This window comes from Epinephelus moara, chromosome 6, assembly GCF_006386435.1.
Source record: "Epinephelus moara isolate mb chromosome 6, YSFRI_EMoa_1.0, whole genome shotgun sequence".
Classification (NCBI taxonomy): Eukaryota; Metazoa; Chordata; class Actinopteri; order Perciformes; family Serranidae; genus Epinephelus; species Epinephelus moara.
Genome location: NC_065511.1, coordinates 34,424,828 through 34,496,916, shown reverse-complemented (window position 1 = coordinate 34,496,916; position 72,089 = coordinate 34,424,828). Strand labels below are relative to the sequence as shown.

General features: G+C 42.0%; 1 protein-coding gene across 1 annotated transcript; it reads right to left on the bottom strand.

Moving 5' to 3' along the window:
• Positions 1 to 59,819: 59,819 nt before the first annotated feature.
• LOC126391952 (transcriptional repressor scratch 1-like) lies at positions 59,820 to 68,436 on the bottom strand. Its single transcript, XM_050047000.1, has 2 exons — positions 67,611 to 68,436; positions 59,820 to 61,198 (listed from the first exon to the last, which is right to left on the bottom strand). The coding sequence occupies exons 1-2, from the start codon at positions 67,723 to 67,725 to the stop codon at positions 60,471 to 60,473; spliced, it is 843 nt and encodes a 280-aa protein (XP_049902957.1). The 5' UTR covers positions 67,726 to 68,436; the 3' UTR covers positions 59,820 to 60,470.
• Between the last annotated feature and the right edge of the window lie 3,653 nt (positions 68,437 to 72,089).

Genomic DNA, 72,089 nt, shown 5'->3' with positions numbered 1-72,089 from the left:
TCCCAGCTGACATTGGGCGAGAGATGGGACAGCCAAGACACGTCACCAGACTATCACAGGGCTGACACATAGAGACAGACAACCATTCACGCTCACATTCACAACTACGGACAATTTAGAGTCACCAATTAACCTGCATGTCTTTGGACTGTGGGAGGAAGCTGGAGCACCTGGAGAAAACCCACGCTGACACAGGGAGAACAATACAGACTCCGCATGGAAGGATTCCCCCACCCCAGGGTTTGAAGCAGGAACCCTTTTGCTAACCACTGCACCACCATGGTACCTATGTCTTGGTTATTGATTTGTAAATAATGATAATGATAATAATAATAACAGTAAGTAATTAGCCCATTACCTAGTGGCTTGTCAAACTGTGCTTCACAAACCATAAACAATATTATTTGTTCCAACATAACGCCACCATGCTTCACTCCTCTCTGATACACATTTGCAGTGGTTATGTCTCCTGATGTGAGAACAGACATAAAGAAGAGAACATCATACTGGCTCATACGGACAACTACAGACTTCGATTTATCTATTTATTTAGTTCATTTTAACAAACACATAGCAGTCAGACTGGATTGACTGCAGGAAAATAACTCCCTTAAATCTTTACATCACAGGAATCATTGGTTAAATATTTTCCTCTTGATGAACAGAACTTAGAAATGTCATTTTGATGGTTCTTGCCTCTGCAGTTCAGGATTATACTGCTTAATTGGATCGTAGCTGTAAATATCCAAAAGACAGGCGGCTGGTTTTCACGTCTTATCTTATGAGTGTTTATCATTAAAGGCCCCACACACCCCTTTTATTGCGTCTATATTCAATCCATAATTTTTAATTACTCAACCACTGTACTGGGTTGAAAAATGTAGTGACGTTTTCGTGCCAGAACATAAACTGGGACCAAAATAGAGAGAAACAGGGAGTCAGAAATAGTGCAGATCTCACCCAACGAGAATGCAGCCGTTTAAACTTATTTCTTTACAATGTTCTGATCAACAGCTTATGACACAGCTTATTAAGCACAGGAACCTCAATATCACACACGCACACACACACACACACACACACAGTTTTTGAACTGCAGCCTTGTAAAGGATTGTTCTGCTCGGCACCTTCACATCTGATTAATTGACTTGTCAGCACAGTATTTTTATCCTGCTCCCCTTTGTACGTGTGTGTGTGTGTGTGTGTGTGTGTGTGTGTGTGTGCGCGTGCGTGTGCGTGTGCGTGTGCGTGTGTGTGTGCGTGTGAGGGAGCCTGTATGTATGTGTGTGTGCATGGGGATGTGGATCCACGTGTGTTTGCAGTCCTTCCCAGTGTCCTCTCTGTACTGGTGTTACTCCCTAGGCGCTATGGCAACCCAACCTATAGGAGAGTGTGTGTGTGCGCGTGTGTGTCTTCATACACACATGAGCTAGTCTGTGTGCATGGTGGGCAGGCCTAGGGGGATTTTCCAACTGTGTGCTGGACTCTGATTGGCTGGCGCCTGTGGGCACTTCCTGGTCTCTTCCTGTCCTGAAGGTGTGTGTGTGTGTGAGAGAGAGAGAGAGAGAGAGAGAGAGAGAGAGAGAGAGAGGGGGACAGAGAGAGATATTTGACTGGTAAAAAGTGGAAGAACATGATCAAGATGTGATTTGTGGAGCGCTGTGATAAACTGGTGGATACAGTGAATCTCTCTTCATGAATGAGAGCTGAGAGCTTGTTAACCGGAAAATTCCGGGGAGACAGATTGGGACAAAAATGAACAGAGAAACAGAAAACAGAGGGAAAGATGCTGAGACTGGACTTAGAGAGTGAGAGTGAAAATGAAGCCTATACTGTATAGTCTTTCCATCACCTTGACGAAATGCAGTTATCTTAATCCACCCTAAGCTATAAGTCACATTGCACCCTCCTGCTAACATTATGTTTTAGAAGAATACAAATGTACGGGTAATTTGTTCTTGGGGACATAAAGGGCATTCAATTTTGCTTGTCAGTTTTCTGTCATGAGGAGTTTCACTTAAAGGTCCAGTGTGTAGGATTTAGGGGATATATTGGCATAAATGGAATATGACATAATAAGCATGTTTTCTTTAGTGTATAATCACCTAAAAGGAATAGTCGTGTTTTTGTTACTTTAGAATTCATACATTCATTTTCTGTAACTGCTTATCCTGTTGGGAGTCGCAGAGGGGCTGGAGCCTATCCCAGCTGACATTGGGTGAGAGGCAAGGTACACCCTGGACAGGTCACCAGACTATCCAACACATTCTCACTCGGACCTCGTCACAAATTGACTTTTGGTCATGGACTTCTCACGCCCACATGTGATGTGCAAGGTACCCTGGATACATTGGTTGTTGACGTTCTGGGACACCGTGTCAAGTTCTGCCTGTTACATGCATTGTCTTCTTTAAAATACACTTCCGTTTTCACAGGAAATTTAACATTTACATACAGCCATTTTCAAAATATACACACTACGCTACTATGCAACACTGCGATTTGACGTTTTTATTCCTTCAACAACAAACACATGGTTAGGTTTAGGAAAAAAGAACAGGGTTTGGCCTTAAAATCTTAAGGGACACGAACGTCGCTCTCTCGGGTGAAAGTTGGTGTTTGTTGGATCCATCCACCACCCCTCCCAGTCTGACTTTTGCTGCCTTAACTTTCTTCCTTGTCCCGTTGTATTTACCCCTGACGCTACCGGGCGCCATTAAACTATAACGGCAACCGGCCGCATATCATGCTGACGTTAAAGGACACCTTTTTTTGTCGGTTTCTGACGCCGCAAGTCACTGCCCAAGTGCCGAATTAACGATGACTTAAGAGTGAGACCGGGCTCAACTATCGAGGGGCTGACACACAGAGACAGACAACCATTCACGCTCACATTCACACCTATGGCCAATTGAGAGTCAGCAATTAACCTGCATGTCTTTGGACTGTGGGAGGAAGCTGGAGTACCTGGAGAAAACCCACGCTGACACAGAGCTCTGCACAGGAGGGCTCTCCCAGCGAACCCTCCACCCCAGGTTCAAACCAGGAGCCTTCTTGCTATGAGGGAACAATGCTTACCACTGCACCACTGTGCCGCCCTCACTTTAAAATGCGCCATTTATATTATTATTACCGGTTTAAATTACCTGGTTTGTTCATTTTGGAGGAAGAGACCTCTGTGTATAATTCGGCTCCCAGTTAATATCTCCTGAACGTCTGGATCTTAAGTTATCAGAGAGAAAAGGTGAGCACACATTAACATGTGCTGGGCTAGCAGCCTGTCTGTAATGAGCAGAACAGCATTGAAGAAAGACAGACTTCTGAGCATTAAACTGCTTTATTCTGTGTTTTTACTGGTTTTAATCACCAGGTCTGTTTTGTTTGGAGAAGAAGAGACCTCTGTGGGTAATTCAGCCCCTGGTAAAAACCTCCTGAACAATGAACACTGAGGGGATCCAAACCATGTCTCTAAATCCCCATAAATCTCACACACTGGACCTTTAACATGTGAAAAGAGTGACATCACATTATGTTCTCAACTTTTGTGTGGAGACCTAATTCTAACAGATAGCATGTTTACAAACGTGGATGGAGTTTGTAGGTGTTCACCAGAAAGGGAGGGTTTAATGAAAGAGGTTATTGAGTTCAAATTGTAGTACCCAGTGTTTTTAAAGCTTGACCCATAGTAGAGATTTCTGTCAGGACATGTCAGCTGCATTCATTTTAAATGTTGCTTTTGTTCCCAATTAGTCCCCAGACTTTGTGGAAGTGCATGCTGAAATGTTGAAGTTAGGGATGTTAGAGAACCAATTCTCAAGTACCAGGTTGATGCCAAAATTCTGAAAATGTGACAGTACTCATTTTCTCCAGTGCCATCCAGACCTGACGATGCAGCAGATAGGCCTACAAATGTTCTAGTTGGCGTATTGTTTTAATTCTTTACAATGGAAGCACCGCGTATTTACACTATGCTACAAATGGCAGCAGACTGACAAAGTGCTGAGCATCTATTTTGCACTGAGCTGCTCCACGTTTGGCAATGTTTCTGGTTGCTGAGATTTGAAAAAAGGGGTGGGGTTAGGGTTAGTGTAGTCATCACTGTCAATTTCTACCAAGCCATCCAATCACAGTGAAGGAGGGGTGGGACAAATAGCCTACCACAAAGACAAACTGTCACATCTTACATGTTTAAGTGCCAAACAGCAACAGCGGAGCAGAAACATGTTAATATCCGGTAGGCTATGTTTCCTCGCCCACAAAATGTCATGGACCCACCTGGACTAGTACTCTGTGTTTGAGCTGGAAGGTGAAGCTTTAGATTTACTGGTCCATCTACGTCCCAACCCTCACCTATGGGTCATGAGCTTTGGGTAGTGACCGAAAGAATGAGATCACAGATACACGCAACTGAAATGAGTTTCCTCAGTAGGGTGGCTGGGCTCAGCCTTAGAGATGGGGTGAGGAGCTCAGCCGTCCACAGGGAGCTCAGAGTAGAGCCGCTGCTCTTTCGTGTTGAGAGGGGTCAGTTGAGGTGGTTCGGGCATCTGATCAGGATGCCTCCTGGGTGCCTCCCATTAGAGGTGTTTCAGGCACGTCCCACTGGTAGAAGGCCCCGAGGTAGACCCAGAACACGCTGGAGGAACTACATATCTCATCTGGCCTGGGAACACCTTGGGGTCCCCCAGGAGGAGCTGGGAAGCGTCGCTGGGGAGAGGGATGCCTGGGGTGCTTTGCTTAGCCTGCTGCACCGGCGACCCAGCCCTGGATAAGCGGTTGAAAATGGATGGACGGATTATCAACTGTTAAATTTCTGGTATTGTGACATGCCTAGTTGAAGTACAGTCTTGTCTTAGCAGTGTCAATCAACTATACCTGCAGACCCATTTCTGTCTGCTTCTGTCTTTCTGTCAGTCGTTACTGGATTCAAGCAGTGAACATTTGCCCAGCTGAGCACGACACTGAGTCTACACCAGCTTTAATACAGCTGACCTGCACTGTGAAGTGCCTGCAGACAGTGACTAGAGAGGAGAGATCCTCCCTACAGAGATCAATATAGTATCACATTGTGTCTTACTTACTGTTCTTATGATGCAACTTCTTTGACACATTTTGCCGCCTCAGATATTTTATACCTATGTAGATGAAATGTGATATTAAGACATGACAGTCTCTGACCAGTGACCATCTCTTGTACAGTGTTAGCACAGCTGGCTAAGGTTTGGTCCTTTCAGTGAGTCATTTATCTCTCTTCCTTTTTTTTGTTAGCAAAGAGTAATATACAAAACATGTCACAAGCTTCTCAGTTTTAGCCGGTACTGTTCTCAGATTGATGCATTTCTGCATGTATGAGGTTGGCTGTGACATGGTTTCATCACTCTGTTGGTCCATGACAAAGGAAGAACAAAAGAAGCAGAGAAACTAACATGATACATAATTATACATAAGAATGCTGAGATGGTTAGTTTATTAATCAACTGAGGGAATTGGAGGACCCAGTGTTTTAGAGTTTGACCCATATTAGAGATTCCCGCCAGGATATCTCAGCTGCATTGATTTTATGTATTGCTTTTTTTTTTTCTCTCGTAAGTCCCCAGACTTTATGGAAGTTGCAACTGAAATGTTGAAGTCTTGTCTCAGTAGTGTGGCCATGACTAAACTCCCTGCAGACCGACTTCTGTCTGTTCCTCACTCTTTGTCGTCATTACTGGATGCTATTCAGCTGCAGTGACAAACCTTTAATGTTGCCATGGTGACTTTAGTAAACGAAATCACTGACACAATTAAAAGTAGAATTGTTCGTCGGCTTTAATATTTCATTTCATTTCCTTGTGCCTGATGGAAATGATTTTGCTTCACTTGCAGCTGCAGTTTAAATAATTTCCACCTCAAGGGAGGAACTGTATTGTCAGTCCTTCAAACCCGCTGCTTGTTTGCGTTACTGGTCTTTTGTTTCTCGTCCCTTTCAGTGAATATTGGTGTTGTGATTTCCTGTGCTAGGGCTGCTGTCCTCATCGCGACAGACACACCACTCACCTAAATGCTGATGTAGACGCCCAAAAGGTTCAATACATCATTGAAAAACAAACAGGGTTTCAGACACCAATAAGCCAGCTTACTTATACCTTTATTTTTTTAAAGTACATATTTCAATATCATCTAACCAGTTCTTTAAAATAACCACTGAAGAATTATATCACTGCTGGAAAGATGGTCATTTCATAAAACTAGGATGTCTGTTAAGTGAGATGCAAATTGTTACGCTGCTATGCCAAACCTGGCTTGTGAAACCTCATCAACTCAGGCTTGCAACTTAGTGGTAGGCCATAACTCAGTGCCTCCTTCTACTGTATGTGTTGCATTTGACATGAGGAACGACCTGGACTTCCCTGGGTCAGTGTGACCTCTCATTTCTTCAATGAGGTTGTGCGTGTGTGGTTGACTCACTGTCAGGCCACCGCTCTTGCTCCTCACGACCAGATCGCTCAGACCAGGCAACTCCACTGGACACCCCTCAGGTGTCGTTCCATTGGACCAGTCGGCCAGCTGGCTCTTCTTCGTGGCTGTTCAAAGTGAATGTGTATTTAAATAGATAATTTGTGGTGGCATGTCAAATGCTTTCTCAGTCTCTTTTGTCTTCAGGATGTCTTCCCTTCTGCATCTTCCTCGCGGCGTGCTCGTTCAGCTCAAAGGCCTCTGTAGCTCTCCCTCCATGTGTGGCTAATGAGCCAATACCACCAACCCCCAAGTGATGTCAGTGCTGACCCTGCCTCCTACCACCTGCCTAAACCACACCCTCATCCACAAGAAATTCATTAATCTACCAATAAAGCTATCATAACACAAATACTTTTGAAACTGGTGCTGCATGACCAGAGAAAAAAGAGGAAAAGGGCTGCGGCATTCGCTTTTGATTAAGATGTAGAAAACCTACAAAAATGAGGAAGAACAATCTGTAGTTTGAGCAACAGCTCTAGAAGCAGCGATTTACATCTTGTCATTTGAGCTGGGAGATAAACAGGGAGATCTGAGTGCTGGTAAGATGGAGGGAAGTTTACCACAGTTCATTTACACATACTACCCACATTGTTAGTACAGGCTTATAGTTGTTGCTGATCAATGTCAGCCATCATTGTGAGAGTTAAGACTCAATGTACAGCAACATCCCCTTCATCGTGCTGCATGTTTGCCAGTTTATACAAGAATGAAATACATAGAGGAGGCTTTGCTTTTAATCCTATCTCAAGCTCCGTGGCTTCACCTCACAAGGTTCAGTATGTACAGGTGGGAACATGGACTGAATCATTTAATAATTCTGGGTAAATAATGTCAACAGTGCTACGATGTACAGATGATGATGTGGTTGATTTTTCTTGAAAAGGAAAAAGGTGCATGCTGGTGTTGTTGTCGTGTCCCACAGCGGAAAATAAATGTTATTCAAAGAGGGGATAGGGCCCTTTAAAAAAGTTTGTTTAATTCCACATTTAATGTGATTCTCACTGAGATGGAAAAGAAGACATCCATCAGTATGTCTTCATCTCCACAGTCGAGGGCAAAAGTTTGTACTAAATGCTTCTATTCTCTGGCTGTGACTGCAAACACAGTAGGCAACACTTTCCACCATGCAGCACTGGCAGAGATCACCGTCGTTAGACTATTAAAAACAATAAACATCTGCTTTTCTGTCTACCACATATTGCCACAATGTGTTGCAGCATTAGCTAATTAAAATCTTCTCTATGTACACACACAAGCTTTCATACAAACACTCTTGATTACACAAACTTACTCAGCCGACTTAGAGGAATTAGCACGGGCACACACACACACACACACACACACACACACACACACACACACACACACACACACACCGAACACACATTAAATATAGACAAACATTAAAGAGTTTTGAGGAAATTAAGAGAAACCCATAAAGAACTTCAAAACTCCAATTCCCAACCTCCCACTGGGGCAATCCTCGCTCTTTTCTTGCCTTCAGAACCAATCAGGAAAGAGCTAAATGAGCCTCAGTCTTCAGAGGACTGACTGATTGGTTTGTGGCTTTGAGGAGGAGAAGGGCACTCTGAGAGAAACACATTCATGTTAAAACCTCAAGCAACACTTTTCAGTTTGACACCACATGTTGAAAAAGTTTGTTTATGCAGGCTGATACTCAGCTGAGTCACATGAGTACATTTAACAGAGACAGCAAGACAGCTTTATAAACTCAAGCAGGCTCTGACTGTAACTGCTAATTTGTCTGCATTCACAACACTGACATTAGCTCTGCAGTTTCTGCCCCTTTGGGATGCCACATCTTCATCATAGGAAAGTGGGATGTTTTCACTGTGTCACATGCATCCACCCAAAACAAATGGAACTGAGTAAACTCTCCCAGCAGGGAGGTTTTCTTTGCAAATAAAGTAAAACAAAATTAATTGCCAATGAAATCCTACATCTACTTCTGAATCTACCAGTCCTGCTAGTATCAATCTCATTCAGCAAAGCAGGGCATATAATGTATGCAGTTTAAACTGCAGGCCAAAAGATGTGCACTGAAAAAATAGCTGCAGTGATTTTGCAGCTCACAGGCCTGTGCTTTTTTACAATCAAAATCCTTGCTGTAAAATACAAGATGGATTTCACGAGCTTTGTGGGGGGGTTGTTGCAGCCTAAAATGCCTGACTCCATGGTAGGTTTTTGTGAAAACTTGCAATGTTTTTAGGCTTTTTTTTTTTTTTTTTCAATTAAAGTGCAGAAGCAAGTGAAGATTGTAAAGGTAGTTGCATTTTTTTTCTTTATAATGTTCCCACTAACCATTCATATTTAATCTATTTGTATTTATTATATATATATATTATTTATCTATCTATCTATTTAATCTTTCAGACCTAGAGTTGTCTTGCTTTGGTCTGAATCAGGGACTTATTTTGTTACAAAGTTGTATGATTGCCTAGAGTTGGTTCGTGTTCTCACGGTCAGAATTTCAATGTGGGAAAAATCCAGGAAGTAAACAAAATGTTGAAGAAGAGTACACTTGCAAGATAAATGTGACACTTTCTAATGTCACAATGGAGGGACAACTACGCAGGTTGATTTCAGCGCTGCTCATCGTGGACTATATTGCTGTCATTGTTCATTTTAGTCAAATCATACAGTTTGAAAACGAGGCGCGGCTCCAACTACTCTGGAGCCTCCTTTAACACTGTTCCAAGGTTCTCTGGATATTCATCTGTACAGAGGTGAAAGAGAGACATCAGGAGAGAAGCACAGACACACAAGGCTAGAGTATGCTTTGAGTGAATTATAAATGACCTGTGTTGTCTGCCTGCTCTTAACTACTGTAGCTTTAGAGCTTTACTTGTTTGTGTGTGTGTGTGTGTGTGTGTGTGTGTGTGTGTGTGTGTGTGTGTGTGTGTGTGTAAACTATCATTCACCTGAAGGCTCCAGGTTCAAGCAGTGAACACTGCTGAGAAAGACACTGAATCTGCACCAGCTTTTATACAACTGACCTGCACTGTGAAGTGCCTGCAGACAGTGACTAGAGAGGAGAGATCATCCCTATAGAGATCAATATAGTATCACATTGTGTCTTATTTACTGCCCTTATGCTGCAGCATCTTTGCCAAATATTGCTGCCTTAAGCGGGATTTATACTGGTGCAGCAGACCCTACACCGTAGCCTACGCATGTGGCCTACGCCGTTGTGAGCATTTATACTTGTGCGGTGGAGTGTCTGTGTCACTCTGCAGCTACACCTCCAAAACACTAATCGGTGGCAGGGTTCCTGTGAAGTGCTGTAAAGTTTAGTTGATTCAAAACACACATTAAACATGGCTTAATAGAGACAATTTCAAACACAAGTACACAAATCAGCTTCACTATAACTCGCAGCATTCACAGACAAACACTTGTCTTTATGTGGACACATATATATTTCTGGGGAGGTGAAAGTCAGGCTACAGCATAAGTTACGACGTAGGTTCTACGTTTTACACCATAGCGGCGTCGATTCAACGCAGAAGTATAAATTCTGCCTTTGATGTTGAATACCTGTGTAGATAAAATGTGATGGTAAGATTTCCTTTTGATAGTCTGACAACTATCAACTGGTAACTAACTGGTTTATTTTTGAGAAGAAAATGCAAAATGACATAAAATACAAGAGGCCTGTCCTTACGGTCCAGTGCTTCACTGACTCAGTGAGCTTTAGTACTGCATTTCAAAGCGCTATCCATTTAGAGGTGATGAGATTTCAATGTTTTGTTATGTAAATGTCTTGCCTCATTTTCTGTTGGCTTTGCTGACACACTGTGGCGTGGGTGGCTATACAAACATGTGGAAATATAATGCCCACTGCCCACCCTCTGGTCTCCACTGGTTAGCTAACATCAGCCTTGGCTGCTCTGTATTGTGCACAACCCAGGTTAGGTGGGAGCTAAGTAGCTAGCGAAACCTTTCACCTGCCATTAGTAATGCCGTCCTGACCCAACAGTGTTCCTGTGGAAACACTGCGCCCATCCTCCGGTCTTCCTCTCAGGTTGTGCGGTGATTAAGTGGCGTAGTTTCAAGTCGCAAACCCCTTCATCATTAGTAACTATGTTATCACTTTTAGCTCGATTAGCACTCTTAGCAGTGTCAGCTTGGGTAGTGGTGCTAACATAGTTAACAATGCTAAAGGGGTTTTGCAGCTCAGAATTAAGAACAAAGGTGCTTACTGACTGGGGCAACCAGTGAGGAGACCAGAGGGTGGACTGTCTCCGCAGCAACATCGTCACCACCACCGGGCCAGCATTACCCACCCAGAGCTGCCAAGGCTACCTAACCAGTGGAGAGCAGAGGGTGGGCAGTGGGTAGATGTTTCCTCATGTTAATGTGGCTAATCTGCTGTCTGTGTCCCACTGAATATGGGTGGTACGCAGTGCCGTAAACTGTAGAGTAGAAGAATGGTCACACTCTGGAGTCTTGAAAAATTAAAAATGGCGTGGGACATGGTCAACCATGTTGACTGGTAACTAGTCTACCATTTCACATCTGTAACGTCTCAGTATAACCAGGTTTGGACCCAAAAGCACGACTCAGAGACCAGGCAGGTAAAGTTAAATGCTCAGTTTACTTGTGGTCTAAAACAGGCAGGGAAACACAGAGAGCAGAGAGGAAATGTTAAACTAGAATCAGATTGATGTTGTGACAGCATCAGTGTTATTCCTATGTTAATTCAATGGTTGTTGCAGTTTGATTATACGTGTAACTTACTGAGTGGGTTCAGTACTTGGGATCCAGATGAATTAGTGTTGCGTTTGGTCTGTGTATGTTGAGCAGAGGTTAGCGGGGCTGTTACTTTGAGGTGTTAGCGAGCAGAATCAGTATGTGGACTCCTGTCATATTAGCACGATTGGCGAAGTTAGAATGGATGTTTTCCCTCCCTGGGTGCTCCTGGGAGGATAAACAGGCCATCCATAATTAACAGCCACTCCGCCTGCATTCTGATCCACTCTGCTTTAAAAAGAACAACTGTCACCATCGGTTAGAGAGGGGGAGAGGGGGAGAAACAGAGGAAGTGCAGGAGAGACAGAGACACGGAGATGGGGAGATCACGCTCAGGAAAAGATTCCTTTCACTGGATATGACAGACACCTACACACGTTCACTCGTACTGTACATAACACACACACACACACACACACACACACAGACACATGTACTGCTCAAAACATGCAAGCATCAGGTTGCACGTATGGAGAAAGACAAACGCGCTGCCATTGCCTACATATACTGTACAACACACACATAAAATAAATCTTCATGCGTCCTCGCACTCACACCCAGAGCAGCGCACACATTTTGCTTCTGGCTCTGGAATAAACAGTGAATAGCTTTATAGTGTATTTAGTGAGAATACTTCCAACGGTGAAAACAGGAAGCTCCCACTTTATGTTTCTCCTGATACAAGACTACATTTATCTGGAGGTTTTAGGACTTAACATCAATATATCCTCCTGCTGTACATCCCACTCTGGGTAAACCAAATGTAAACTGTAGCCTGTTAGTTTTAGTGCAGTTTGTGTCACAAACTCTATAAAAGCTTATTGAAGGATTTTAAGTACTTTCACATAAAAACTTCTGATTTACTCTGAGGTCCAGATGGGGTTGGAAACCCTGAAAGGAGTATAATGTACAGTGTGGCTTATGGATGGCATGTTACTGAAATCACAAGTCATCCCTTTATTTCAGTATTAAAAAATTATTGTCAGTAATATATTCATTGTCCAACCCAATCCCAAGTACGTTTCTGCAAACCATGGATACCGGTATGTTACATTCAGAAGGAAATTGTTGGCTACTTTCTTGTGTGGTGCAAGCAGCAACCTCCGGAGCTGAGAAACGTTCCAATGGTTGATGCCACAGTAGCAGGATCTATTATTTTATACAGTCTGTGGTGTAACTACATCTGTTACTTTAGTGTGTCAGATACATATTCAGTCAATATTTAAAGCAACTCTTACCTTTCTCGCATTTCACACAGCACTTAGAAAAAATTTGAACATCCACAACTCCTGCCTCCCTCCAAAGTCCCATCCCCCTCCTCCTGCAACTCCACCTCCCTCCAAAGGCCTACTCCCCCCTCCTCCATTACGTCCTCATTACGTCTATGATAGATGTAGGCGTTGGCATGGTAACATTAGATACACGGAAGCGGAGAGCGAGTGTAACGTTACAAATGCAACCCCGGAGTTTTAAAACTCAACCGGAGTCAGTGATGACTGATGAGTTTTAGAATAAGGTTACAGTGCTTACGTTAGATAGTAGCGTTAACGTTACTAGTAAGTGGAAACACACAAGGAGGATAACGTTAATGTTTCAGAGGCTACGTTAGCCTTTAGCAACTGGATGCTGTGTTGTCATGTAACGTTATATGTTAGATTAGAAGCAAACTCCACATAACGTTACCTGTCTTGCACAGTCAAACGCAACCCCGGAGTTTTGAAACTTATCCGGGGTCAGTGATGACTGATGAGTTTTATAATGTAACGTAAACACTAATGTTAGATAGTACTGGTGACTGGCAACAAACAAGGAAGATAATACAGAGGCTTAGGCAACGTTGGGCTACAGTAGGCTAACCGTTAGCAACTGGATGCTGTGTTGTCATATATAACGTTATAGCCTATGTTACATTAGAGGCAAACTAAAAATACCTGTCCAGCAGAATCTCTGCGACCATCTCGGCCCTTTTTAGGAGCGATGTTACGTGAGCGGTTACTTCAGTCGGAGGCCTCCACGTGGGGAAGACAGACAGGACGCTCGGCCAATTGATTGGTCGGAGTTTTCTTGAAACCATATGAGAATGGTATGTTTATGAGTTTTTATCTCTGGTGGAATTCACTTACATTTTAGTGTGCCGTCAGCTTATTAATAGCATTTTAACCTAAACAAAGAAAAGCGTAAAAATTTTCAGAAAGGTAAGTGTCGCTTTAAGTCAATAAAAGTGTCAGAGTGAACTTGGTGTTGGAACTTGGATCAAGATTAGGGCCACAAATATCCCTACAAAACATAAGAATCAGGTTATAAAATATGATGCATTGTCATAATTGATTATAATTTCCAACAGATTATAAATTAGTTGAAATTATTTCCTGTCAAACAGTCCAGCAGCCAGTGTGGCTCACTGATTGGATGTGAAGTTGCAGTGCACTGTATGTGGCACTTCTGAGTACATTTGCATACTTTAACGCAGTTTCACATGCTATGTCTGATTTCCAGCCTATTTATAATGGATGTGTGTTGTTGTGTGAGATGCATGCATCAGAATCCAGGACAGTTGTCGTGGGGACCAGACTGATGGTGGAACAACAACAGTTGATTGTACTGAATGTTTCTGGCAAGGAAAAGTAGTACTCTTCCTTTGTGTCTTCTCTCTTCCCTCCTCTCTCCTTTCTGCCATCTCTCCTCCTATATCTCCCCCTCTCTCCTCTCCTGTCCTCTCCTCTCCTCTGCCCCGCTGTGTTTCCTCTCCCCTCTCCTCCTTCTTTTCGCCACATTTCTTCCTTCTTTACTTCCCTGTTCCTTCTCCCCCCTCCTCTGCAAATCTATATGCAATCATCCCACTGCAGCAGTCTAATTTAAATGTGGAACAAATGTTGTGACAGACTAAAGCTGGATAGAAGTCCTTATCCGCAGAGTGAGAACTGAATTATCCTGCTTGACTGAGCTGCTGACACACACACATTGAGAGGAAGAGAGAGAGAGAAAGACAGACGGAGAGAGAGGGCACAAGTCTCATCTGAATTAAACCAACCTTTCTGTCTGTCTATTAGTCACCCTGGAAGCCAGTAATTCCTTAATTCCACTATGGAGAGACATTCACACATATTCTTTGACTTGAGTTTGTCTGTCGAGATTCTTCGTTGCTCAGTGGTTCCCCTGAGCCGCCAGGACACCTGTGGAAGAAGTGAAAGGGATACTTCAGCAGTTTAGCATTGCACTTTTATAAAGTTGGGAAACTTGTAAGAGACAGATGAAGGCCCTGATCACGCAGAAAGCGTTTTGCAGGTTGCAAAATGTGGGCGGGGTTGTTGTCACTCACTGCTCCGTCCGGTACTCACTGTATTTCCTCATCACTGGTGACACAGAGGGAAGTCTGCGCCTCGTTTATCGTACACAGTGCGACGCTGCCGGCATTTTCAGAACAAAACAGGCTGCAGTGAGAGTCTCTCTCCATGGGATATTTAAAAATAGCGAGTTTGTGCATTTAGTCCTTCTCAGGCAAGCTCAGGGATTTAGTGTTGCCGTAGCCCACAGGAACGACACTCGATGCTTTTTTATTTTCCTCCGAGAATATCTGCAGTTCACATAACCCTGGCTGAAATTAAATGCTTGAAGATCCACTCATTACTAAAAGTATATGTCATATAAGAAATAAAGTAATGGTCAAAGTTGTCATATAGAATTTTTAGGGTGTGTTGACTGATTCACGTCCTCACCTCATGCATTGATTAACATTACAAGATAACATTAAAAGTCTTCGTCAGTGGCCCGGGGGTTATTTTTTTACTCAGACTCCAGCTGCTGCAAGAGGCAGCAAAACATTCTTTCATTTTGTAGTTACAGTTACTAATAAAACTCTCCACAGTATGAACAGTGGTTACATGAGCCTCAAAACCAGCCACAACTCAGCCCTGAGCAGAGTGACCGTCCTCTATTGACCAATCAACAGACTGCAGTGTTCACAGCTCCACCTTTTAGTACCAGATCTGTGTGCTAGGTACCCCAACAGAGGGGGGACCAAACATGGGGGTGGAAACAGAAAAAAACTGTACCGAACTGAACTGTACCGTACCGTACTGCCAGTATTGGCCAGTACCACTGTTCGGCCAATAAATTGGTGCATCCTTAATTGCACATTTTGGAAGCAGATGTGGTGAGAAAAAAAAACAGCCATCAACTGCTGCCTTTCTTAAAAAAATCTTCAACTTTCTTCCACGTTCACCTGTGGGTTGCGGTTCATAACATGATGATCACCAGAGTGCCAGAATGCAATCTGGGAAATGTGAAGTTGAAAAAGACATCATCATGAAACTAATCCTGTCAAATGTGGAACATCACTGACTGAAGATCAAACACTGATAAAAGGTAGTTCGGCTATGTTCTTTTAATTTTCAGATTGTCCTGCTGACCAAGATGAATCAAATACAGTAAAGGAAAGGCACTTTTATGAGCATTTCGGAGTACTTAACTACTGCTAATAGAAACCAGTTTCCAAAAGAGGTTCTAAAAAACAACAATAACTTCCCCCAAAAAGATTATCTTGCACCAAAATGGGTCCCAGCAAAGCTTGCTCTAATTGTTCACTGCAGACAAAACAGTTGTTTATCAGAGAATCCGTGTTGTCGCAAGCCAAAGTGTTTTTATTTTGGGTCATTCAGCCTGGATGATCCAGATTGCTGCTGTTACAATAACAACACATCAATGTTTAATAGTCTGCAATGCAGAGATAACGCTTCCGATAGTCACACTCAATTCTGTGTCTGTGCATGTGTGTATATGTGAGTGTGTGTGTTTGAATGTCAGTGTCAAATAGAGATTGAGAAAGAACGATGGGGAGTGAGAGGGAAACCATGGGGGTATTTGTCATAAATACATTAAAATATATCCATATAACTCCGTTTCCATTAATAATTTTTTACTTCTACAAACACCCTCAGACTCAAACAGTTATTTCTGGTCATCCCTGAGCTGCACGCCAATCCTGTTTCATAACAATTTGATTTATTCTTCCAACCGGGACAATGATAAGAAAGCTGATAGTGCTGCCAAATCCTCAAAGAGCAGACTACAGAAGACACAACATGAAACATTCAGCAGAAATTGGCAACTGCTTTTTTAGAGTAAATAAATCAATTAGATGTACAGTGCCTGGAATAAAACACATTTTCCAAGGCTATGGGCCCATTTTCTGGTTCAGAGCTGCTGGTGCTGTTACGAAATGGAGCTCATTTGGGTGTAAAAACCGAACAAGGACATTGTATTTCCATAAATTGAAACTGGGAGTAGTGATTATCACCATGTTTTCAGGAAGTATGGGTCAAATTGAGTATCGTCACTGTGAATACTGCAGTGGATTCCAAGTCTAAATATCCCCTTGTTAACAAAAGATGCACCAACAGCGAATTCACAACAGTGCATAGTGCTTTGTCAAGCCAACGAAAAATGAGTCTGTTGACACGTCAGCATTTCCAAGATACTGTGTATAATATTTAGTGCCCTGAGATCATAGACTGTACTCTGTCACCCAACAGTTCATAAGCATTGTTTATTGATCTTTTGGACCACTTGGGTGATGTGGAACAAGATGTAATGACACCTCTGTCATGTTATCTCCTTAAAAAGTCGATATAGCGGACAGTTTCCTATTTACATATCCAACAGACATGGAAAAAAAAACATGAACATTCATTTGTCCAATGTTTACTCTCCTTTTAGCTCTGTTTTGGTCTCCACCAACTCCTGATGGAAATTTCTGGCTCTTTATCTTTACCATACACCTGAAGATTTTGCAAAGCCAGGGGATCTTGCAGCGTCACATTTCGCAAGACTAAAACTTGATACCTTTTGAGATTATTTGCCATCCTGCTCCTGGTGGAAAATATGATGCCAAACTACCTTTAAAGAAATATAAATTATTACCAGGTCTTTACGTGTCCGTAAGAACACGTAACTCTACGAACACAAGATAAAGAGTGTCATATTTTGATATTTTTTTTGTGAATTGGGCATCAGTATAATCCACAAAGGTAAACTGTTCTTCCATATTCATACAAACCTTAGATTTTGTTGCCTCAACTCAATGCCAGCCTCCACTGGGTAGCTGCACAATGTCAGTGGGAGGAGACTGTGGGAATGAGAGGGAATGAAAATTAAGATTTCTTACTAAAATAAGTGTTGTTCAGTAGGTCATATTCACGCCAAATTAAACATCAACCCCTTCCTCACTCCACAACTACACCAGTTCCTCCTTTTCCACAGTCCTGGAGTGCCCTCCATGTTTAAAGTCCACCCAGCTGGCTGCTTGTTGTTTGGTGCTGGAGAGAGCACAGCTATTAGTTGTTGACAGTGTACACTGAACTTTAGTATTTGCATGAGCAAAGACTAAAAACTTGACCGGTGCTCAGAGGCATACAACTGGAGTGCGGTAATTCTAGTTTCCATATGCAACTTTGAATTTGTGTTACATGTTATGAAACATAAAATTAAAGCTAATCACAAGTTACAGGTGCCAGGAACATCTGTTCCCTGTAGGTAGGGATGCACCAAGTCATCAGCCCAGCATCCATATCAGCCAATATTCTCCTTGTTGACTGTCATCGGCTGATCTGCAATAAGATGACATTCACCAATAGCAGAGGTAGATGTTTTTCTGTTGTGTCACGTAAGGTTGTCATGAGAACCGATACTTCGGTACCAAGTCGATGCCAACACGCAAACAATACGTCGGTACCTGTTCTTTTTCAGTACCGTAAGTACCGGATACAACTTTGCCCTCAGCGGGTCGTGTCGATTCCTGTCGGAACTGACAGGGGCAGTATATGCGCATCAGTCTGTGCCGAGGACGAGTGCCAAAGGAGAACGCCTGTTCTCCATCATCTTTGCTAGAAACAATGGCTTCTACAAGTGCTAGAGCTTAGATTGGGCCCAAAAAATCCAGCCCAACCCCACCCAAGCCTGTGCATGTTCTGTCCGAGCCCGGTCCGTCTCTTTAACTGTAATTATGAGCCCGAGCCCAGTTAAAACCCGACTTTTTTTTAAGGATACGAACATGGACATTGAAGGCTGACTCTCGTCTTTCTTTCTATGGCAAGCTTTTGTCATGTGCCTCTTAAAGGACAACTTCGGTATTTTTCAACCTTGGCTCTATTTCCCCATGTGTATGTGTGCGTATGATTCATGGGTACCACTCGTTCTAAAATTGGTTCAGTATTGAGGCGCGAAACAAGCTAAAACAGTATTGGGGGCAAATGCGTCCCGTATAAAAGTGCTTTTTTTCGCCACTGACCGGTTCAGATCGCCAGTGCTATCTCTGTAAATAGCATATTGTAGCAGCCCTGGGGCAGTGGTGACTGTGAATGAGTGAAGTCAGCTGTCAGTCAGTGTTGGAGCAGAGAGGGGGATGGCGTCCCTGCTCGGTACTGTAAGTGAGTATGTGTGTATGAAGTGTGTGTTTTTTCGCCACTGACCGGTTCAGATCGCAAGTGTTCTCTCTGTAAATAGCATACTAACTTAGCCTTTCCCTTACCTCTGGGCTGTGTGATGTCACGAGCTTTGCTCCACTGTGTCTGTAGTTCTCTCTACTCGTGGGACAGCCGTTTTCTTAAGGAAGAGGTGTTTCGGGATTGGAAATCACTGGTATTGGTGAAATTCTGGTATCGTGACAAGCCTAGTGTCACGTCAGTTTTGCCCAGACTAAAAAGCAGGGCTTGAGGACTAATGTCTTCCCATCATCCCAGCGATAATCGAAGATGTATTTTGGAACAAACGATGTGGTAAACTATCCATTGATGCGTCAGGGGATGCACCTTATTTCTTCCTCTGATGATGCTACATTGTGAACAACAAATCCATGTTGAAATTGGCAGGAGAGCTATTTAATGTCAGTGGCCTGAACTAACAGCTAATGACGGTTGCATTGAGTTACATGATGCATTAAAGCACTGTTCAGTAAAAATGAATATTGGGGGAAAGTAAATTTCTCTGTTATCATGATGTGTTCAAGTGTAATCTTGTCAAATGTAGTTTTTGGCCAGATATTTGAATAAACACAGTTGTTGAAAGGAGAAATTTGTTGATATTTGGCCAAAATTTATTCTAAACATCGGTATCGGCCCAGAATTTTTCCATCGGTGCATCCCTACCTGTAGGAATACCGTACATTAGCCATGTGTGTTTGTATTAAAGGTCACCAACTGCTGAGTGTATGTGTGTTAGTGTGTGTCAGTGTCAGATGCAGGCACGCTACTTTGAGATCTGAGTTGTATTTGTAAAATGATTTCAAAGTCTGGCTGATTTTGTTTCCGTGCTGTTACCTTTGTATGCCCTAAGGCGCACACACAAACACACAGGTGACTGTTGCTTTGTGCCATGTTGTTCTCCCCAGGGCAATCACAGAGCCGTCACACACACAGACACACACACCTCCACCTCTGCTTTTAACTCTTTCCAGACTGACAAGCGATCATACTGACAGTCTATTATCTGCCTGTCCGTGTATCATCCATGTGTCCCAGTGGTGTTCGGTATTTTGGTGGCACATTTAAGAAAAACAACAAGATTCGCAGGCAAACTGAATTGACCCAAATTGGTTTAGCTCGGAGGGGTAAAAAAAAAGATAAGCTCATTAAATTTAATTTTAGTCATTTGCTGTTGATGTGGACTAGATTTCAAGGAAAACTACCTCTTGCATTTATGTGGCATCTTTTACTGTTTTAGAACATTGTTGAGGACAGTTAAAGAGGTTAGGATGCAAACCAAACCACATTTAAAATCTTCCACATTATTCTCTATTTGCTTCTCTTCCTTTCCATCTGGTCGGCCATTCTTTATATCTTTGTCATCTCTGTTTTGCCAGTAAATTCATTTTTATTTGAACTTCTCTTTCTTGTTTTTGTGTGTGACCATGACTAACAGGTCACTGCTGTTCGGCACTGCAGCCAATCCCTTTAGGTCCTCGTCTCTGCTGCTTGTTTAGCGACCTTGACAGCCTTTCTCTGTCCCTCTGAGTCGCACTATTCCCCCTCTCGGCTCCTACCCTCCCCTCCATCTTTCTCACCCGCCTCTTTAATGCCTTTTTTTGTTCTTTCCCCTTTTTCTTTTCCTCTGATCTCCTCTCCTCTCTGTTCTTGCTCTTGTCCTGGTCTTTCCTCTTTGCTCCATGTTTAGCAACCTTGACAGCCTTTTTCCATCCCTCTAGGTCAAATCATCCCTCCTCGCTCTCTGTCGCCTCATCTCTCTCCCCTCGTTGCTTTCTTTCATGGCATCACTTCACGATTTTTCTTTTCTCTCCCTTCGACTGCCCTCCCTTGTTTCTCCCCATTCACAACCTGTGATCTGTGTCAGTGTGTTATGTTGTTACAAAGTCGGATACTCAATGCCGTGTCCAGTGAAATGTGTCAGTACTGAGCAAATGTTAGCTGTTTGCTGTGACCTTAAAGTTGATACTGCAGATTAATACTTAAACATACATTAAAGGACGTCTATATCCAGTCTCAAATTTGGTACCTGATTCATGGTTTAGTTAGTCTTTTATTCTGACAGGAGTTTTTGTGACATTTCAGTCATTTGATATTCAATGATATTTGATCTGGTTTAAGCCCATTACAGCGTTAAAAATTCATCTTAATTTTAGTCCAGCATTTAATTTATTAATTTATTTATTTTTAAGTTTGAGTATTTTGCTAACCTTTAATGAATCGCTCAGATCTTACGTTTTCATCCAACAAAAATTTTAGTGATGCATCAATTGTAAAATTCTGGGCTGATACTGATATTTTTGTTGTTTAATATTTTTGGTTTCGTTGTTCGTCCTTTTTGTGCCAGGGAAACAAAGAAATGTTAATTGAAAAATAACAACACTTATTACACTACCTTTGAATGAGCACAAATTTAATCATACAACATTATGAAACAATCTTTAATTCAACCTCTCATATGAAAAATATATATATATATTTTAAATAACTGCTTCAAAAGACATTATAATTCCCTCTCTACAATCTATCTTGTATTACTGTGATAACATCAACAAATTTCTCCTTGAAAGAAGTGAATTTATTAAAGTTTCTCATCAGTAGGGATGCATGATAATATTGGCATTACATCGGCATTGGCCAATATCGGCTTTAAAACCAGCTATCAGAATCAGCCAACATTGGTTTTTGTTATTTTACACGATAAATGAATATTACATACATTATAACGCATTGTATTTCATGTCTTCACCTGCTGGTGGGCCGTCACGAAGAGGTGAGAATGCATAATATGATTTTAATTCCACTGCAGAAGAGACCTGATGATCTTAAAATTAGGTGGGGAAAAAAGTAGCTATATGGATATCGATATCATTTATCGTCCGAATGAGTTGTTATATATTGGCATATTTGATATTGGCAAAAAATATAAATACGTGTGAAATTTTGTTTGCTTTTTTTGATATATTTTATTATAGCTTTTCAAAATATATAAAGCACACAGTCACAAATTGACAGTACACAAACATCAGCTTTACATTACGAATGCTTCAGAAATAAATTAACAGACAATAAAATGAAATAAATTGACACATGACAATGCAAATAAAAATGTGACTAATAAAATTAAATACTACACTACAAAAATGGAGGGTATGGGTAGTCTTATCCCGTTGCCATATTTTATAGAAAGAGTGTATCTTATTCTTTAGTGAGTAGGTTATTTTCTCTAGAGGTATGCAGCTGTTCACTTCTGGGAGCCACAATCCAACAGGTTATGGGAGATCTAATCTCTCAAGACAGATTCTGCAATTTACATTGTAGAATGCTATGCGATGCTGCGCTTTAGCCAATCACAATGGAGGGGGCAGGGTCGAGACGTGCAGGTGTCCCCAGGAAATGTGTACCTACAGAAACAGCAAGCTCCGTGTCCATGGCGACCGCTCCACCCAAAACGCCGTCTCGTCAACGTGAAAAAAATATTTTTTCCAGCGGATGTCTGAGTTACAACATGATTGAGCTAAGTGGAGTAATTTCATGTCGTATCCGACAACAGGAGGCTTTTAACAGATGACGTCCTGATGTTAGCTTTGCTGCTGCTGTTAGGCTGTTAGCTGTCCCTGTCAGCTGCAGCCACTGATTCTTTCTAGACATCGTGATTTCCCAAAACTGAATAAATACCACACATAGCAACACAAAACTGCTTTGCTAGCTCAATCATGTTGTAACTAAGATATCCGCTTATTGAGTTACTGAGTTACTACAGACACCGCTAACGGGCCTAACAGCTAACAGTTAGCCCAGCTAATCTATGATAACCATGTTATTAATTACAACACGTGCACACAGAGATAGTAATGTTTGTTCAGTCATTGTGTTTATAGACTTTACAAACATCAGATTAGTCTAAACGGTGATATAGTGACGTGAAAAATGTGACTATATCATGTGTCTACCCGGAAGTATTTGTAAACAACAAGGCAATTCCCTGGGGGCACCGCCGGAAGTGAAGGGGTTGAGCGATCCCCGAGGCCCCTGTACTTCCGTTAGTCGAAAAACTACGGGCAGTGCCTCCAGAGGTAAAGGAAGAGGAAAAAAAAAAAAAATCCTTTTTATTTTTTATTTTTATTTTTTTATTATTTTTTTTACCGATGGATTTCCAGATTGTGGGAGATCTGACTTCCACCTCATTGTAATACATTTTTTGACCAATAGGATTTCTGCAAGCTTAATGGAATGGCTATGTGATGTTAGAATTAAAGAGGTTGCCCAAAAGACATACTTCCCGATCGATTGGGAAAGAGACTACATGGATTGTGCATAGGGCATCACAGATCTCCTGCCAAAAGTTTTGTTTTTAATAGTACGCACCATCTGAGAATGACTTGTGTGCAATTTTGTTATGCTTCTATAATGACAATAAAGTAGTTACAGCCACCAGCTGCTAACTGCTAACAGCTAATGTTAACAAGCTCGCCTCTCTACACAGATTTGTTGTTTACAATGTAGTATAATCAGGGAAAAAATAGGGTGCGTCTCCTCTCGCACAGATAGTGAGTTTACTGCGTTGTTTCCTCTTGAAGACGTCACAAAGAAGATCTCTTGTTCATCTCAAGCATGTTTTCTATGTCCCCAAGATGAAAGGACACCATTAGTCTTGAGCACTGCTTTTTAGTCTGTGCAGAATTGATGTGACACAATAGAAGAACATCGGACACTGCCATTTGTAAATGTCATCTTATTTGCTGATAGGTCGATGACAGTCAACACGGTTGATATTAGCCGATAAGTCTGTTCATCACTAAAGATTTTCAGCAGTGGTATAAACGTGACTTTTATAGATTCTGACACTGTTAGTTTGTTGTATCACATGGCGACGGAACTTCTGACTTCTTTGGTTGTTTCTCCGGCTACTGCAGTGTACGTCCCCTGTTTGTTCTGTCAAGGTTACATGAGCTGTTTTTGTACACGACATGAACACGGATCGTTTCATCTATTACACCTGCAGCCACACATTTCCTACAGTGTCATGCGTTTGATTTTGTGAGAAGAGTCGTTATGAGAAAAAGACTGTGTTAAGACTGCTGTGACTGAGTCTAACTCCTAGCGAGTGTTGTGACTCCTACTTGGAAATAAACTCTGAAATCACTTCCAACATCGTCTGGTGTAAGATCAGCATGAGCCAGCAAACTCTTTGACTCACCTCCTCCCATTTGTCTCTCTCCTCCCCCATGCCCTCTCCATCCCTCCCCTTCTCCCCTCTCCAACTTCCCCCACATCCCCTTTCTCACATCTTATCCTCTCTTTCTATTTGTACCTCTTTTCTTCTCCCACTTCCTCCCTCTCTCTATCTACCTCCTTTCTTCTCACTTACCCGCTCTTCCTCTGCCTCTCCCCTCCTCTTTCTCTCGCTCGTCTCCTAATCCCTCCTCTCCACCCTAATTTAAACTCTTTGAAGCCTTCAATAAGGCTCCATAATAAGCTTCTCCCTCTCCAGGCAAGGCAAGGGAGCAGCCTCCCAGTTGCATTTTGCCGCTGTGTGAGTGCTGGCGTGTTTGTGTGTGTGTTCTCTGTTTATTAGCGTCTCTGCTTGTGAGCTTTCATGCCTGTGTTTGTGCATGTAGCGTGAATGTGTGTGTGTGTGTGTGAGTAGTGTGAACCTAAACGCTGAGCAGAGAGCCGTGAGGGGAACAGAGGAGCATATTGTGGAACATATCAGGATACGACTCCACTGCAGATTAGACTGTATAAGTAGGTTATTGATGCAAACCGTTCCGCAACAGTTAGAATTCAGTTACATGTTACTGAATTGAATTTGAGTCACTCATTAGGGGCAGTGTCAAAGCCTAAATTGATGCTTTGACCAATTCTCCAACAGGAAAGGAAGATGTACAGAAGATTGCACAGATTGGTCCACTTTAAATGAGCCCATCTCTTGTTGTGTTGCCTCTGACTCCTTTCCCTCCATACTGGAGCTCCACAGGTTTGTCTGCTCACTTCCAAACAACCCATGTTTATGTTTCCCAGACATGTTACCACTTGATGCTGAGCAAATAGTGACCCTTGTCTATAGACTGTGTAAAAAGAATGGACGTAGCCTCCATGATGTCACCAATTGGTTCATGGACTCTCGTTTTGAACCCTCGATTTTGGCATTATGGCTTTTACCATTGTGAATTTTCCCGACCAGAAGTAACCATGATTGGATGAGACATTGGAGCTGTGGAGGAGCGAGGGGTGGATCTGACTCATCGACTGTAGCGGCACCTTGCAGACAGCATGTTCCTCAAAGCGGCCACCTTCTTAATTATGCATTACTTTAAGCCTTAAAAAAATTGAAACGGGTGAGTTCTTTAAAAATTCACCCCCCGTACAGTTGTCATGAAAGTTGCAGTTAATTTGGGGAAAATACGCTCGGTATAATTCCATCTTGTTTTGTTTTTTAAGATATTTTTTTGGGCATTTTAGCCTTTAATTGATAGGACAGACAAGCGTGAAAGGGGGAGAGAGAGAGGAGTGACATGCAGCAAAGGGCCACAGGCTGGAGTTGAACCCGGGCCGCTGTGGCAACAGCCTTGTTCATGGGGCGCCTGCTCTACCACTAAGCCACCGACGCCCCTAATTCCATGTTTTTTATTAGGGATGTTCGTGGCGACTCATTTCCCTGTCAACTAAACAAAGAAAAAATAAGACTAGTCGACTAGTCTAAAAAAGGAAAACACTCAGAAAACAGTCAAAATTGAGCACAATTTATTGTTAAGTATTTGAAACATTGTCCCAAAAATACTCTGTGCATTAAGAGCTCTTTGAAGCCTTTAATCACAATCTTCAACAACCATGTCGGATTTTAAATGTCGCCGAAGTACAAGACACTTTGTGCCGTGCGGTATGAATGTGAACCCTGCACTTTATCTAACAACAACTCGCTTAAAGTTAACAAATAATATAACATCTCAAAAAAGATAAATTGCTGCTGAATTCATTTTCTTTTTGAGAGAGGACATCTCTCCAATTATAAAACTCCACTCTACTTGAGCATTAGGGGGACTGCTGTCTTATGGCTCTGTAGCATCCACTAGTGGCGGGTGACTGCATGACAGTGAAACGGCGTCGCACATGAATAAAACACTAACAGCAACTAATATTTCTGGTGCTAACTAGCGAGGGGGTGGACATTTAATCGTTTAGACGTCTAATCACATGTATCCCGAGATTTTACCACAAATATGCATGTCAGTATTTGTTATGGATGCTTCAACAGCCGATGTTGACATGGCATGTTTTAATTGTGCAACAGTAAGATGTAATTAACAGCGCCTGAGCAGTGTCTGAGTGTTTTTCCATGTTGTCACTATATAGTCCTCTACATAGAACTCCTTGCATAGTGAGTAGGGAGTAGTGAATGAGTGAATGATTTCAGACACAGCCAAAGTGTCTTCTCGATGAGGGGCGCCAGATGAGAAATGCTTGTTACTTGACGTTTATTTTGTTTAGGTTGAAGGACTTGTTGCTTCAAAAAAATGACAGAACCCCAATAGAACTTAAAGTGGTGGGATTTTGGCAGGTTATCTTTTCCATACTGTAATTCTCTTTGAGCTGTAATAGATTAGAAACTGGTTTCAGCACGCAAGCACGCACGCACGCATGCACACACACACACACACACACACACGTGCACACTGAAAAACAGGGAGTGGTACAACAGACATAAACAAGGAAACACACAGTATGTGCACACATTCACACACATATTCAGACAGACCACAAACACACTTACTTACTGACTTATTGCTCACACACACACACACACACACACACTGCTCCATGGGTTTATCTTCATGATGATAGTAATCAGTATGAAGCCCACTGGCTACAGCAGCAGACTGCTTGGTAGTCATTACCGTTAGCTTAACTGTTTACACCCGTTAATCAAATTAGCAAGTCACACGCACACATGCACGCACACTCACTCACACAAATGTACACACACAAACATGCATACACATATACAGAGACACACTCGCTTGAAACACACTCGAATACACACACCTAGGAGGCGCACACCAACACACACAGGGGATGTAAACATGGAGAAGGGCTCAGAGTTCCATCTGAGATTAATTATCTGTCCTACAGCAGAGACACAGGCAGAGACAGAGAGGTGGAGGGAAAGAGGAAGAGAGATCTCCACACTTGTGTAGGTAGAGAGATATAAATGAGAGGAGCAGAGAAAGGAGGTGAGGAAGAGAAGGAGACATGGGGAGCCGGTGGGTGGCAGACAGACAGACAGAAACGAAGATGTATACCGGAGTTGAACTTCTACCTCTCATCTTAAAAGTGAAATCTCAGAGTACTCTAAGTATCCAAACACATACAAACACACAGTGACAACCCGAACAGGGAGCCTGGAGGCTATAAGAGAGCTTTTAGTATCTAGGTGCGTCTGCTTGTGTTGTCTTGAGGCCAGCGTTTTGAGGCAACGGTGATGGGAAGTTTTGTTTCCAGTAGGAATGGAGAGAGGCAACGAATCAATAGGCACGATACAGTGGGCTCTGAGTATCAATATATAATGAAAATAGGCATAATAGTTGGTTGAATAGCCCACATACATTACCTTAAAAACTGACCATGTAACAGCAGCTATCAGGCATCAGCCATTACAGTAAGTTAAAGCACCTCTTAGAGACTAAATAAACTGGCTGCATGGCAACTCTTCCAAAGGCAGCAACAACAGAACCAGAAGCTCAGGAGTAGATTTGAGTTTTTCATGGCTGACACAAGATTTCAGTCTTTTCACTGTGTTGGAGCCAAACACTCAAGATGAGTGACAGGTGCTGTGGCATGAACTTAACAGGATACCTCCTGCCTCAAGGCTAAAAGTTGGATATTTCAGCTTTTAGCGAGTCACAGACTGGCCAGGATTCAACTGTGTGGTGGTCTGGCTTCTCTAAAGGAGTAGTTTAACCATAGACATAAAGTAACAGTAGGACAGACATTGAACTGTTTACTGTAGTCATTTACAAAAGAAAGTGGTGATGTTGTTAATTGTTGTGGTGATAACACACGTCAGTGAGGTCATAACGTGTCACACTCTCTAGTTTGAGAGAGTTGAAGCTATTTAATTGTTCTACATCATCACGCTATTATTAATGTAAGCAGGGGATTTTAATACAAAGTGGTAACCACTGTATGTGAAAGTGAATGGGTCAGACCTGCATCACTGGATTTGAAATGAAATTGCCTTTTTTATAGACAGATGAAGAGTGACAGGAAATGGGGGAGATGGGGAATGACACACAGCAAAGGGTCACAGGTTGGATTCGAATCCAGGCTGCTTCTAAGGTCTCAGCCTATACGGGGCAAATGCTCTACCAGGTGAGCCAGAGGTTAACACAGAAGTTATTTCTGAAGGCTGGCACTCACCAGAATTGCCGAGCACCCTCCCATAAATCAGGCTTTAGATTTGTCCGAGACTTAGCATAAAGACTGGAAGAACAGTTAGTCTGGCTCTATCTAAAGGTATCACAATCTGTGTACCAGCACCTCTAAAGGTTAGTTACAGAGATACCTTCTTTGTTTGATTAATAGAACATTCAGTTGTAAATAAGACATGTTTTGGTCTTATTGGTCTGGTCGCTGGTTGCTGTAGCATCCTGGAGTCTTGTTGTGTCGTGTTTACACCTAATTTTTCTTATCTATAGTCACTGAACGGAGCCAGGCTAGCTGTTTCCCTCTGCTTCCAGTCTTTAAGCTAAGCTAAGCTAATCAGCTGCTTGCTGTAGCTTCATATTTAATGTGGTACTGATCTTTTATCTAACTCAGCAAAACAGAGATTAAGCGTAGGACCTTTGAAACAGCATCTGAAAAAAACAATCTCGCTGCAAGGTCCGCTTAGTAGTTGCTCTGGAGCTTTTAACCATATAATATGGTCTTCATCAGCAGATAGTGTCAGCTGTTTCCAAAGTAAAGTGGGGAACTTAACTTCACAGCCAATATATGGACGAGAACTCCTCAAAGTGTTTAGAAAAACATGAAATTTGAACGTCGATATTTCCACGACAACTCCATCTGCTGACGAAGATCATGCGATATTATCAAAAGCACCGGAATGGTTACTGAATCAGCCTCAAAATGAGATTGTTTTGTCAACTGGCAAAGATCGTCTGGAGGACTCTAGACAGATTATTATAAACAGAATATTTAAGATTCATGGTTAATTTTGTTGCAGAGAATAAATATAACCTTGTCATTATTTCAATGGACACACTCATTTGTGGAAGGATCATGGGGACAACTGCTACACAGTGTCAGTCAAGGAGACAAGAGTTACAGCATGGTGAGAGAAATAGGCCTGATGGACTTAAAGTGTACAATTTTCATCGTGGCTGCGAACCAAAGCAAGTTAATCGCTGGCAGAGCAGAGAGCTGTCCTGCAGTGAAAGATGCAGAGAAAGAAAAAGGAAGCTAGACACACTCACACTGACAGTTTGAATGCAATTGTATTTTTATTACTGTACACCTGTATATCACCATAGTCTGTGATAACCAATAGATGCATTATATATTACAAAAAAAATCTGTGCGTCAGCATAACGTGAAGAAAAATGAGAACATTCGTCACAGCTCGTCAGCGTTTTATCAGGAGCTTTGTACGACGCACACGCAGGGAAATAATCAGTTTGGCAAGTGACTCAATCCAATAACAAAAACAGAATTTACGCTTTCTATTTTTTCTTCAGCTTTCCATAAGCAAGGAAATGAGAAATGGATTTTAATTGTTTTACGATTAGCAAAAAAAAAAAAGGACGAAAAAAAGAGGAAACAATTAGGCACGTCTCCAGTGATGTCACTGTCTCCGAGATGGTGATGCATCAGTTTGCAGAGCATACTGAAAGTTATTCAAAAGAGGAACTCTGGCTGACTGTTACACTATTTCCCTCTGTAGTCTAAATGTTCCCTGTAAAGATTAATGGAGAATAGGAGACACTCGGTGTGTGAGTGTGTGTGTAGGCTGTGCATTCATGCTGCGCGATGCAAGTGTGTCTGCATCTTTGTGTGTGTGAGTTGCCCTGTATGTGGTTTCCTTACAACGAGACAGTGAGAGGATGAGACTAACTAAAGCGGCTAGATTAGCAGGCAGGCATCTACGCTGTGATCCCATTTAACAACAGCTATACACCGGCTTTATCACGGCTATACATTATGAACACACACTTGACTGTTTAGACACACACACTCAGAGACAGATTAGCAGGCAGCCATTCATTTCTGATCCAATCTTTCAATCCACGATTTCCTGCAGTGACTTTTAGTGACGCTACCATATGACTGCTAAATTGATTCCAGTAATCCATTATGTGCACGGATTATACTACAAGTGTTCATGAACAGGAAAACGACTAACCCGTCTCCTGAAGTATAAGAGGAAAGATATGAGTACTATGATACTGGGTGCCTCCGCTGCAGTTTGCAGCTACAGTGAACGCCTTGATTTGAGGTTTTTAGATAAGTTTATCTTCACTCTTCATTTCTGTGTTCCGCGTGCAAAGTTACAGGTGCAGTTCAGTGGATCACCTCAAAGGTTTTAATGGTTATTTAGTGGGAACAATATGGTTACATGGCAATACGTGCTGTTAATTTATGGGCCTAAACAAAGATCAATAGGTCGTTGAGCTTGTCAGCAGTCTGTAGTTGTACATGTTTACAGATGTGTAGAAAGATTGTAGTTTTTAAATTTTTTTGAGAATGTGGAAATAAAAAGTGTTCACAAATTATGTCAACCAATGCCAGCCTTAAAGGGATAGTGCACCCAAAAATGAAAATTCAGCCATTATCTACTCACCTATATGCTGAGGGAGGCTCAGGTGAAGTTTTAGAGTCCTCACATCACTTGCGGAGATCCGAGTGGGTAGCAGCACGATTCCACCTAATGCAGGCTGACGGCGCCCCAGATGAAACGTCCAAAAACACATAATTGAAACCACAAAATATCTCCATACCGCTCGTCTGTAGTGATCCAAGTGTCCTGAAGCCCCGACATAAAAAGTTGTTTGGAAAAACGTCATTTGAACTCTGTTTTTAGCCTTATTGTAGCCTGTAGCTCTAACTGACTCTCTGTGCACCGCACTCACGTGTGTGCGCTTGTGTGAGACCGTGAGACATGGGCACTGCCTTCATGTATGTTCACGTGCTTTCGCTGGTCTCACGTGCAAGCGCGCACATCTGAGCTCGGTGTACACAGAAGCCGTTAGAGCTACAGGCTACAATGAGACAAAAAAATAATTGGATCACTACGGACAAGCAGTATGGAGATATTTTGTGGTTTCAATTATGTATTTTTTGGACATTATAATCTGGGGCGCCATAAGCCTCCATTAGGTGGAGTTGTGTTGCTACCCCCTCTCCCCTTGGATCTCCGCAAGTGATGTGAGGACTCTAAAACTTCACCTGAGCCTCCCTCGGCATATGGGTGAGTAGATAATGGCTGAATTTTCATTTTTAGGTGCACTATCCCTTTAAGGCCCAGAACATCAAACCAAGATCAAAGTAGTGGTGACGTAGGGGGACTGTTGCGTCGCCTCACATCGCCTGTGTCTCAGCCAAAAAGTTGCACTTGAACACACCGCAGAGACTACAGCCAATGGCCACCTAGCACATATGTTCTGTGCTTGTGTGAGAGGAAATAACTCTCCACACCACAGACAACCAACTGCCCCACTGGGGGACAAAGAGTGATTGAATGATCAACATTTCTAAGGTAAGATAGTATATGAGTTGACCTTGACACTGAAGAGAGCGTAGTGGATAGTGTGTCACCTAAGCAAAAGCCTCCCAAATAGCAGACCACTGTTTGACACCAACAAAGAACAAATTGGTTTGTTTTTAAGCAAGGCAGCACTGCGTTTCTAGCTGGGATTTTGCCAATAAAACCAAGCATGTAAGGCCAAAACATGATCTTTTCTTAGCCATAACCAAGTGAAGTGTTTTTAGTACCTCAACCTAGTCACACATGAACCACAGCTTTGTTAAAATGCCAAGAAATGTTAAGTATCAATATATCTGCTGCATAATAATGTACAAATGTAATGCATTCGTGGTTTGCTGGAAAATGTGTAAAAATCCAACAATTAACGATGCATCACAGACCCCTGGTGAGAACTTTCTGATCTAATGCGAAAAATGGTAGAAATCTTTTTTGCCTACAAACAATCCTGTATTTAAGTATTTTTGAGCATCACATATCTTCATATAAGCTGTTTCTGCTTTTCAGGAAAAAACAAAAGGTGTTTATAGTTTTTTAACAGTTTTACTCCAATGCTGATGAGATGAGGCTGCTTGTTTAACCACAGCTATCACACATTCATATATGCATGAATGCACACAAACATAAGCACACAGATGAGTGTATACACAAACTATAAACTCACACACACTCACAAACATAGACTGCAGAAGAGACAGAACCCCTGCCAAGCGCTGAGAAAACAGGCAGGGAGAGAAAGGTAAAGAATGGATGAGAAACAAGACAAAAATGCTGGATAAAACACAAGTAGAGGGAACCAGAGGCAGAAAACTGAGACAAAGACAGAGAGGTAAATCCAGGAAAACAGCATAAAGACACAGAGATGGTGTGGAGAATACAGAGAAAGGATGAGTTAGACAGGGACGACACAATACAGAAGAATTGGAAACTAAAACCTGGAGCAAATGACAGACAGATAAAATGACAGAGTTAAGATTACAGAGAGTTGCATACAGCGGTATTGGGTTCTTGGAGCAATTTCTAATTTAGCAAATTCATAATTTGCAGGAGCAATCAAGAGCTACCTCCCTTTTGATTGTCTGCTTCCTTATTTGCCTACTTACGTCGAAGAACTATTGGCAACTAAGTCCAACTGTTGCATTGTCTCACATCGCCTGTGTCTCGGCCAAAAACTTGCACCGCAAAGACTACAGCCGACAGCCAACTAGCACATACGTTCTGGGCCTGTGTGATAGGAAATAACTTTCCACAGCAGACGGGAATCGTCCTTACTCACAATTCAATAGGGAAATCTGATAGCCAGTAGAACGAATTCAAGACGCTAACTAGTCAGTTAGCATATTAACAACACAACCAAGTGTTGAAAGAAAAAAGCATATTTACTGTGTGCTAGTGAACAATAGCACAAACAATTACTAATCGTTTCTGCTGAAGAGCAAATGGCCAGAAAAAAAATCTTGCCTAAAATTAATTAATTTGCTTCGATGTAGAGCCCACACCGTACCCTACGCCATTGCCTGACGTGCACCTCCCCAGAAATGTCACGTCCTGTCTAATTTTAAAAGCTGACACCATTACCCTCAGTGGAAACGAAGCTTTTATTTACTTTAATTTCACAGATAAGATACAACAAAATGTGAAGACAATAAAGTCTCTACAAAAATAGCATTTAAAGTCTTGTGTGTGATTTATCCTGGTGTCATATGAGTAGTTTATTTGCTATTCACTATTTGCTAGGCTAATTTATACAATGTAAAATGCCATAGGCTTGTGCTAATAACGTTAGCATGTTGCATTTGTTTGGAAAACGTGTTTAGTATAAGGCAGCTGAGAGGCAGAGTGCCACAGACACACCACCACACAAGTATAAATGTTCACAACGGCGTAGGCCACGTGTGTAGGCTATGGCGTAGGCTCTGCATAGAGCCGATGCACAAAGGGTGACATGCAACAGATCGTACAAATGGGAATAATGACGCCAAAGACATTCATGGTGCTTTACTTTTTTGTACACATGAAATGTAAATTAGTTGCATGAAGAATGAAAACAAGAGCTTGAGAGAGAAGTTGAAATCCTACTTCCTCATCTTTGCAAACATGGCCGATTGCTTTGTGAAGTCAGAAAGTTATACAGAAATTATCGAACACAGCCCCTCAGTTCCAACATGTAAAGGTGAAGGTTTGAAGCATACCGACCTCTTATACATAACAAAAGGTGGCAAGAGTGTGGGTTTTGTTTCGACATGGAGGGAAACGTATGAAATGGTGGGTTTGGAGGTCCTCCACCAGAGATTTTTGAGCGTCAAACACCTAATTTCCTGCATTCTGGTGATTGTTCTGCCCAATTTTAGCATTTTCTGCATCAGTTTAAGTGGTTAATGTCTTGTCTCTGCTACTTTCATGTTCTGAATATTGAGGGGGACACGTCCCCTGCGTTCCCCCTGAAATCTCCGCTGATGAAAGGTGAGACACAGGACACAAACCCTGGGCTCTGGTGTCAAAGTCCTCCTTCATGCGTCCTCTGTCCTGTAAAAGGATGTAATATTTTTTGGACTGGAAAAAAAACAAACAGTGAATGTAACCCCAAAAAGTATTCCACACAGCAAAGTATGACTATATAAATATATTTAGTGTGAGAAAGAGTTGACGATGATGACATGTAATGTAAGTACATCATAATTCAGTCGGTATTTACTGCACAAAGACCATCTCCAGTCGCAGTTTCAATGATCTCACATTAATTTCAAAACGCAGCTTGTTTCACAGCATAAATACCACAGAGAGAAATCATTTCTGTTCTTCGCCCCGTTCCACATGATTACAGCGAAGTAGGCAGTGGAGCGCCAGTAGGAGGCAGTCAGAGAGACAGAGATGTCGTGCTAATTGTGGTCTACCCCTGGTGCGGGTGGAAATGAGGTCCTGAAATAACTACTTCCTGGTTCTATTTTCAGCTGAGGTCAGCGGCGGAGGAGTACACCACGCTGAGAGGTGTGATGTGGCTCTGTTGGTTTGACCCACACCTGCTGCGTATCCTTCACTCAAGCACTGGAGGGTGAGTGTGTCAGTGTGTGTGTGTTGTATATGTGTGTAAGGCTGCATGCATTTATGCAACACATGTGTCCAAATACAAACAGGTAACTGTTCGAGTGTGTCCACTGAGTGTGTGTGTGTGTGTGTGTGTGTGTTTGTTTGTGTGGGTGACCTTGACTGGCCGTCCAAACACACACTGGAAACACACATCTGTCTGTGTTTTGTTTTCTCTTCCACACTCGCAAACACACAAATACTCTAGTTGCTCTCAAACTGTTTTGGACACGTAGCGTTTGGTAAACTGACCACACACACACACACACACACACACACACACACACACACACACACACTTCATATCTCACCCATTAAACATGTGCAAATAACTGTACACATGCTTCCTCACCTCACGTACACATATGTAAACAGAAATACAAAAATAGTTTAACCTTGCAAACCATCACACATTAACATATTCTCTTTCCCTCTCTTTCTCTCTGACACACACACACACACACACACACACACACACACACACACACACACACACACACACACACACACACACACAGTAGAGGCTTCAGTATAGCATTGAGTCATCACACTGCATGCACGTAACTCTGCTCTTCCCTTCCCTGCTGGGTTTATCACACTGTAAGTGAAGGTCACACTCATAGAGTGAACATGCAGTACATCAAACTGTGTACGTATGTAGACTGTGTGTGTGTAAGATATAACACCCATGATCATCAACAACAGTACATACGTATGTCAGAAGTAACTTATATTTTGTATATATGGACATGTCATGTGTGTATGAGTGAGTGTACGTCTGACTTTTCAATTGTGTGCCTGTAGTATATAACTGTAGGAGTGTGTGTGTGTGTGTGTGGCTGTAAGGGGCCTGGTTTTTCCCCTGCAGGCTGGTTTGAATCGATAGCGCTGGAAAGTGCTGAAATAGCAGCCTGACACACACACACACACACACACACACACACACACACACACACACACACACACAGGGTGACTCACTGGAGCTGAAAACATGAACAAGAATGCTGACTTCTGAAACAAGGAAAACAGAGAGAGAGAGCGAGAGAGGGGGAGCCAAAGAGAGAAAGAAACAGGGTGACAAGGAAAGAAAGGAAAAAGGAGAGGAGCGACTACAGCTTCCGCAGCTTCCACATCACTCTCATTTCTGCTTAGTTGTGCGTAGCGGTTAAATTCAGCATTGCTGCACCCCAAATTGCAGTGTACTGCACGCATATGTGTATGTGTGAGTGCATCTGTGTGTGTATGAAGGAGATGAAGGAGGGTGATGTGTGTGTTGGAAAGTGGCCGCATATTATCCTACTAATCCTTTGGTCCTGTTTTCCATATTCTTCATGCTGCACTGTTGCTCTCACCTCACTCTTTTTATTTGACCTTGCCGCGACCTTAAGAAACATTTTTGTGACCTTGGAGCCAAGGCTTTAAATTCCTTGTAAAACAATCACGGACAAATTTAACTTTTGATTGTAAAAGTTTGTTTAACTATCAGGTCCAAGAAGAAAACTAATAGTTCACAAATTTTTGAACCCAATCATTGCCATGTGCTGTGACTTGTGATCTCTGTCTTCGGAGCAGTAGAGTTTAGCCTGGAGGGTTTAAGTAAGGCTGTGCAGAGGAATCAACCCTGACTCAACCCTGAACTATGACCGCTCTGGTGATGCTGATCAAATGAAGTTACATAATATAAACTGTAGTGCATACAGTATAAGTGGATTATACACGGAGGAGCAGTATGGTAATATGTACGAACAGCTGGGTTGTATCATGTGTTTTCAGGTTTGATATCGAGGCTTACTTTATGCATATGTACAGATTGTACAGGCGTCCCGTAGAATGTGTAGAATAATTTCCGTAGCCAACGTGACAGCAACCATTGGTTTGTGGACTTCTGTTTTGAAGCCTCGACTTTGGCATTTCAGCTGTTGCCATCTTGGCCAGAAGTGACCATATTTGGACAAGAGTGTCATGATAACGCTAACACTTGCTGCTAGCTTAATTAGCGCAATGTATTTCCAGCTTTGGTTAACTGTGATAATGCAAATGCTGTTTTTTGCTGGTAAAAAACAGACTTAAAACTTTTAAAACAAAATGAACTTACCAGAGAAACTGAACCTCTGACTCATTAGAGGGTCTTTTAGTACAAACAAATGCTAAAAAATAATTTTTTTTAGAGCTACATAAATGCTCATGATTACAGGCTCCAAATCCGAGACGCCTGACAAAGCACTGTGAAACAGTGGTACAGCAATGTACTCGCTCCAACAAATTTAAGATTTAAGATTCAGTGTTTCTGTAACACTTCAACGCAGTGCTGAAGAACCATCTGCAGAGCCACTCTCCTTCCAGCAAATGGTCAGTTCAACGTCTGCCCAGGTAAGCACGAGTTAACACAGCAGCTAACATCTGACACTGAGCCATTAAACAGTCCCAACAAACTCAGACCGATAACTAAAGGGCTGGACTCTGTCCTTAAACTCATTAATAACCATCAGGTAACATTAGTTGTGTGATGCTAACAGTTAGCCTTGTAACAGTGTGTGTGCGGGCGGACTCTCACTAACTGTCCCCAGTGCAGAGCGGAGTTCTCATGATAAATAGAGAGAGCGGGGAGGGGCTGAGTGAATCAACATGCTGCACGCAGCTTTACAAAGAAATACGATTTTATTGTTATTGCAAATTGAATTTCTTTGTAATGAAATTTACAAAAACAGCAAAACAAAAAATTTTGTATCCATATTACCCACCAGTATGATCATTGCAGGGTGTCCGGGGGTCCTTACAAAGTCTTAAAATGTCTTAAATTAATGTCATAAATATTAAGCCTTAAAGGTGATAAAGTAATCCTAAATTTGAATGTGTGAGGTTTTAATTGCCTCAAACATTTTATCTAATTTAATTTATCCATCTTTTAATTTTGTCAAAATGAGTCAGGCTCTTCTGTGTCAAAGTCTGCATCTCGGCTGCTGCATATCTTGAAACCTACCTCTATACAGAATACACTCATTTTTACTTAACATGTGCACTTGCCACTGACCAAATCAGTCTTAAATTTGGTTAAGAATTACCTTGAAAATATTTTAGAAAGTCTTAATTTCAGTTTCTGATACCTGTAGCAACCCAGTCTCACTATGAATTCGTCGAAATTTGGCACTTGGGCAGTGACTCGGGGTGTCAGACACTGACGAAAAAGCCAGTCCGTAACATCGGCATGATATGTGGCAGGAGAAACGCAGCAGGACATGAATTAAAGTCAAAGTGACAAAAGTCAGAGTGGGGTGGGAAGGGTGGTGGACGGGTCCAACAAACACAGACTGTCCCATAAGATTCTTAAGCCAATTGTTGAATTGTTTTTTTCCAGCAGAGAATAATGTGAAAAGGTGACACTGCATAAGAGCAACAATGTCTGGTCGTATTGGATGCTTTGTTAATTCCAGTCTAATCACTGCTGTAGGAAACGCTGTAAACAAAAGCAACATTTGAAGTTTCAGGTTCCCCGTTGAATGGAGTCACTCATTCGAGACAGAACAGGTTGCAGAGGCTGCTGCAACACTAATGCAGTATTGATGTGAGATTAAACAGCATCCACTGAAGTGCTGCTGCAGGACAGATGCAAGGCAGAAGTGAAGCAGCCTGTTCATTGATCTCATCAAGTTTGTCAAGGCATTTAAGACATTTTTAATGAATAGACAAACACTGAAGGGCCAAACTTTTGCCAACAGACTAAAGCACGGTCTACAATTACATGTTTGCAGAAGCGAGTTTGTCTTATTGACTGAATTTGTATCGTAAATACATTCACACTGACATGCTGCAGATACCGGATGGCGGATTTCCACATTGACCATCACTGTAGTGCTGATGCAGAACAGAAAGCGGACCTCTCCCATAGCCGTACTCACTGTGCGTCACCAGTAAATCCAGTGCATGGTTGGACTGTTTTTATATTCCGCTTACATAGATAATCACATCACCGCCACAGTAATTCAACAGGCCTGAGCTGAACTCCAGCAACAAGAGTCCCAGTCAACAGTGTCTGTGTGTTTCTGTGTGTGTGTGTGTGTGTGGAGGTGGATGGATATGTGTGTGTGTGTGTGTGTGTCAGCGTGCAAGTGGTTGGCGCTATTAAACATTCACCGGCTCACTCAGCTGCTGCTGCTGTTAGGCTCCCAATCTGGGTCAAGTCTCCCTCCTCTCCTCCCTGAGCTACCTCTATCCCTCCATCCTCTCCTCCTCCTCTCCTCTTCCTCTCTCTCTGTTGCCCACTCACTCTGTCTCTCTCTTTCTACTCAACTCCCTAAGTGCTCCCTCTCTCTCACTCTTTGTCTGTCTCATTTCCTTTTCTCCCTCTTTCTCCTCCCACCTTCTCTTTCTTTCTTTCTTTTCCCCCACCTCTGTTTCTCCCTCTCTCTTTTTCATTCCCTCCCTCTTTCTCTCTCTGAGTATTTGCTTAGCTACAGAGCTCAGAGGCAGGCCCGCGCTCTCATCCAGTGTCCAAGTCAAATAAAGATGCCTATAAATTTTTGAGAGACACGATGAATAATTTCTGTTATTTTCTCCGTGTGTGTGTGTGTGTGTGTGTGTGTGCGTGCGTAATGCAATGACCTTCATGACTCAGGCAAAACCTACTAAGTGTTAACATTATGTTGTTGTCATTGGCACTTCTTTTCAAATGGAGGGTTGGGTTATGCTTGCTATACACTGGAAGACTTTAAAAGACTAAAGTCTGACACCCTTTCACTTCTAAAGACAATATGACTCACACACCCTGAGATTTTGCAAAGACGGGGTCTTGCAGGACCACTTTATGCAAGACTTCAACTAGATGTGTGAGTATTCCCCATCCTGCTCCTCATGGGAAAATGACACCAAACTTCCTTTAACAAATATGACATATTTACAATTGACCTTTTGCTGAGCCCCGCCCCTTTGTGTTGGTCCGACAAGCTGTCAAAGTAAGCATGGAGCCCACACTATAACTAACTGCACTCCCTGAAGAGATATCATATTTTTGGAAAAATGAAAGAGTGATTCCAGAGAGAAGCAGACAGAGGGGTCTACAGTCTGTGTTTGAAGGATATATCCAGGATGTCAAACTGACTCAGCAGCAACAACAGGTTAAAAAGACAAAGATAGTTAGAAGCTAAAGCCGAACTATAGGCTACAGATCAGTGTAAAAGTGAACCACCACATCACTGCTGATCGCCACACAAGACAATGAATATAAAGGGAAACTTTGCTGATATTGAACCAGCTGTGTGGCATCACAGTGTATGCAGCACCTGGATCTCCCCCGCCGTATAGATAGGGATCTCTGGGGGAAGTCAAACAACGTTCATCTACACACACTGTGATGACACACAGCTGGTTGAATATCAGCAAAGTTTCCCTGCTTCCCTTCACTGGTTCCTGTACAGCAGGGTCGGCCTTTTTTTTCACTGTTATCATCATTAAAAAGCAAAAGCAGCATGTGTATACATTCAGTAGGCTATATCTTCAGTAGCTAGCTAGCTAACCCTACACTTTTCAGGGTTTGATTTTGGTTTTGGAACAGGGAAGAAACGTATAACTTTTTCCAACCTCTCCAAGTAACGAGTATCATTAATACACGACGTGCCCCAGGCACAACATTTAGCTCCAAATCCACAAAACCAGCCTGAAAATGAAGGAAATCTGAAACGACTGCATTAGAGTCAATGGAGCACAGCTGTGTTGTTGTCGGACCCTGGTCTGAGCCGGCCTGATGCTACGTTATGGTTGGCCAGTCTGCGTCCGAGAGCAGGACGTAGCGAAGGGTCAATTCCCTTATATGTCTGCAAAAACCCATAACTCCAGAAACACAAGATAAAAGGTGTCATATGTCAACAACATTTTTGTCAAGTCAATAAATATTGCAAATATATGAACTGTATTTGCGAACAAACTTAAATTTTGGATTTTCAATTTGCTAACAGCCTCCGCCAGTTAGCTGTTCTATTGTAGTGGGAGGAGACGGTGGTAGTGCTGGTTGATGGATCTGACTGAAGCTGAGTTAAACACTGACTTAATCCACAACTCCACCAGTCAACCCGTCCTCAATCCGAATTTGTCAAATACCGACACTTGGTTGGTGGCCCTCAGCTTCAGATACTGGCACACGGAGGCACCCTTTAGGGGCAGTGTGAGACGCATCAGGCATTTTTTGTTGCTCCAAGCAACTGCTGTAGTATAAATAGTGAGAAAATCTGTGTAGGGTGGGTGGAAGTGGATGATTCAAACAAACTCAGGACTTTCACCCAGGAGGCTGCGGTTTGCGTCCTGGGTGAAACCAAGTCAAGTTAATTTACTAGCAATGTAGTGTGCTAGTCTGTGTAGCGTGCCCTGCTAGTGACATATGTCATTTTAAGCCAAACCATGGTGGGTTTTTTTTAAAGCTAACCATGTCTGTTGCCTAAAGAAGAAAACCTGAAAACTAAGTCTTTTTACTCACGTTCTAGTGACAAGCAGAAACTGTACTTTTCCTGTGAAAAGGGACGTTTATTTTGAAAAGATAAAATGCGTGTAACAAGCATAAATTGGCATGCCATCTCTGAGGGCCCAAAATTCATGCTGGACAGTTACCTTGAGTGTCATAGTTTGACATGTGGGGCCAGTGACCAGACATCAGTATTAGACGAGTTTGGGGTTAGAGTGTCCTACACCAGTTTCTCCTCTTTTCCACAGCACGAGAACTGAGACTTGTTGAGGCTCTTGCGTCTCCTCAGAGTCCCCTCCATATTTCTACCCAGTTTGCTGCTTCCTGTTTGGTGCTGGGGAGAGCGCAGCTATTGGTTGTCGACAATGTTCACATCATTGAACTTCAGTATTTGCATGAGCCAAGACTGAAAACTTACAGTAATATTAATGTCAAGACAAGAAAAACACTGACATGAGACAGCTTGGAATGAGTTCTATGACCACCTCTCACCAAAAGATCGAGGTCAATGGAATACACACCAACTGAGGTAAAACTCATGATTTCAGTCTGACATTGGAAGTTTGTCTGCGTCAGTAAAATAGCTTGAAAGGTCATTTGGTGTTAGGCTGCTGTTAGTTTAGACTGAGTAATGGCACTAGTTGATTGACATCAGCTGCCTCGTTCTTCAGCTGCTTGGCTACCAGTGAACTACTAACATCCTGTCATACTCATGCAGGTGCACATGGCAGCCCTACAGTCCTTGCTATCCCTCTGCTGCATGCCAACACAGTTCACTGCTTCAGCTCCCTCGACCTCCTCCTTATGTGCTAAGCTTTTGGTATTGTTTTCTCCGCTAAGATTTGCTGCCCATGTATGTGTTTGTTAAGGGGGATTAGTTCTCCGAAGAGAATACACATTGCTGCCCAGATTCTTTAAGAGCTTCCTCAAAGAGCTGAGCTGTGTCTTGTTGAAATGTCTCCGACTGAACTGGGTTACATTACTGGTCATTACCAAGTGTCAGTTGTATGTTGCTGTTGTGTTGCTTCAGACTTTGTTAAACTGTTGATGTTAGGAGCTCTGATATTGGTATATTGGTGGTAGTAGTAATGTTGATGATGATTATCATGAAGAAGAGGTAGAAAGTGTAATGGTAGTTTTTGCAACAGCGTCATTAAAGAGGAGAAACAGGCGGCCATTAATGGTGGTGCTTGTAAGTGATTATATTTATTTAACCATGAGGAGATATTTAACAGAAATTTACTCAGCAACATATTAGCTTCATTATTTTAGTCAAACAGAGTGTGCCGTCTGTCTTCATGGCTCAGCACATGTGCAGTAACCAACCTTATTTCATCTGCTCTGAACAGACTACTTTCAATTTAGAACATCCAAGACTATAGCAAGGCAAAATCCCTCCTCCTCAGGTGGACCACTATGGGGAGCCCGGTCTCACTCTGAAGTCTTTGAAATCCAGCTCTTGGGCAGTGACTTGTGGCATCAGACACTGACAAAAAAAGCCGTCCTTTAACATTGGCATGATATGCGGCCGATCGCCGTTATAGTTTAACGGCACTCAGCAACGTCAGAGGAAACATGGCAGGAGTGAATGTGTGACTTAACCGTTTGTAAATTCACATAGAAATATAAGGCCTTATTTCTTCGACCAACAGGGCTAAAGTTTTACCTTACCTTACCTCATTTTAGTGTAGAGCGTCAGACTGATTTAACAAAGGCACCATGTCAGGTCACCCACTCACTGGGACTGCAAGTGTTAGTTTAAAAAATAAACACGGACCAGCCGGACCAGACTGGCCGACCCGTATGCTCTCACTCAGTGGATGGATGATTGACAGGATTGCTGACGATGGGATGGCACTATGCCAATCGCACAAAGGAGAGCGACACTAAAACGGTCTCCGCTAGTTTGTTTTGCTATCAAAGCTAACGCTACTGTACTAAACCATGGACAGCAAACAGCAAACACTTTTCCCCTAACCTGATATGAAGTGTGTGCTGCATGAGAGCATATTTGATGATCGCCTTTGTCCAGTCCTTTCGGCTTATTCCATTTAACTATAGCTGTCTTCATTTTTGTTGACCGGCAGCGGCGGCTGGTATGAGATAAAATTTAAGTTCTTAGCCTTGACTTCTTCTATTCTGGCTCCTAATGACACAACAAGATGGCATTTAAGGCTCTTATGTAGCCTACAGCCCTGTGGTGGAGAAACGTGTTTTGCCTCCAGCTAGCAAACTGATGTCATAGTGACCCCAAAGGGGTCTTTAGTTACAATAACATTAATTAATAATGTAACAATAATAATAATAGCATTTTGGTAGCATATATGTTATAAGTATATATTAATATATGATAGTATATATATATGTGACAATAATAATCATATGTGTGTAATAAACACAAGAGAAACAAGAGATAAAGATGAAGATATAAATAAGATTTAGTATCTTATTTATATCTTCATCTTTATCTCTTGTTTCCATTCATGCTGTATTTCTATTTCTACTTTGCACAGAGCATTGGAACAAAAACAATTTCCCCCCGGGGATTAATAAAGTATTCTGAATCCTGAATCCTGAATAACAGCAGTAGTAGGAGGCATCAGGCAGGACCATGACAGCAGAATAACCACGACCCACGATCCAGGCATAGCCATAATTCAAGGGAACTTGCGAGACAGTGGAGCATAAAGGCTTCGGAGAAGAAGCCGACATAGTGATAGACATTGATGTTTGGTTGAATTAAGGTTGTGACTTCATGTGACTAAAATTCGATGTCATGATAACGTCTAATGCCAACGCTAATTTGACGTACAATACTGACGACAGATGGTGTTGATAGTTTGTTGGTTTTAAGTTGTGTTAAGTAACCAAAATCCAGCGTCTTCCAAACATCTCGCCAACGTCATCTTGACGTAGAATAACGGCATTTAGTCGTAAGGTATAAAGAACAAAACCCAGTGTCCTAATGTTAATGTCCACACAATGTGAAGTTCTAACATCGTCTGACATCTAAAATATTGTCAACCTGATTTTAATTTAATCAAAATTTAACGTCTGTCCAACGTAAGAGTCCAACGTCTTTCTGATGTCATATTGACGTCCGGTGACAGCTGAGTAATGTACATATTTTTTACGAAAATCGTCCCATAGTGGACACCTGAAGAGGAGGGACTTTGCCTCTCTATAGGTGTTTTTTGTTTGTTTGTAGGTTTCTGCAGCTGAATGAAGGAAACTTCACAGCAGGCCACTAAATAAATAAAACATCAACGTCTCTTGTCACTGTAAGCACAGGTAGCACTGCTGCTGACGCTTCAAGTCTGCTGCCTGCACTGCACCACAGACGTTTCAAATTAGGAGCTACAGTAATACAAGTTACAGTGTGTGTGTTTCTGGTTTTATCTTAGTCTAATCTATATGACTGTCACCAAAATAACACACTGTGGTGAATACATAACAAAATCATTTTTAGGACAAATGATGCGGTCTTGCTTTTTTTCTGTTTCCTGGCCCTGCAGCTGGCCTCTGAGCGCTTATGTCCTCTTGCTGAAACAGTGACTCATTGGCTGTAGGTGAGCTACATCGCCTTCAGCCAAACACTGATGAACACGCATGGATGCATGCACGCAGCACACACACACATTCACATGTAATTAAAATATTCTTGCCCATGCTCTCACATACGTCTGTCTAACTTGTTGCAGCACCTGTCATCTTGCCATCACTGGGAACAGATTGAGAGGAAACCAGTTTAACAGCTCACATATAGGAGGCCTGTTGCTATACAAGCTACATGTGGCTGCTATTTTTAAGGTGAGACATAGTGGTTACAGCTTTGACATCTTTTTAATATGTCTTATCCAGAGGAAGGGATTCTTCACCTGTTAGGTTTCTTTGCAGCAGCTATTCTTCTGCCTCTTGCAAAAATATTCTCCTGTAAATGTGAATATTGTTGTTTTCTGACAGGAAGTATTACTGGAATAAATGTGTAAATGTCCCAGCACAGTATGTTGGCTGTCTGGAAAAAGCAAAATGTTATCTGTTTGCCACTGTGTGCATGAGAGAAGGAGAAACAAAGAAAGGATTGAATTGTTTTCCAATCGCCGTCTTGTTATTGTACAGATCAATATCATCTCTTGCAGAACATGCATATTTGTACGTTGCATATTGAGTGAGTTGTACCAGACAAATGCATTTTGCAGCCGTACATTTCATTAATTACACCATGATAAATAGTTAATTGAGAGGGAGAGCCACTTGCGATACGACTACTGAGAAATCTTAGTGTCAATCTACTAGCTCAACATCTCTCCCCTCCATTCCACACCTCCACCTACCAGAGTTGTGAACAGCATTTGTCTTCAGCCCGTTGATGTTTCTGATGACAGCTGCCATCTCTACAAATAGCCTGGGATGTGGTGAGAACATTCACAGCCCTGTCCTACACCGCTTTGCTCTCAACATCAAGCACGTCTGGAGTGGGAGTTGAAGATGTGGCTTCACTGATACAGATATTTTACCATTCACTGTTAGATAAAGATAGAATACAAGTATAATATGTACAGTAGATGCACATACTGTTTATTTACCCATGCTCACATGGGAACGTACCAAGCATGGTGCGTCCTTTCTTTAGCTCTGGGAGATGTTTTGACAGAATATGTGCTGTCTGTATCTGCAAGTGACGCTTCTGTAAGAGCTCCCCTCTCCTCTTGTCCATATTATTTACACTGATAAGTGGGTATATCCTTGTTTTACAGCCAGCACGTATCTACTTAAAACTGTACTAATTATTTATTTTGGCCATTTGTGACCAACTGAAACAAGCTGTTAACACAGCTACACACAGTCTTAGGGAGTAACTAGCTACATGTAATGGAGTTATATGATTAATTACAAAACAGATGTAACTTTGATCTGTTACAGTTGCTGAGAAAAATATTTACTCTAATTATATTACAGTTACTAATCAAAATGTTGGTGATTACAAAGGGGTTACATCTGAATATACTCTTTTCAGTAAAAAGCTTATATGTAGACAATACAATTAATTTACTTTATTACAGTATTGCAACATATTACATTTGACTTCTTTTCTAACAAATGCTTTAAACTGGGCATATACTGGTGTGCTGACAGCATTTTCACTGCTGTTAAACAAGCTTTCCTCTGTACAGTAATGTTAGAGCCCTTTTCTCATTTCAGAAGAAAATACTGTTAAATTTCTCGTACTGTCGTGTGTTCCTGTCTGATGACATGGCCACCCGCTTTGGTGTGGTCAGCTGGTCGCATGTATTGCAGACTCCAGTTGCTTAGAGCAGTGGTTTTCAAACTGTTTGTGCTTGAGGCACACCAACGGGCAAGCCAAAATCTCAGGGCACACCTGTATTTATATCTGTGCACAATAGCTTCTTTAACATGTGTTATCACTCTTATCATGACATACAACAATAAAATAAGAAACAGTAATTTGTGACAGGATCACTAGTAATTAGAACTAGAAAAAGATGTGGGGAGTAAAAACAACTGTGGTGCCAGTGGTAATCTGAGCTCTGGGGGCTGTGACCCACAAAATGGGGGAGTGGCTCCAGCAGAATCCAGGTACAACATCTGAGGTCTCTGACCAGAAGAGTGCAGTCCTAGGAACAGTTAAGATACTGTGCAGAACCCTGACACTCCCAGGCCTCTGGTAGAGGACCCGTGTTTGAGGAAGACACACCACCACCCATCCCCTGAGGGTGGTGGTGTGTATACATATATATATATACATATATATATATATATATAAATTCTACCAAGCAATATTTGGAGTAATGATTGTGTCCACCTCTTTTAGCTTGGTATTTGGTCTCCACCAATTAAAGAGTATATATGAAGAACCATGTAAGTTAATATTTTCAAAATTTGAATAATTTTTTTTAGTTTTGTTGGACTGTACACCACAGTCTTGTAGTTTTTAATCTGTAAAATGCACTTCCCCTCTTTATATTTAAGTTTTTTTGTTTTGTTTTATTTTTTTGCTAAATTAATAAACGCTAAGAACCCATGGTCTTTTTGCTGCTATAGTGGTTGATATGTTTACCCAGGAATTATTCCTGACGGAAGTTTCTGTCACATCGTCATCTGATACATTATTTCAGATTAAAGCCACTTTAACTACTTTAATTTTTCACCACCTAGTTTTGTTACCTAGACCTATTTGTAGAGTAACTTTGACCATTTCATAACACTAAGGACATGTTTGAAACTGCAACCATTAGGACGGTCATTTATGTCACTGTGGAAATCAGTAGAAAAAGGAACTAATCTGTCAGAATGTTGCGTGTTAGCAGTACACTTCTCTCCACTGACTGTTTGGTGGCTTATTCAGCAAGCTAACGTGCAGGACATCATGTGTTCATGTTTGGAAATCATATCAAGAGGAGGCTCAAGTGTGAAAGCTAATGTGGGTTGTGTAGAAACATCACTGTCTGGCTCAGTGTGACCATCTGTCTTTGATTCAACGCTGACATCACTGCTTTGTACAACAATTTAATTGGCTGTATTGAAAAAAGAAGTCTGTCTCCATAGACTGAAACTAAATCGTAACCTGTCGAAGGAATGCCAAACTAGGGGGCGCCATCGTGACACCAAAAAATTCTAATATGTAAATTTCCTCCTTTTGGTTTCTGATTTCCTCCTCAAATGAAAACACGAAACGAGCGGTTTACAGAGCGCATGTGTTTGCTGTAGCACAGAAAAAAAAAAAACAAATTTCAGTTCGCCTTGTCTAAATTGATAAGCGCTACCCCAGCACAGCATGGCACGACTTAGTTCATAAAGCACATAATGATGCCTGCTTTGACAGATGACATCATAGAACCCAGTGGAAGCCAGACTTATTACTGCTCTGCCTGATATTACAGAGGTTTGGGTGGAGGAGGAGTGACATGAATGAGAGGAGACAGAACGAGAGGAGAGGGAACGGGAAGAGTGAGAGAGAGAGGATGAGTGATGTGCTCATTAAATTTTTTGCTTTCTCAACCTGCGGAACATTTCCCACAGCTGATCACACACAACTCTGAGGTCATCATTATTAGCCATGACATCACATTGTTAAACATCTGCTCTGTGACACCTGAAAACTTGTCGTCCCCTGGGACAACCAGCTTAGCCTAAATGAGCTGGTTAAGTTGCAGAGTTTTGCTTTCTTTAGCTCAGGAGGATTTACGAAATTGGGTCATTTTTGTCATAAAGACACTTCTACTGTAAGTGTTTATTTATGTCTCCATTACTACTCACTATAATTCTCTGTACACCTGCATCAGCAAAACCTCCAAAAACAAGCTTTTACTTACAGCAGCGTGCTTACAGCAGTTACATCACCGGTCTATTAACTCCTCACGAGCTCTCCTGCAGTCTTGAGATCATCGTATGTGTGAATGTTTTCTGGTCAGTCTGCAGTCAAGTCTCAAAAACCGGGCTTTTCTTTGAAACAATTAGCCAAATGACCTCAGAGACACCATATTCTTAAACTGCAAACTGCTTCTCCCGAGTATAAAGACATTATTTTATCATTCAAGTTAAAGTTTTTCCTGTTAATGTTAATTTTTGCAGCTGTTTTAGTCACATTTTAGTAATTTTATTAGAGGTTGACTGATTTATTGGTTTGGCTGATTAATCGGCGCTGATAGGACGTTTTACAACCAAAACGTAAAGGTGGAACTTGCCTCCGATAGTGGACAATGGCTGTGTAGCGTCCAACAGTCACACCGAGTAGAGCTAAAGAGGGGAGGGTGCTGTTAAATGATCAGTGAGTGCAGCTCCAGGTGAAGCAGGTCCCTTCTGCTGTGTGATTGTGACTCAGTGTACTTCATTTTAACATACCCATGTCTTTAAGCGCCTGGAAAATGCCAGGTCAGGCACTGGGCGCTACTCTTGCGCCTACTCTGCCCAACTTTCAAGGATGTGGCGGCAGGTCGTGTCTGAGGTTGCTAACCAACACCATATCATAGCTTACTTACCAGGAATCCTGAAAGCAGAGCTGATCTTCTTCCAGGTGCTGTTTTGTAAATGTATTTTAGGCCAAAAAATTGTCCATGGGACAGATGTAAAGCTCTGGCAGCCCTGCAGTAAACTGATCAACTTCTGCTTCATATTTACCAAAGACTGATATTTAGGGAAGAAGGGAAAGGTATCTGCTGGCTGTTATTGGTTGTTCCTCGTCACATGACATGCAGTGTGCACAGCTGTGTTCCAAAGGTTAAACTCTGTCTATCTCTGGGCGCAGCCATGGCACCCTGAAAAACAGGCACTCGGAACGCTCTGGCATTTGAGCACGTCTGCCATGCGTCTACATTAAAAACCATGAATCTGAGGCAGTAAAAAGTGCAGCATGTGTTCAACCCTTTTAATCATAGACTGTATAAAAATATGGATGTAGTCACCGTGACGTCACCCATTGGTTTCTGAGGAGCGGGTTTGAAGCTCAAAGTAGGCGGCTCTGGCCGTCGCCATCTTGGCAGTGCCTGACTCCGCCCAACTCCCAGCCAATCAAAAATGGGCAAAGAGGCAGCCCAAATGAAGCCTGGTTGCTTAAACACGCCCACCTCGCTTGAAGTTGCTAAGTTAGCTAATGCTAACAAGCTACGCTACTTTGGCTAGCCCTGTGGTGTTGGCTGCTCCCGCTCGTGCTCCCGCTTAGTGTCAGCTCCCTCACGAAACAAAATATCCAAAAGGCACAAACATGGCTGAGAGGTCAGGTTCAGTGACTTGCGAATTAGCTGAGATGGCACCTAGCAGACAGCCAGCGGCTAGTTAGCCACCCGTGATGGTGCCACCTGTCACTCAAAGTGACCACGCCCTTAATTATGCGCAACTTTAAGCCTTAATAACATTTGAATGGATGAGATATTACACCTGAGAAATTAGCATAAAAACCAATTAGCTAACAGAAGAAATGTATAAATAGAGCTGTATTACATTCATCAATCTACGTGAAAAGTTCAGTTGCATGTTAAGCTAGCTAACGTTGGTAGTGCGTTAGCTGTGTAGCATATAGAGTGTATGCATAGTGGATCATACGTCTTTCACAAAATATTTCACAAAACTGGCTACACACCTGGCAGGCTGAACTATTCATTTATTTGTCGCTATGAATTATTTCAGATTTGGTCCTGTTATTTTGTCTGCACTGGCGTTTCTTTCCATCTATAAAGAGATGCACTTCCTTGCTTTGAACACTAGGGGTGTACTGTGTATACTATACGGAAGTATGGACACAAAACAAAACAGTGTTGAAATGAGGTGCAACATTTTAGTCCTGTCTTGTCAACGAAAACAAAAAACATACATTTCGTCAAAATTTTTATGATCAAAGATCTATTTTTACCTCATCAGCATCTCTTCTTCATCATGGAAAATGGTCGTAAATGATCATTTTCTGTCATAATTTTCGCTAATGAAACTGACACAGATTCTTGCCTGCTTTCCTATCATTTTCTTGCAGTTATATCAACAGGTACTAGTTAATGACGAAGTAAAATGCTCATCATGGAGTGGTGTCAGTGATGAGGGCAGAGCAGAGGACATGTGAGAGGAGGAGGAGGTCACAGTAAAAGTAAAAGAGCAGGAAAGGACAGAGAACAGGTGAAGGGACGGACATTTCTGTGAGACTATCAAAGCTGATCAAAATTAAAGTCAGCATGAGGTTAAATAAAGAGGTTTATGTCACGATTGTGGACCATTAAATCTGAAGTTGTTGAACTATTTCCATCAGACACATTCACTATTGGAAGCTAACCTTTGGGCTGATTTGATTTTATTTTGCACCCTCAGCGATCTCTCATTCCTTGTAATGAGTAGTGGTTGATACACACACACACACACACACGCACACACACACAGTCTTAATTTGACTTGCTAGGAAGGAAATAGTGTGATTCGCCTGAGTAGGTCCCTGGACATGAATCTAAAGACAGTAGGGAGCGTGCAGAGCAATCAAGTGATAAAGCTTATTATCTGAGAGGAGCTATATTCTAAGACTTATTATCTACCAGGAGTTAAATGACTTTCAGGTCCTCAAAGGCCTGATGGCCTGGTTTGACTTGGCAGGAGAGAGAGAAAGAAGAGGTGGTTGTAGGAAGAGGGGTGGTGGAGAGCAGGCAGGAGGAAGGAAGAGAGATGGGAGGAAGAGGCAGGCAGGTGATGGAGATGGAGGGAAGAAGAGAGGAGAGGAGACAGGAGGGGAGAGAAAACCAGATGTGAGGAGAAAGGGGAACAGAGGCAAAAAGATGAGAGAGAAAACAAAAAGATGAGGAGAAGAGGAGAGGTTTGAAGACAGACGGGAGGAGAAGGTGATTCATAGACGTGGGCAGCCACATTTCTGTCTTTTTGCAACTGCTGTGAAACCAATTTTCTGGTTAGGGTTGGGAAATATACTGTACTTCATAAAGCTGCAGAGTGCTGCATTGTGTCTTTGTTGAGGCAGTTCAGATAGTTTACTACTATAGATGCTGTAGATAGTTTATTGCCTTGGAAACCACAAGTGTTGGCATAGCAACAATAGATTTTGACTGTCTGTGCGCACAAGGAGCTAAAAGCAATGTTGGACTGTAACTCCACTTGAGGATGGGCTACTCACCGCATGACATGATGTAACAGGTGATCATACAAAGGCCTTTCAGATTAAGACAACATACTTATTATGGATAACATCATTAAAAGATTTCGTAATGATGACAAAATAAGAAAAATAGACAACATTATAGATCGTGAACTTTTACACAAAGTTGTCAAACTGAGCACGATAACTAGCAATTAGCTTTCTCAGTGAGGCCCTCTTAATTGCCAGTAACACCAAAAGTTGTTCTGAGGTGAGGTCCATCTGAAACGATGCCTGTCCAGGTCACCTTTAATTCAAAGTCACTGCGAGAGAAAGGTTAGTTGGTCATTTTCCCATGCTGCATGTCTGCAATGTCACCAGAAGCCCACATGACCGCTGCGGCCCCACAGAGCACCTGTGGTATCTTTTTGTACGCTGGATCACAATGTGACCCTCTGCAGCTACACAGAAACACCATCAGGGCCAGTTTACAGATTTTATTGTTGTCATTGAGGAAAAAAGTAAAGCTGTAGTTGGTAACTTTTATAATTTGCTGTAACTACAACTACATCCACACAGTAGTAGTAATATATATATATATATATATATATAACAGTAGTAGTAATATATATATATATATATATATATATATTTCTCTTTTTTTGTTGTTGTTTTTTGTATTATTTATCCCTGCATGTATTTATTTCTATTTTATTTTATTTTATTTATTTTTCTTTTTCCTTCTCTTGTCACAATGACCTGTGATAATGACAAGAGAAGGAAAAATAAATAGATAAATCATTTTTTTCCTGTGTGGGGAGGGAAGGGTTATAGTTAGGTTAGGTCAATTTTTCTATCTAGAGTTTCAACAGCCGCAAAACTTGTCAAACATATGGACACATTTGGACAAGATGCCGCTTTGTATATATGGTTGATTATTAATATTTTGCAAAGAAACATAGATCAAAATTTGATGACGAAAAAGAGTTGAGGAGTCTCTAACGCAGCTGTCAGTCATGTCAATCACTGCTCGTGAAACTGTCAAACTAGGCAGCGCTGATCAAATATGAATCAAGATTCTGGTACTGTATTGTATAATTCTCACCTCAAATATTTTCAGAAACGTATTTCAGTGCACAGTTTAGCTGTAAAATGAGAAGGTTTGAGACCGTGGCTCCCTAAAAACATGGGGTTTCACTGGGGCCAGGTCGCCTTACATCGTGCATCACAGTGTTGTGTGCCAGATAAGCTAGCAAAACTGTGATTTAAAAAGTTGTTTATTAACCTAATCTTTGCCTAAACCCGAGATTAAACCTACAGGATGTTTGTCATTATTAATTTTGCTTAGATAGGCTTAGAGTTTTGCTCCTTGTACTGCTGACACAGCTACAACAGCAACTAATGTTTGACTTCTCTGCAGATTTTCAGATGACTTTTACTTGACTATTGAGAAATACTCAATGTGACCATCACAATGTGGAAAATACTGGAAAATAAGTACAACTAAATTATGCTAAAATATACTGACTATATTATGTCCAACAACAAAAATCCACTCAGATGAGGGGGGTCTGTAATTTGATATAACTGCAGTATCTTACAAGGCAGACTATCAGTTTCTATAGCCTGTATAGGTGTGAGAACAAATATACAAGTTAAAGGAAAACCTCAGCTGTATATTCTGTATGCCTTCATACTTGTCACATGCGTTACTCAGTCTACAGTAGTTTGCCTCATTTTAGCCCATACTTTGCCACTCAGTCCAACTTCTCATTTTCATTAAACCAAAATAATTCAGGATTTTTGTTCTGCATTCTTACGAAGGTGCCCTCAGGTCATCCTATAAAGTATGAACATCCACTCAGAGCATGGTCCGGTGGCAAGGTCACAGAGCTTGCTGAAACATGCACTACTACATCTTGAAAAACAACTCCCATAAGGGTGACGCATTGTGTTTTTAGGGAGTCCCATTTATGAACCGGCCGCTATATTGAAAACAGCCGAGCCAAAACAAAGCAACACCCACTGGCTGGAGCAAACATTCTCATGTTACAGCTAAACAGTACACTAAAATATGTCTATGAAACCATTTAAGGTGAGAAATAGGCAATGCAGTAACAGAATCCTGACTCATATTTGATCAGCACTGTCTAGGTTGACAGTTTGACCGCAATTCACGAGCAGTGTTTGACATGATTGACAGCTGCTTCAGAGACTCCTCGGCTCTGATTGGTTGTTTCTCTTCAGTCGCGGAGATTCTTTGAAATGCCATTGAAAGCACTACAAGGAAAAGGAGGGACATGATTTTTTTTAAACAGGTTATCTGTCTCATCTGCTGTCTGGATGTAACGGCAGTTTCAGCAAATATGACAAAGTTATTCTATAAAAGTTACCAATTACAGCTTTACGGTTTGAATTTTAGTCCAGCAAGTGTTTTAGTATCTTATTATTAGGGATGCACAATATTTAATATTTTGCCAATATCCGATATGCTAATATATAACAACTTATTAGGCCAGTAACCGATATTGATATATCCACTAGTTTTACAAAAGAAGCTCTTAAAAATTCTATTAAGTGTAAAAGTTTGATTTGTGCCCACTCAAATTACAGATATGAAAAAAAAGAAAACTTTTCCAGTTGTGTCTGTGTTGTTATCACCTCCTTATTTTGCTCTGTCCTTCACTGTATGTGAAGTGTGTGCATATATTAAACTGTATTCTTAGTGTTTGCATTGAGCAGCAGTTGTACAGCAGCGGTAGTCTAAATATTGTAACAAATAGCTCTGATTGTCCCAAAGTTAAGGTTATAGAGAAATACTTGAAGCCCCTTCAAACTTTGTTTCAGATCTTAAGTGATACCCTACTTAACCTGCTAAATGTCCAAATATGGACCGAACCAACTGCTGCTATTTATCCATGGAGGCAGCCCATTACTGGTAGATAGCTTCCAGCCGAAAGAGTGTTAATGAGCACACTGTGCACCAGTGTTAGCCCAGTCCCTCTTTAAACATACAATATTGACAAAGCTGATACCAAGTACAGGCTGTGGAGTGCAGAGTTGAGTGTTATACTATGTAAATGAACACTCTTCTGACTTCAAGGCAAACTTACTTTATTGGCATGAATTGCTTTAAAAGCTACTTAAACAGAAGAGACATTATAGGGGTTAAAAGAGTTTAAAATTAATGAAAATAAAACCTAATTACCCACCACTCAAACACAGCATAGCAGCTACAGTCCAGTACTGCTCCTATTATCGGTGCTGTGTGTTCACTGATTATGATGGACAAAAGATTTTATTATATCTTAAAATAAAACAAGACGAGACAAAAAACTATGACAAATTGCCCCGGTTGGTTAAGATTATTCTTTATTATGAAGTGCCACAAAATGCTTTGTGTTCATTGTGCTTACATTGTCTGAATTCTGGCTCAAAAAAAACCCAGGAGATCCTCCCTCTGCAACAGAGAGCCAAACCTCCTGAGATAAGGTGTGTTAGATATCGCTATACAGCAGTAAAAATGTCTCAATCCAAAGGATTCTTTACAAACCCTCTTGCAATAAATGATTATTTAGGTTATCATCATTCTTTAACTTGGAAATACAAAAAAAGAAGAGAGGTCAAGCTAGTACAAGGTTTTTAATTCTTCTCTACCTGAATTCTAGTTAGTTTCATTGTGCTACTTTCTTTAAGGTGGAGATGACTAGAATGGAAGTGCTTAGAGAGAACAGACCTGGAGCTCACCCAGAGACAGACACACAGTCAGACAGACGCACAGCACACATGCAGCTTTCCTGCCCGTCAAACACCTAAACGCCCAACCACCAAAAAGATTTAGCCAGATACCCTTAAGATGTTTAGACTGCAGTGCAAAGTTGTGAAGAGTTTTAACACACATAGATACAATTTGTGATGCGTAAACAGCTAAAGACATCGCAGCTGGAGAGACTCTCAGTGGTTTGTTTAGCAACTTACCACAGTAGAAATTGTGTTCGTACTGTTTTTGTTCTCATTCAGATGGAAGTGAGAAATGGTTCAAAATAAATGTATATTGTTTCACGTGTCTCTGCAAAGGATCGCTGTTTCTGCATTGCATTGAAGTGGAAATAGACAAGTTTTTATGCTTTAACTTATCATTATGACGGAAATGTAAATGTAATGGCTATATAGTGATGACCCCATTGGCCTTTAGATTGGTTCCCTATAAGCCTCGCTTTCACTATGCAAATCTGTCTGCCACTGCGTATGATCTCCTGGGACAATTAAGGCTTACAACACAAAGGAGTTCGTCAACCATTGCGAAACCAAAACAGGAAGAGGAAAGCACTTTTGTTTCTCCTGATAGTGATCTGTAGCTATCTCCAGTTGCAGTTACTAGCCCCAGTTGTGGATACTGCGGGAGTAACTGCAGAAAAAAAAGCAGTGTGTCCTGTGTTGTTGGTTCTCTAGTTGCTAGGCTCTGAGGAAAATGTAAAGTGATCCAGTTGTCTTTGCGACGGCAGCGCGAACAATAATACCATTCGGAAACGCTAGAGAGGGAAAAGTTGTCTGTTTCCACTTGAGGGCAATGCTTTTGTTTTCTTTGCATATATGGTCTCTCTGCCATACGTGTGCTTTTAATTTAGCGTTGTATTTGTGTAGTAAGTGTGTTTAAGCAGTTTTTTTTAACAACTTGTATGTCAACACGTTCTTGCTCCCAATTCGTCAAATATGGCAGCTTGGTCAGTGGCCCTATGCTTCAAACTATGACCCTCTAGGTACCTCTCTAGAGTCAGTTTTGGAGAGGTCAGTTTCCGTGTCAGTTTCCACTCATTACATGCTACAGTGTCTTTCAAAATAAACACTTATAAAAATGATCATGGACTTAAAATAACTGTAACTTCACAAATATGTGATATGAGGACTATGTCACCTGACATACGCCAATAACTATGTTTTGTGGTTGAAAAAAACTCAACTTGACTTTTGGTTTTTGCTTGAGACACAAACAACGATCTCCTGGTTGAAAGTCCGGTGTGTGTTTGACCGATCCACCACCACTCTCTCCAACCCTACGCTGTTTCTACTACATTAATGCTGCACCAGGGATTACACAACACACCACACTTATTGCTGTAAGGTGTTTTGTACATCACAAACAGAAGCTGAGGGCCACTGACCAAGCTGCTGTATCTGACACCCCGGAAACAAGAATGAGTTCTGTATGTATAGTTGTTGTGAGTATTTTGGCCAAGGCTTAAAAGTCACAGAAAAAAGAAAAACATTTCAGCCCTAAGAAGTTGAAGCGCTATGACTAATCGTCTGATACAATTCAAGTAATTGCAGCTCGAATCTAGTTCACACATCAGGGAGAGAGATAAGACCTGTAATTTGCTGACTCACATACTGATTGCTCCCGTCACAACAGAAACTGCCTCTTTCTTATTGACTTGTGAGCATCATTAAAAACAAAAAAAGCTTCTTTGTAAGAGATTTAAAGATTGTATCTTCTCCTGCAACACTTTCATTACCAAGCGTTGACTTTTTGACTTCAAAACAGATCAGATCATCTTTGATGTCACACAGGTCCTAAAACTTTATCTCTGAGGTGTAAATGAAATTAGGTAATGGGTCCATGTATCATGGCAGCCTCTCCTTTTGTCCCTAAACCCCTAAATTGTGTTGGATATCAGTCAACCCCTTCTCTAATTGAGTAATCTCATGCTTGAGGAAGCGCTGCAATTATCAAAACTTCCTTTGTCAGAGATTCACATCTGAATATTAAACCCATTTCTTTTCAGTAGTTGGAAGCTTGACTGCAGACACATATTCTCCCTGTGTCTCTCAGCTCATCAGCAGGCACTGTGTGCTCGCATGTGTGGGCATGCACCCATGCACTTGTGCGCATGTGTGCCTAGGTTACAATGAATACATATGGCATTTAAACAAGCACTTCATGTTTTGTGCAGATCTGTGTGTCCTCAGTCTGTCTCTCAGGAAGCTCCATGAATCTGTAGAAAAGGTTTCTGAGCTGCAGAGAACTGGGTTCAGCAACACTGGTATTGGCCACCTAGATCAAAGGTTAAACCATCTACGGGTTGGGGTTGATTAGAGTTAGCCTGTCTGTAGGTATATCTCTCATAGAGTTCGCCCATGGTCGGCCCAGTAGGGTTAAATGGGGCCTACTGCAGAATAATCAGTGCTGGGCCTAATGTACCTATTGGACTGTAACAGTTAAGCTTCAATCGGACCATCCAGCTAAAGTGCATGCTTTTCCTGTGGTTTAAGAATGCACGCTTTATGGTTTGGAAGTGCACTGGAAAGGTAGTTGAATAATGCATTGCATTTTAAGTTGACCTCGGTCCAACTTCAACAATGCGCCAAACTTTGACTTGGTTTTCCATTGAAAGTATACTGAGAGTTGTTAAGTACCATGTGCTTACTTTAATTTTGGGTTGTCCTCCAATCTGATTGCTGTATTGTATCAGGACAAAGATATACAGGTCTGTTAAAGGCCTACTGTTATTTGGATGCATGACACAGAACATGTGTTGTCAACACATTTAAGGCCCCGTCTACATGTACACAGATATTTTTGAAAACAGATATGTTCCCTCTCTATTTAAAAAAAAAAAATCTGTCCACACAAAATTTGTTTTGGAAAATATCTCCGTCCACACTGGCACACAAACAACTCCAAACACTCTCCAGCGTTAGGTGTCTATAGCAATCTCCCCTCATTTCACACAGGTGGTAAAGTGGACAGGCTAACACCCTTTTTCAAAACACCTACTGGAGATCTCATCACCGTTAATTCCCCTTCGATATTTAAGGCTCACTTAAAGATACGATTGATGCTCTGGACATACGAAATTCCTCATCAACAAGAATCCCACTCTGGAAAATGTCCCACCATCTGCTGGTTCGACCGTGTCTGATCCAAAACTGCTGTTTCTTGTGGACTTAAAACCGCGGATTCTAATTCAATTCAGTTTCAATTCAATTTTATTTATAAAGCCCAATATCACAAATCACAATTTGCCTCAGAGGGCTTTACAGCATACGACATCCCTCTGTCCTTTGGACCCTCACAGCGGATAAGGAAAAACTTAAACGGGGAAAGGTGGACCAAATAACACTGGGTGCAGCAGACACCTCTGTTTGTCCATGAAGCGGTGCAACAATACTAAGTTTAAATGTAAAGTAGTCATTAGACCGAGCAGGGCCAATAAAACATAAACAAACTGGTAGTCCACCTCTGTTGTTATTGCACAAAGAAACAATAGGCATGCGTGAGTGGAGGGAATCATCACCTCCATGCAGATCAACAGTAGGCGGAGCTTTGAAAAATCCTCTCCTCAGAAGTCTCTGTTTTAGTGACCTAAAACTGTTTTTGTGTGTGGACAAGAGGACAAAATGTGGAGCAAAGTATGCGTTTACAAAATATCTGTATACATGTAGACAGGGCATAAGTGCCATTTTAACATCCCAGAACCTTTAATAAACCATTGGACTCTTGTGAATGATCCAATCTGAGTAAAATGTCGAGAGGCCTAATCCAAAAATAGGCCTCCCCTGGTTATCGTTAGCAGGCTTATTTCATGCTCGAGTTAGCCTAGCACAGGTCTGTCAGGGTTATAGTTATCCTACAATAGGCCTCACACCCAGCAGGCGGCTGATCCCAGCCTCTCTAGCCTACGTCCTACATTAGTTCTACTCACTAAGAGGCAGGCAGTGCATAACAAGAGAGGAAAGACAGGACTTTTCTTTTTGTTACTCTAACACTACATTGGCATGTTCCCTGATGTCTGTAATATTAGTATTTTTCTGTTTATGACTATAGGTGAAGTAAAACATACCTGATTTTTAAACTGCTATACAGTAGTAGGTAATACTTCATAACTTCATCATAAAATACCATGCATTAGGTGATTATTGCTTTTAAAGAGTCCTACGGAGGCTCCAAGAGAAAAATATTGCCCTCAGGTTCTATCTATAGGAATTTGGCAAAAATCATAAGCTTTTTATGATGTTGGCATAGATTTCATTATTATTATTTTTTTTGCATGCAATAACGTTAATAAGAAAAAAGGTAAACAACATAATAGGAAAAAGTACTACTCAAAAAAGTGACATATGCTTTGGCCTGTAGTGATAGAAAGAGGTTGGCAAATATCCTACATACATGTACAGAAATTAAAGTGCAACAAATAAGTTAACGGTTTCACTTTGTTGTTATCAAATCAAGTATAAACAGACAAATAAAAAAAACAAATGCTAAAATAAATAAATAAATAAATAAATAGTATTTTACCTCAGTAGTGGAGAGAATATGGTCACTTGGTGCAGCAGAACATTATTATTATCATTATTATTACTATTATTATTACTATTATTCCCCCAAAAATCAAAATCAGAAGGAAAAACTCTTTCACTGCGTTTCAGTGCAGGGAGGAACCCAGTAGCTAGAGGCTTACAATTGTCTTTGTCGTCATCCTCATCATCATCATCATCACTGTCCCAAAATATATGACGCCATACTGTATCTAGATGCCAGAAGGAAGCCGTGTTAGTATTATTGTCTCCATCCAGAACAGACAGAGGAAGAGGAGGTGAAGAGTTTTTGAGGAAGTGCATGCGTAGATCAGTTAAATCCTTAAGTGGGCAAATCTCAAGGAGAAAAATTGTGCTATCTTCATCATCATGAATAGGCTCCAAGGGAAAGCAAGGTGGGGGGAGGTGAGATAGGGGGAGGAGGGAAAGCAAGGTCATATTCTGACCAAAAATAGATTGTTTGTGTCTGCAGTTCAGTCTGTAAGGATAATGGTAATTTATGTCTGCAGTTTTGTCTCTTGTTTCATCTATGCAGGGGGGTCATGCATCTAGGGGGCCGAGGGGAGAGAAAGGGCCTTTGAAGCAGGCAGACTCGTAGTGCTTGTTCAGGTAACTCTTGAGCGCGAAGGTCTTGTTGCAGCGTTTACACTTGAAGTGCTTGAAGGCCGAGTGGGTCTGCATGTGAGCACGCAGGTTAGAGCGATCAGCAAAGGCCTTCCCGCAGTGGGCGCATCCGAATGGCTTCTCGCCCGTGTGAGAGCGCATGTGGCCCTGTAAAAGCCAGGGTCGACTGAACGCCTTCCCACACACATCACACTTGTGCTTGAGGTCGTGAGTGAGCAGGTGCATGGCCATGGCGGGCATGGACACGTACACCTTACCGCAGGTCGGACATTTCTTTGCCAGCTTGCTGTCCAGCGAGCGGTGTGTCTGTTTGTGCCGGCTCAGGTTGGAAGACGTGGCGTAGGTTTTGCCGCACTCGTTGCAGGTGTGCCTCTGGATGGTCCTGGGACTGCTGATAGCTTTCCTCCTCGAGCGGCCGTCGGTGATGAAGAAGGCGTCGACTGTGTAACCCTCACTCACTGCAGCATCTCCGTTGATGTAACCATCGGTGATTTCTGAGCCAGGACTGTCAGGGGACTCAGAGTCAGGGGCCCCGTAGTCACTGTGGATACCATCGTAGAGGGGGTCAGGGGAGGGCATCTTGAGCCCGCCATCGCTCTCACCATCGTACACAACAGGGCTGATGTAGTCACTGATGTACCCAGCTGACAAAAAAGAAAAGAGTGTTAGGTTATAAAATGCTGAGGTGGAACTTAAGATAAAAATGGGTTTATACTGAAGCATGGCGGAGGAATCAAAGATATACAGAACTGGGCTCAGTCTGGACATAACTTACAGGTAGTCCATTTGCTATTTTAAAACTTTTTGAAAGGGACAGTTCACCCCAAAATCCAAACCACATATTTTTCCTCTTACCTGTAGTGCTATTAATTGCTCTAGATTGTTTGGGTGTGAGTTGTTGAGTGTTGGAGATATCGACCATAGAGGTGTCTGCCGTCTGTCGAATATATAGGAACTAGATGACACTCGGCTTGTGGTGCGCAAGATAATCCACAGACTTATTGTTAGCAGTTCCATACATCCATCCATTTTCATCCGCTTGAAGTCCAAGCAAAGCACCCCAGACGTCCCTCTCCCCAGCAAAACTTCCCAGCTCCTCCTGGGGGATCCTAAGGCGTTCCCAGGTCAGACGAGATATGTTATCTCTCCAGCGTGTTCTGGGTCTGCCCTCAGGGCCTCCTACCAGTAGGACGTGCCTGAAACAGCTCAAGTGGGAGGCGCCCAGGAGGCATCCTGATCAGATGCCTGAACCACCTTAACTGACACCTTTCGACATGAATGAGCAGCGGCTCTACTCAGAGCTCCCTCTGTATGTCTGAGCTCCTCACTTTATCTCTAAGGCTGAGCCCAGCCACTCCACGGAGGAAACTCATTTTGGCCGCTTGTATTCAAAACCTCATTCTTTTAGTCGCTACCCAGAGCTCATGACCATAGGTGAGAGTTGGGACGTAGCTGGACCAGTAAATTGAAAGCTTTACCTTCTAGCTCAGCCCCCTCTTCACCACAGCGGTGAAGGTGACCGTGAAAATCACAAACAGGATTGGTGACAAGTGACAGCCCTGGTGGAGGCCAACACCAACCGAGAACGTGTTTGACTTGTGCAGACACAGCTCTCACTTTGGTCATTTGGTGAGCAGTTTCGTGGAGGGATTATTTTCTTTCTACCAAACTACACCCACCAACCGCATCATGGCGTCCTTCTCGGCTGAGCTGTAACATTAGCTAGCTCAGTGATGCAAGGTTTAGCTAGGTTGGCGGGTCTAGTATGATAGAGAGAAAATAGTTCTTACATGAAACTGTTCACAACAAGGTCTGTGGATTATCTTGAGGAACTGGGTCATGATTTCTAGAACGTCCTTTTTTGGCACTTTGAGCACCACGAGCCGAGTGCCATCTAGTTCTATTGTACTGGAGAGAAGGCAGACATCTCTACGGCCACTATCTCCAACACTCTGCAATTCACACCAAAACAATCTAGAGCAATTAATAGCACTACAGGTAAGAGAAAACATATGTACATTTACTTTTGGGGTGAACTGTCCCTTTAAGAGGCACAGGTGCAGAAATTCTGCCCCACCACATGACAGTACCAAGGTTCGTATACAAGTAGGAAATATGAAGACATTTGTGCTGCATATGTCTGTCTAACAGGGACACAACTGGGGGAAAAGTTTGGATTAACGCCATTAAACTGCTGTAGCCAGCTGGGCTGGAAGAACAGAGTGAAACCAGATAGTCCTCTTCTCTCAAGCTTATCACTCTTCACAGAGACAGTAATGCAGAGATTCAGTACACTGACCAGCATTACACAGCCTGCATCGTTGGAAGTGAAGAAGTGCTTACTCAGTGATGTAAACAACTACACCATTAGTGATTTGCAGTTCGCCTCATACAGCTGCATGCTGTTTTTTTCCTTTCTGTTTCTGCACTTGAGTGCATTTATTATAAAACAAAACATAGAGACGATGGGTTAGCATGAATATTCCAAACAGCTTGCTCATTCATCCAGTAACTTGTGTCTAACGTGTTTCTAAATGTTGTATGTAGAAATACCATTAAGATGTGCAGTAAGTGCTATGGATGGACAAATGCTGACATGCAGGCGGCCGCGGCTCTGCAAGTGTGGAGAAACCATTTTTCTTTTAAACTGAGAGAGCAGAGAACCAAAGATGGCGACCTACTGTAGATCAGCAATCTGACACTTATTGCCGGGACATCTAACCACCAGATTATGTCTGGTTATGTATGGTGTTTTTATATCATGCTGTTTTTAAGAGGCACTGAGTGTTACAGTCCTCTCACTCTAAATGATATAAGTAAAACTTTAAAGGTATACTATACGGAGTTGTCGGTTACTGCTTGTAAACAGTGAAGGTGAAAGCCAACCTTAGATTCACTCTCTTTTTGGAGCCTTGTCCACTTGGTGTTTCACCGCACTGTATTTGCATTTTTTCAGCAGTGTCTCTACAATTTTCGTAGCTTTCACTTGGATGCGTGCTGCTAACGGTCTAGCACCTGTTCACTTTTTTAAAAAGAAGTCTCTATCTCACCTGCACACTGTACCCAAGTACGTCCCAAACACAACAAAATAAGAGGAAAATAAGAATATACAGGCAGAGGGCAGAGTCTCTGCAGATAAATGCACCATCACGCACTTCTAGTGGGTCACAATTAATGATCGAGAGAAATTTTATGAGTCTTTGGGCTGCAACTAATGATAATTTTCATGATCAATTAATCTGCCCATTGTTTTCTAGATTTACCAATTAATCGTTTGGTCTATAAGATGTCAGAAAATAGTAAAAACTGTCCATCCCAGTTTCTCAGAGTTGAAGGTGATGCCCTAAATTGTGTTGTTTTGTCAGTCCAGAATAAAATATGATATAACCTCCACATTTGAGAGGCTGAAAACAAAAAGTTTTTGCAATTTTTGCATAGCTTACTTTTAATAATTAATTGATTGTTAGAATAGTTGGCGATTATTTTCTTGTCGATCAACTAATTGCTTAGTCGACTAATCGTTTCAGCTTTAATGAGTCTATACATTGTTTTAATTTTTTTTAAAAAAAATCCAGCATATGATATCTTAAATAAGCTCCCACCTGTCAGGTGTACAACTACACAGAATCCTGTCCAGTGATTATATACTTGCCCTGTAGTAATACTGCAGCAGCTGCGGCCAAGTGCCATTCCCTGCATTTATTCTGCATAAGTTGTACGGCATGATTCCCAACTCACAATCAGTAAAGCAGCAGCAACTGTAACTACTTTTAACAACTTTTAACATATGTGACGGTCCTAATTGGCATTCGGTAACACAGAACATCTGTCTCTATCCCGCACACCTGTGGCAAGTAGTGGAGTGTGAAAAATACCTGCAGTATCAGTCCAGAGATAATTCAGCAATGTACTTCCTCTCAGTTCTCAAAGGTTGCAGTTTAAACACTTCCTCTGAGAAAGATAAATGCGCACAGGCTGACCCTGAACTTGAGAAAGCTGATTTAGGCTGTGAAAATGAGCATCAGCACCACGGACAGATCCAGCGCGCTGCAAGTCGATGGCACGGTGACAGCGAGGCTGCTGCACAGGCTCACTCAGTGGAGGCAACAGTGGGGTGGGTTTTTTCGACAGATCAGGGGGTTGGAGAGTTGCACGACAAGCCTTTTGGGTAAAGTACAGCTACCAAAACTCATTCTTAAACAGTATAGATACTGTATATATATGAGCAGGTTGGATGATGATGCTGCTCTGTCGTGGCATATCTGAAACAAATGCTAATTCTTTCACATCCAGTGTGTGTTTTGCAGGGGATTTGTAAATATGTGAAAATGTTTACATGTGTCTAAATATAGAAATGCATAATCACATACAGTACTGTCAATACATTACATAAACACATGCATATTTACACACATTATAATATACCTTTAGATTTGGTTCCCCTGCAGTCGACTGAACACGTGTTTTGTGTGTATGTGTGTGTGTGTGTATCTACAAGTGTGTCATTACACACGTGTTATTTTCTGCTCATTTACCGTTTTGTTTGATTATGCAACACATTGTGTTTGATGCTTAAACACACCAGACAGTTCTTTGTGGCTTAAATGCAGATTAAACTGTCCCTAGGTGCAAACGTCCGTAAACAACCTGTGACACTACGAAGATGAAGGTAGAAAAATTAGGTTGCTTTTCACTTTACTAAACAAATACTACCTCACACATACCTTGTTATTTTTAAATATGTGTCAGTGAAATATGTGTATGATGTGAAGGGAAGCATGATCAATTGGACATAAGACAGACAGATGTGGCTCATTGCATGTATCACCAAAAGGAGGCGTTTGGGGGGAAAAATAGCATTTAACTTTTTCTTCTTTAAGAAATTAATGTTGTTTTTATTAATCCAGTCTCTCAGGATTTTCACGCAAGACGCTGAAGCAACACGCTCTATGTGACACCACATATCTGTCTGCATACGATAACAGCTTTTACATATCTGCCACAGCGTCCCATCTGAATACACAGTCCCAGCACACACAACGCACGCAACACGGGTGGGATATAAATTATTCCAAAAGCCGGTTTGTTCGAGCAGAGAGTTGTTCCTAACGTGTTGTCGTGGGCAGAGCCTGTGCTGTACTGTATGTAGAAGCTGCATTAAGCTGTTACCATCAGATGTAAGGGATGGAGACAAAAGGTGGCCGGGACAGGCAGCGTTGCGCGGCGCTGCTGAGGTGGCAGATCGCGTGTCAAGCCGAGCAGGGCTTGTTAACCTCGACATTATAAATACACCGCTGACAGCTTTTTGCTTTACGAGCGGGAAGGGGGTGGGAATGCAGGCGAGACTGCGCACGGAATACACACGTTGATGTGTCAGTGACACTGGGGTGGAAGCAATGCAGTGGCTTCATTTACATGGCAAAGGCATCTCTCTGGTTTTCCCGTGTAAAATGTGACGCACACAGTTACAGGGTGTGGGGAAGTTCACAGCTTCAGGAGCAAAGAGGCAGCACCAAACAATGAATCACACCGTCTCCAGGACAATTGCAACAGGGCCCTGCTTTGTAACACCTGAAGAGTTCATCTAAATTATTATTATGAGATAAAATAATACCTGTATTTAACAATTGTAGCAAGATATTACAAAAACAATGAATCCACCTGGAAAGAAATGTGACTTCCATTCAGAGTCTGTCACCATTAACTTATATTCAACAGTTCATCAGTGACTGCAGAGTGGGATAGGACAAAGGACAATAAATGCATCAAACAAGCTGATGCATTTATTTTAAAAAAAACACAAACTTTAGTCTAGGCGAGTGATTAAAATCTGCCGATGCTGCAAAAACAGGACAGGCATACCTGGACACAATGCACAGACCCTAATGCAGAATGTGGCCTATAAGTCTGTGATGAGATCATTACATATGCAATCAAGACAGTACTGGACTGGGCAGCTGCTGGTAATGTTTCTGACCACAGCATTGTTACATACAGGATAAACCTCTGCTCATTTGTGCTGCACCTGGAGGTGGTAAACAGACATGAAGTGTCACTATGTGTGTCTGTATAGAACATCTACACCTAACATACATGATCCAAGGATGTAGGCTTCATGCATCGTCTTACACATCACACTGAGCTTCTCCATAAAAGACAAGGACATCACTTTGACTTTGTTAATTCCCCAAAACCAAGTGAAAGTGGACCAGATATTAATAACCACTGTCCCGTCTTTATCTCTTTTAACCTTACTTAGCCTGCGTGGGGGGGGGGGGGGGNGGGGGGGGGGGGGAGTCCCTGCTGACTGTGAGCCAAAATCAATGAAACATGGGACGCGCTGGATTTAGTTGATTTCTCAAGTGATCTTTGCGCTCCAGTGGCAGCTCGACTCCTACAGCCAACCAAAACGCTTTCACATCAAGCCTGCTTTAGCTTACACACCCCCAGTAAATACAGTTTTACATGATGTGGCGTGGTAGCGCTCATTCAGCAGGGTGTAGTGGTTAGTGAGGTGGGCAGGTCTTCAGTGTTTTACCATCTCATCTCATCATCCTTTGAAGTCATGTAGAAGTGCTTATTTTGCAGAGCTTGTGCAGGGCTTTGAAGCTTTTATTACCCATCAGGAAGGTAATAACTGTGTGATAACTGTGCTGTCTGCAGTTGGTCTGTAATCAATGATTATAGGCTACTTATCTGCCTGGAGTACACCCACAGCAGCCTGTAGGGAGACAACAGCCCTGTGATATGTCTCAAACACAAAGTATAGGAACGTTATAAGAGCAGGTACAGATATACTGACAACTGTTGACAGACCAAGAGCTGCAGGTTTGCATCCACTGAGTTTAATTTTAGAGAACAATCACAGGGAATCCCTCCAGGACACAACAGGTAAATCCACCTCATAGCTAAAGCCCTATTTTTGGAGACAGCATTGTTCGGCTCCCTGCCTGTCCTCCTCCTCCTCCTCTTCCTCCTCCTCCTCCTCATCCTCTGTTAGACCGACTTGTTTGTGAGACACCTGTTAGTGCTCGCTGTGCAGGCAGCCTGACCTACCTTTGTCGTGGAGCCGCAGGCTGAGGTCTGTCCTGTGCCGGTAGACGTTCTCCAAATCCGCTCCGGTGGAGAAATCATCCAGTTTCACCTTTTTCACCAGGAAAGACCTTGGCATGGTGGTGCGACACCGACACACACACACGCACGCACACACACTCACAAACACAACACACACTCACAAACACAGCCGTTCGCCGACGGCCTGGCCAGCGTGCTGATTCGCCCGTTACACACCAACAAGACGGGGCGAACCGGCGGAAGATTGTCTTCAGATTTTGGGAGGAAGCGCGAGGCTGTGAGTTGATCCGGTGGAACAGCTGAACGCTCACACACCGCTCAGTTAGGATTTCTTTCCTCTTCTTTCTGTCTCTCTGACTGTCTCCCTGCTTTTAGTCCTCGTGCAGAGAGGGTGAGAAATGCAACTTCAGCACCGGACAGCTCCCTCCGGGGAGGTTGCCTCGCGCACTCTGTGCTCGCGGGCAGGAGGCAGACCAGAGGGCAGGGGCTCGCGAGCAGGCAAAACACAAACACACACAAACAACAAAAATAACAGGCGGTGGAAGGCACCCTGCTGCGCGTGCGGCGGCTCTCGGGCCCCTTTAAAGAAGAGGAAGAAGAGATGGAGGAGGAAGAGGAGGAGGAGGAGGGAGGGATGCGAAGAAAATAAGAAGGGGGGAAAGAAAGGACGATTTAGGAAGATTTTCAAAAAGACGTCGGAGGGCTTGTCCTTCCCTCTTTGCCGCAGAAATAGTCCTTAATTCCCGGTGATGACGACTACTCAGGTGGGCAGAAGAAATAATAATAAGACTCCGTGTGGCCGAGTGGATCAACAGCGTCCCCTCTCTCTCTCTCTCTGTATCCCCCTCTCTTCTCTCTCTGCAGTCCGCGAGGTGTTCCCGTGAGTGTGGCGTCTCGCGATCAGCTGTTGGCATTTATACGGCGCATTGAGGGAGGGAGGGGTGGAGGGTTGGAGGGATGGATAGACACACGGGTGGAGGGAGTGCTTAATTTAATCCATCCCACATCCCCGGGGAGCGGCGACTGGCCCGGATGATTTATTGAAGCTGTTATCACCCCCCTCTTTCTCTTTCTTTCTCTGTCTTTCATTCTCCTTCTCCCTCCTTCCTCTCTCCCTCTTCATTTTTTAAGTGTGTGTGTGTGTGTGTGTGTGNGTTATCACCCCCCTCTTTCTCTTTCTTTCTCTGTCTTTCATTCTCCTTCTCCCTCCTTCCTCTCTCCCTCTTCATTTTTTGTGTGTGTGTGTGTGTGTGTGTGTGTGTGTGTGTGTGTGTGTGTGTGTGTGTGTGTGTGTGAGAGAGGCCAGGCGCCATGTTTTGGGGAGATAAGAATGGAAATTGTTATGTTCTTTTTGTTTATTTTTTTTTTCAAGCACTCATCGAGTTGATTCAGCTATTGCAGCATGTAACACGAATTTTAAATATTGTCCCATTGTGCATGATTTTTTATTTATGTATTTGTTTTTGGAAGTCCATATAGGGGAGACCGGGGTCTTGTGTGAATTGCTCATCATCAAATCATAGTTCAGTAGTCATTCCTACATTAAATGAAACACTAAGGTCTTGGCTTGAAATGGGAATCCCTCTCATTTTTACAACTTAGGCGGAATTTAAACGTTTGCGTTGAATCGACGCTGCAGCCTGACATGTAGCTCTCCAGAAATGTAACTAGGCCTACATGTTGCAGCGATTCAGACCTCCTGTCTATTTTGGTAAGCTGAAACCATTTCTCTCAATGGAAACAAAGCTTTTGTTTACTTTAATTTCACAGATAAGAAACAATAAACTGTGAAGACAATAAAGCCTCCACAAGCATTTTAATTCTTGTGTGTGATTTATCCTGGCTTCATATGAGTAAAGGAAATCTCCGCTAGTCACTAGGCTAATTTATACAATGTAAAATGTCATAGGCTTGTGCTAATAACGTTAGCATGTTATATTTGTTTGGAAAACGTGTTTAGTATAAGACAGTTGTCAGTGAACCTTGTGAGCTGTAATGGAGGCGAATTTTTAACGTTACCTTTGTTAAATTTTGCTGTCGTCCCTGGCTTCATATGAGTAGAGGGAAAGTTCGCTAGTCACTAGGCTAATTTATACAATGTAAAATGCCATAGGCTTGTGCTAATAACGTTAGCATCTTGTGGGGAAAATGTGTCCAGATAAAGACAAGTGTTTGTCTGTGAATGCTGTGATGTCCAGATAAAGACAAGTGTTTGTCTGTGAATGCTGTGAGTTATAGTGAAGCTGATTTGTGTACCTGTATTTGAAATTGTCTCTATTGAGCCATGTTTAATGTGTGTTTAATGTGTGTTTTCAATCAACTAAACTTTACAGCACTTCACAGAAACCCCGCCGCCAACTAGTGTTTTGGAGGTGAAACTGCAGAGTGACACAGACACACCACCGCACAAGTATAAATGTTCACAATGGCATAGGTGAAGTGCGTTGGCTACGGCTTAGGGTCTGCCACACAACGATAAATCCCGCTTTATTGTAATAAGAAGTTATTAACCATCAAAGACACTCTGACAAATTGGGACACCCAATGACATCACAGGGTTGGGTGTCACAATATATGCGGTTGAATTTTTGATTGATTGATTTTTGTGTGTGTGTGTTCCACAAGATGACCAGTGCAAAATGAGCAGGATGTCAGGCCAATTGTTTGTCATCAACATAACGTCACAGCGCCCTCTGGTGTAGCTGTAATAAGCACTGTGACAACCAACCCCGGTCTCCCCTACTCCATTGTGGTTTTCCTCTTCTTTTATCACCCACTAAGCATATTCTGTCTTTGCTTTTTTTTCTGCAGTGACATGGATTATATGGAGGGGTATTAACTAGCATGCTGAGAGCCTCGTAATTATCATTAATGTGGCCCCGAAGGCAAATGAGTGTAGACCAAATGGAGTGTTTTACAGTGACTGCCGGATTAATATGGGAGCAGAGTAATATCTGCTCCAGGGTCACACTGGGTTCACTGGCAAGTTTTACTGCAAGATTGAGGATTGTGTCTGCTCAGTGTCGATATTATGTAACGACAACAAAGATAATTTGAGAGATGAATGAATCATCTGTGGTGTCTTTATTCAGCCTCACTCTCCTTTTGTTCTCTCAGCCTCCTAAGTGTAGTCAATAATATCACGTTAATATAGTGTTAAAAAGAAAAGGAGAATATGCCTCTGATAGGTTTGTACATGTCATAATTTAAGTTTGATAAAAGCATTTTGATGATTTAATTTTAAAAGTCATGGACCATCTAAAACCTTGTTGTCAAGCTTGATGTATACCGCAGCCTGGGACCTTAAAAATGAATACTGGCAGGTTTTAAGTGGTTCATGATATAACTTTATCAGTCAAAAGACCCAGAATGACAGTGTATAAATATGTTTTAATTAGTCCCAGGGTGTTAAAGTAGACATTACTGAGTTGTGATTAAGAAGTATTGCTGTGTTTTAATGAGGCAGGTACACTGTAAAACACACTGACTCAGGTTTGTGGGCTGTTGGAAAGTTGCTGAACATCTGTTAAAGGTTAGGGGACGCTCAGTGGATGAGTCAGATCTACAGAGATAAACCACTTAAGGATCAAGTACTCACAGTAAGGAGAGAGTTTGTCCTGTCAACTCTGGTCTCAGGGTTTATTGGAGCTATTAAAGTCAGTTGTTGCAGACACTTCCCACAGATATGTTTAGTTCAGGCTATTCTCATGCACTGTTTGTACATAATGCACCACAATTCATAAATCACCCACGTAATCATGAGCCAGTGATTTGTGTGTAACCTGGAAGGGAGAGATCACATGAACAACGCACAGACAGGAGTCAATAAGAAATTATTCCACGTTAGGTGGCAAGTTGGCGTGGTGAATGGATCACACAACACAGGACTTTACCCCAGGACACCAGTGTTCAGAGGCATGTGAAACCAAGTGAAATTTGAGTTATTTTAAGGTATGACATCACCATCTTTCTTTTCCTAAACCTAACTTACGTAACTTTACTTCCTTAAACCTTAAAATGTCCAGCCATGTTTTGCTATCTAAACTTAGCCTACGTAACTTTACTTGACTAAACCTAACATAAGTAACTTTACTTACCTAAACCTAAAAGATGTTTAACCATGTTTTATTTCCTAAACTTAGCCTACATAACTTTATTTACCTAAACCTAATCTACGTAACTTTACTTGACTAAACCTAACGTACGTAACTTTACTCACCTAAACCTAAAAGATGTTTAACCATGTTTTAGTTCCTAAACTTAGCCTACATAACTTTATTTACCTAAACCTAATCTACGTAACTTTACTTGACTAAACCTAACCTATACACCTCTACTTTTGTAAACCTACAGTAAAAACGCCCAATCGTGTTTCCTAAACCTAACCTAACTTTCATTACGTACATAGCTTTGCGTTAAGTATACTGTATAACTATACTTGCCTAAACCTAATCTACGCAA

Bases quoted from the DNA above. Each gene is read 5' to 3' on its own strand.
- LOC126391952 (XM_050047000.1), bottom strand. From the start codon at position 67,725: ATGCCAAGGTCTTTCCTGGTGAAAAAGGTGAAACTGGATGATTTCTCC. The intron at 61,199-67,610 runs GTAGGTCAGGCT...CTTTTTTGTCAG, and splicing joins CCTGCGGCTCCACGACAAAG to CTGGGTACATCAGTGACTAC.